Source organism: Bos indicus, chromosome 26 (genome assembly GCF_029378745.1).
Source record: "Bos indicus isolate NIAB-ARS_2022 breed Sahiwal x Tharparkar chromosome 26, NIAB-ARS_B.indTharparkar_mat_pri_1.0, whole genome shotgun sequence".
NCBI lineage: Eukaryota > Metazoa > Chordata > Mammalia > Artiodactyla > Bovidae > Bos > Bos indicus.
Genome location: NC_091785.1, coordinates 258,369 through 330,457, shown reverse-complemented (window position 1 = coordinate 330,457; position 72,089 = coordinate 258,369). Strand labels below are relative to the sequence as shown.

Here is a 72,089-nt window from a genome sequence, read left to right as displayed (position 1 = left end):
AGACTTGGTTAGAAATTAAGGAACTATTTTCTAGGACTGTCAATAGATGGCAAAAGCATCCCTTGGATGAGATTTCCTCAAATAATTTATTGAACTCATGTTTCTATGTCTATTAAATCAAATTTGAAATCATCTATTAAAGAGAATATTTAAGTGTGGCAAATTAAACAGATGATCTAACATTATGAATATTTCAAAGATCCAATTCATTGAATTTTTTCATGGATATCTTATTAGCTTGAAAATATTTAAAGCCATGACTCATATCATGGCATCATATTAATATCTTCTGCACTGAGTGTGAGAAACTCTTGAGTAATTGTATGCTTCCAAATAATTCAATGTTCCTTGTGATCTTTAATTTGAAAATATTTGCTTATTCTGACTAATGCATGATCTAGTCATTTTTAAATATTATTTAGTTGCTAAATCATGTCCAACTCTTTTTTTTTGTGTGTGTGTGTGTGTGACCCCATGGACTGTAGATTGTCAGGCTCCTCTGTCCCTGTCATTTTCCAGGCAAGAATACTAGACTGGGTTGCTATTCCCTCCTCCAGAGGATCTTCCTGACCCATAGATCAAACCAATGTCTCCTGCATTGGCAGGTGGATTCTTCACCACTCTAACACTGATCCAATCACTATTCTGCTCTCTTTTCTTTATTCCATAGTTGTATTAACATTTATTCAGTGTAGACTGAAATTGTGAATTCTGTCATTTTTACACTTTTGATAATTTTTATTACTGTAATAATGCTAAACATTTTATTTTCCTAAGGTTTCTCTGAAAATTACATTGAATATAGTTGCCAAAGAATCAGCATGGAATTATAATATAATATTTTCCTAGAAATATCTGCTTGAAGGATGGCTTCCTGTTACTAACTAAGCCAATTATAGTCCCTTCTAACTTTTAATTGATTTCAGTAATGGTCTGTGGCCTTAAATATTCTGTCACCGTCTCTTATATGAAAATGTAAAATTTAGATTCAGAGAATCAACACTACTTCATCATTTAATATAAGCTCTACCCTTTAACAAAAAGTTAATTATGTATATGTATAAAATAATAATAATAATAAAATGGACAGGATGATACTTTTGGGAATGGTGGATATGTTTACAGCATAGATTTTTGGTAACTGTATCACTAATATATACTTATCTTCAAATTCATCAAGTTTTATACATTAACCATGTACAGCTCTTTTATGTCAATCATAACTCAGTAAAGTAATTTTTAAAAGATATGTATCATAAATGTCTGACCAGTAAAAGGCCAGAGTTATTGATATCTCTTCTCCTAAAGAAGATTTTAAAAAGTTCTGCAATGAAATAAAAAATGAAGCAGTGATATAAAAACAATTGAAGAATTAAGGCAGTAATAACACTAAACAGTTTTGAGTATTTGATATTAGTCATTTCTGACTCCAAATCTTTCTTCCTCTTAATTACTTTGAGTCATACTAGAAGGCTGAGGGTCCAAGAATTGACACTTTCATACTGTGGTGCTGGAGAAGATTTGTTAGAGTCCCTTGGACAACAAGGAGATCAAACCAGTCAGTCTTAAAGGAAATCAACTCTGAATATTCATTGGAAGGCCTGATGCTGGAGCTCCAATACTTTGGACAACTGATGCAAAGAGCTGACTCATTGGTAAAAAACCTGATTCTGGGAAAGATTGAGGGAAGGAGGAGGTGGGGAGGCGACAGAGGATGAGATTGTTGGATGGCATCACTGACTCAATGGACATGAGTTTAAGCAAATTCTGGGAGATAGTGAAGGAGAGGGAAGCCTGGCATGCTGCAGTTCATGGGGTCACAAAGAGCTGGACACAACTTAGTGACTGAACAACAACAATATAATCTTATTTGTTTCCTACTTGTTCCAAGAGATATTAAAGTTTCAGTTACTTTATTTTCCCCTTACCTCTGAACCTACTATTCCAATAATGAGAAAGAAACAAAGGGCTAGAATAAAACACATAAACAAGATAAGTAAATTACCATAAGTAAATTACACAAAAATGATGCATCAAGATGACTTAGGAGAATTACTTCTTAGATGTTTTTAAGAGAATTCCTTTCTGATGGTGATATTTCAACTAAAACATAAGAATAAGAAGTAATCAAGTATTGAATAAATCATAGGAAGAATATGCCAGGATTCCAGGAATCTTTAAGAAATACATTAAGGATTATAAGAAAGAGTGTATTTCCTAAAGATGCTGTCCTGAGATAGAAAATCCTTTTTTGTGTTTGTTTGTTTGTTTCATGGGAACTTAATAGAGTCTAGTGTTTCCTTTAAGGCCAGAGTGACTGAATAATAGTATTAGTAAAATCAGATAATGTAGGTCACAATAAATATTTGGATTTTTTTCTAAGTAAGTTGTAAAACACTGAAAGGATTTACATTTATAAAAATAAGATTAATCTTGCAGTTACAAAGATAATGAATTATATGATTGGAAAGGGGTAGGAATTATATGTTGGAAGGGGGTAGAAAATATATGTGGGAAGGGAGCAAAAAATCGAAGAGGGGAGTAAAATCTTAACAATGAGCTAAACAGTGGAACAGGGTTTCTGGCAGAAGATAATAAGCCAAAGAAGAAAACTTGAAAATAGAAAGAAGAGGTAAATTTTACAATTGGAAGAAGAAAAAAGATAATACCTGCGACATAATCTGTGTTACATTAGGAACAAGAAAGGGATTTGATTTAGGTCAGACCTGAATGGTCTAGTGGTATTCCCTGCTGCTGCTGCTAAGTCGCTTCAGTCATGTCCGATTCTGTGTGACCCCACAGTCAGCAGCCCACCAGGCTCCCCCGTCCCTGGGATTCTCCAGGCAAGAACACTGGAGTGGGTTGCCATTTCCTTCTCCAATGCATGAAAGTGAAAAGTGAAAAGGAAGTTTCTCAGTCCTGTCTGACTCTTTGCGATCCCATGGACTGCAGCCTAACAGGCTGCTCCACCCATGGGATTTTCCAGGCAAGAGTACTAGAGTGGGGTGCCATTGCCTTCTCTGGTGGTATTCCCTACTTTCTTCAACTTAAGTCTGAATTTGGCAATAAGGAGTTCATGATCTGAGCCACAGTCAGCTCCCAGTCTTCTTTGTGCTGACTATATAGAGCTTCTTCATCTTTAGCTGCAAAGAATATAATTAATCTGATTTTGGTGTTGGCTATCTGGTGATGTCCATGTGTAGAGTCTTCCCTTGGGTTGTTGGAAGAGGGTGTTTGTTATGACCAGTGCATTCCCTTGGCAAAACTTTATTAGCCTTTGTCCTGCTTCATTCTGTACTCTAAGGCCACATTTGCCTATTACTCCAGGTATTTCTTGACTTCCTACCTTTGCATACCAGTCCCCTATAATGAAAAGGATATCTTTTGGGGGTGTTAGTAATAAAAGCTCTTATAGGTCTTCATAGAACACATGGACCTTGATATTGAATGGTTTGCCTTAGAAATGAACAAGATCATTCTGTCGTTTTTGAGATTGCATCCAGGTACTGCATTTCAGACTCTTTTGTTGACTATAATGGCTACTCCATTTCTTCTAAGGAATTCTTGCCCACAGTAGTAATGTAATGATGATTAATGGACCTAACATTCCAGGTTCCTATGCAATATTGCTCTTTACAGCATCAGGCTTTGCTTCCTTCACCTGTCACGTTCACAATTGGACATTGTTTTTGCTTTGGCTCTGTCTCTTCATTCTTTCTGGAGTTATTTCTCCACTGATTTCCAGTAGCATATTGGGCATCTACTGCCTTGGGGAGTTCTTCTTTCAGTGTCCTATCTTTTTGCCTTTTCATACTGTTCATGAGGTTCTCAAGGCAAGAATACTGAAACAGTCTGCCATTCCCTTCTACAGTGGACCATGTTTTGTCAAAACTCTCCACCATGACCCATCTATCTTGAGTGGCCCTACAGGGCATGGCTCATAGTTTCATTGAGTTAGGCTAGGCTGTGGTCCATGTGATTAGATTGGCTGGTTTTCTGTGATTGTGGTTTTCAGCCTGTCTGCTCTCTGTTGGAGAAGGATAAGAGGCTTATGGAAGCTTCCTAATGGGAGAGAATGACTGAGGGGGTAACTGGGTCTTGTTCTAATGGGTGGGGCCATGCTCAGTAAAACTTTAATCTAATTTTCTGTTGGTGGGTAGAACTGTGTTCGGTCCCTGCTATTTATCTGTGGCTAAACTGTGGTGCAAGTAATGAATATAATGGTGACCTCCTTCAAAAGATCCCAGGTACACACTGCTACATTCAGTGCCCCCAACCCTGCAGCTGGCCACCACCGACCCATGCCCCTGCTGGAGACTCCCGGACACTCACAGGCAAGTCTCGGTCAGTCTCTTGAGGGGGTCACTGCTCCTTTCTCCTGGGTCCTGATGGACAAGATTCTGTTTGTGCCCACCAAGAGGACTTTTCCCAGTCCTGTATGTGTTGTGGCAGCTCTCTGATAGGGTTACTGGCGACCTCCTTGAAGAGGGTTTTTGCCATTCCCAAGTCTGCTGCACCCAGAGCCCCTGTCCCTGCGGCAGCCCACTGCTGACCCATACCTACACAGGAGACGCTCAAACACAGCTCTGTCTCAGTCTCTGTGGGGTCTCTGGGTCCTGGTATTCACAAGGTTTGTTTTAGCCCTCTGAGAGTCTCTAGAGGGAATGGGGTTTGATTATAAATATGAATTCGCCCCACCTACTATCTTGCTGGAGTTTCTCTGACCTTGGATGCGGGGTATGTCCTCACGGCTGCTCCATGCCATGCAGCTGCCACTTCAGTGCTGCAGCTGAAAAGTTCAACAGTACCTGAACCCTGTTCTTCCAGATGTTCAAACTGGTTTTAGTAAAGACAGAAAACAGAGATCAAATTGCCAACATCCCCTGGATCACCAAAAAAGTAAGAGAGTTCCAGAAAAATATTAACTTCTTCTTTATTGCCTATGCCAAAGCCTTTTGCTGTGTGGATCACAACAAACTGTGGAAAATTCTTCAAGAGACTCGAATATCAGACTACCTGACATGCCTCTTGAGAAATCTGTATGCAGGTCAGAAAGAAACAGAACTGGATATGGAACAACAGACTGGTTCCAAATAGGAAATGGAATACGTCAAAGTTATGTCTTGTCACCCTGCTAATTTAACTTCTATGCAAAGTACATCATGAGAAATGCTGGGCTGGATGAAACACAAGCTGGAACCAAGATTGCCAGGAGAAATATCAATGACCACAGATATGCAGATGACAACACCCTTATGTCAGAAAATGAAGAAGCCTCTTGATAAAGTGAAAAAGGAGAGTGAAAAACCTGGGCTTAAAGCTCAACATTCAGGAAACTAAGATCATGACATCTAGTCTCATCACTTCATGGCAAATAGATGGGGAAACTGGAAACTGTGACTGACTTTATTTTTTTGAGCTCCTAAATCACTGCAGATGGTGATTGCAGCCATGAAATTAAAAGATGCTTACTCCTTGGAAGCAAAGTTATGACCAACCTAGACAGTATATCAGAGAAGGCAATGGCAACACACTCCAGTACTCTTGCCTGGAAAATCCAATGGACGGAGGGACCTGGTAGGCTGCAGTCCATGGGATTTCTAAGAGTCGGACACGACTGAGCGACTTCACTTTCACTTTTCACTTTCATGCATTGGAGGAGGAAATGGCAACCCATTCCAGTATTCTTGCCTAGAGAGCCCCAGGGACTGCGGGGCCTGGTGGGCTGCTGTCTATGGGGTCACACAGAGTCGGACACGACTGAAGCGACTTAGCAGCAGCAGCAGACAGTATATTAAAAAGCAGAGACATTACATGCCAACAAAGGTCCGTCTAGTCAAGGCTATGGTTTTTCTAGTAGTCATGTATGGATGTGAGAGTTGGACTATAAAGAAAGCTGAGTGCCAAAGAATTGATGTTTTGAACTGTGGTATTGGAGAAGACTCTTGAGAGTCCCTTGGACTGTAAGGAGATCCAGCCAGTACATCCTAAAGGAAATCAGTCCTGAATATTCATTGGAAAGACTGGTGCTGAAACTGAAACTCCAATACTTTTGCCATCAGATGGGAAGAATTGACTCATTGGAAAAAACCCTGATGCTGGGAAAGGTTGAAGGCAGGAGGAGAAGGGGGCAACAGAGGATGAGTTCATTGGATGGCATCACAGACTCAATGGATGTGAGTTTGGGTAAACTCTGGGAGTTGGTGATGGACAGGGAGGCCTGGTGTGCTGCAGTCCATGGGGTTGCAGAAAGTTGTACACGACTGAGTGACTGAACTGAACTGAACTGAAGGAACAGGAAAGACTTTTGTGATGTTTTCACAGTTAGGCCTTTGGCCATGACATTTTTCAAATATTAGAAGATATGATTAAAATAAAGTGATCAAAGTGATGTTTTGAACATATTAAGTTTTAGGTACTTATGAGACATTTATAAAAATAGTCAGGCAAGTTAATGTAAGTCTGGGACACATTTGGTGTGATTAGTCTTCCAGGTACTTAAGAAAATGCCAACCTTGATAGGTATACTATTTTTTTTATTTATTTCAAAATTATTTGTTAAAAGTTGTAAAAAAATTTCCTAATATGTTCCTCAATCAACCTGCATCTTTTACACTGTGGACAACCCTCTATTTTGAGATTCTAGCTTTTTTTTTTCCCTCAGACACTGAACTACAGAATATTGCTTCTGTGTTCCCCCTGTTCCTACCATGCCTATTTTTTTCATCTTGTCTTCTCCATGTTTACAATTTTTAATATTTTGCCTGCAATTGTCAGTCTCTGTGTTGTCTTCCTTGGCAAACATATCATTTATCAGCCCAAACAAAAACTTCCAAGCTCCTGTATTTCTGCTGAAGTCTAATGCCCCACTGGTTATATACTTTATCTTAAATTGTAAAATTACATTTCAAAAAACAACTATTTTAGATCACAAACATTCTATTTATCCTCTAATTTTCTTATTCAAGTTTCCACATTGAAGTATTTGGCAATTTTTGTAATACTGTGCCATCCTAAGCACCCCCTCTTTTTCTTTCTTAGGTCTAGACTTCCCTGGGTCATTAACACAGTCATTGACTGCTATCCTTAATGGTCACTGTGTCATGATTCTCAGATTAGCTGATAGGCAAATGGCAGTATCACAACTTTTTAACTTACTAATTCATGCAATCTAAGCTTTTCCTTTTAGAATAATTGAAGTATCTTTAGCTTCATTTTCAATGTATTCCACAATCAGGTTCATATTATTTTTCTTGTCTTATTACCTTATGCCGGGATACATTGAAAATTTGAAAATAAAATCAGTAAAATCAGATAATTTAGGTCACAATAAATATTTGAATTTTTTTTCTAGTAAATTGTAAAATTGATAGGTTTTAATGTAGGTGAATAATAAGGTCACCTTTAAATTAAAAAAATATTCTTGCTGTTATAAAGATAATGAATTATGTAATTGGAAAGGATAGATATTATATGATTGGAAGGGGGTAGAAATTGGAAGGAGTAAAATTTTAAGAATAAGTTAAGCACTGTTACAGCATTTCTGGTAGAAGATAATGCACCAAAGTAGGAAATTTGGATTTTATTAGGATCTCTGGCCTTTTGTATCCATATTCATATTGATTCTTCAAATATATAGATTGGTGAGAGGTACCTTATTATCTGAAAAAAAGATTGCTTATCATTTGCAGCAGTTGCCCCATGCTACCAGAAACTGCAAATGAATGTAACTTCAAATGAGGCTACAAAACTTGAACTTGTAGTATTGAAAAACATCATTCCTGATCATACTCTTGGCATTTTCAGTCTTCTTATGAGCACAAATGAGTAACAGGAAGGCTAAAAGAAAGAGAAATTACCTTTAAATTAGCAACAGTGCTTATGACTAAGGAGGAGTAATAATAATAATAATAATAATATATATATATATATATATATATATATAATAATTTTCTCCATGTACTTAGAAATTTATTTTATTATAAAATTATAAGGCCAGTTTTTTTAAGTAAATTTATTTCAGATATCTTATTTTGGGTTACTTGAACTAAAAGCATCCCAGTAAATGAACATTCTCTTTCTTTCTGGGTTTCATTTTCTCCTTGAGAATGTTACAGAAAGTCTTGTCTTATCAAATCAGAAATTTAGGGGTCTGCAGTTGTTAATGTCTTGATCCTGTTTATGCACTGTTTCTTCAAACTGTTGTCTTCTTCTGAAAACTTCTTGAGTAAAATGTTGTCAGATTAATTTTATTGTACATAGGTGATTTATCTAAATATATATTATTATAGTATTAGTTATATGTTTTATACACACACACACAGATAAGGCGATGGCAAGCCACTCCAGTACTCTTGCCTAGAAAATCCCATGGATGGAGGAGCCTGGTAGGCTGCAGTCCATGGAGTCGCTACAAGTCGGAAGCAACTGAGCAACTTCACTTTCACTTTTCACTTTCACACAGTGGAGATGGCAACAGCAACCCACTCCAGTGTTCTTACCTGGAGAATCCCAGGGACGGCAGAACCTGGTGGGCTGCTGTCTATGGGGTCGCACAGAGTCGGACACGACTGAAGTGACTTAGCAGCAGCAGCAGCATATATATACACATATATATTCACTTCTATTGTATTGAATATATTACCATAGTTAATGGAAATTTTCTTGAGAAAATTGGTGGTATAGCATTGTATTCTCAAAAAGAATCATCATTTTAAGTTTGGGTGACTCTATACTCAGTTTTCCTTCACTTTTTCTGTGTATGTGTGTGAAAGATGAATTTTTCATTTTAGTTAGTATTGCAGAAACAAAACTATGATATAAATAATCTCAGTGAGCAAAAATCCATTGTTTCAATAGTGGTATAAATATATAACATCTAATGATACCAGTTGTAAGTTTGAAATATAAACAGTTAGATAGTTTTTAATAACTTGTTTTCTCTAAAAATGTTACAAATCTTGGAAATAAGCTTTACTTATGTATTGTATTATTTGATCATACATAATGTCTGATACCTTCCAAAATGAAAGTGAAGTGGTGCAATTTAAAGTGTAGATTTCAATCTTTTGAAGGCCCTATGCCAAAATAAGATAAATATTTTCTACCCACCTCTAAGGCATATCTGTTTCAGCCTCTTAGTGAGAATTTCTATGTGGTTGTGTCAGTGAGAGTTGGTGGGCTCTATAAACCTTTGAGAACCTAACTAAAACACAGGTGATTCTAATATCCACAAATTGTCTTTTGCATCCTTTGGGAAGATGCCATTTGGGATTTGCTCTTTAATAAGATATCCCCTAGGAGTTCAACCAGACATCTCCTCAGTCTTCTTCTTTTTGGTGGCAATATGACCTATATTACTGAAGTGAGTTCAACTCCATGACGTCTGATTAAAGTGTATCTATCAAAGTAACTTCATTGCATTCACCGACTCATTACTGCAAAAATGCAAACCAAAGATCTAGAAACCAATAGACTAACAATGAAATAAAAACAAATTCCATCTACACATTTTGTTTTTATATGACACTATTTCTGTTTGTTTCCTACTTTTACTTCAAAGAATGCAATTTAGCACAGTCATTATTTCAAGAATGAGATAAATTGGATATTAAAGGTGAGGCTATGTCCTCAAATTTTTTTTCTATATTAAATATATTATTTCAATCAAGTCTTTATAATTGTATTTCAGGTGAAAAAATGTAGAAGATAAATTCTAGGCAAGGATCAAACATAATATTTGAAACTAAAGCCTTTATATAATGTCTATAAATTTCCTATCATACAATTTTTTAAAATACTAAATATTTTACATATATATTTTCCTGCATTTAAAGACTAAGAGAATCATGTAAAAACCAAAATGCCCTGCAGAAATGATAACCTTTGGGGCTTAAGTTCTGTTTGCAACATTTTTTTTTTTTTTTGATCATATCATTTTCCCCTTTAGAGCCTTAGATTTAAAGCTGGAAGTGGAGTAACTGGCAAAATGTGATTTACATAAAGTATAGATACAGGCACATGGAACAATCATGTATATTTTGTAAGAATACAAGAAAATAGATTCACATTAAATACATTGAGATGGTTATCTGCCAGGGTCCAGCCCCAGTGGATCCAGGGAATTTGAAGTGGGGTTGGCGCTGGCGAATTGGATACAATAGCTTTAATTAAATATTAATTAGAGACATAAAAAGTAATAGAATAAGGATAGCTCAGTGAGAAAATTCAGTGAGGCTGATTAACTTGGTTACGTGGAAAGTTAATAAAATTCCAAAATAAAGAATTTGCGTCACCTATGTAGGCCACAGGCGTCCTCCTGTTCTCCCAAAGGAGAGGCGACACTAAGGCCTCCCTGGTCAGATCTTAGAAGCCCAGGCATAATTAGTAGGCTTGAGGAGCCTCCACGCTACAGATGGGAATTCAGCCAGGAGGTGAGAGAAAGAACGACATTGGGAGACCAAGTTTTGGTGAACAAGGCCCACACTTTATTTTCCAAAGTAGTTTTTTTTTTAAATTTTATTTTATTTTTAAACTTTATGTAATTGTATTAGTTTTGCCAAACATCAAAATGAATCCTTCACAGGTATACATGTGCTCCCCCTCCTGAACCCTCCTCCCTCCTCCCTCCCCATACCATCCAAAGTAGTTTTTATACCTTAAGTTGTGCATAGAGGATAATGGGGGAAGGGGTGGAGTCAGAGGTAAGCCAGACTTTCTTCCTGCAAACTTATCATATGCAAAAGTTTAGGTGATTTACATCATCTTCTGGCCCGGAGGCCTGTCAACATTTTAAGATCCTTTTTTTCAGAAAACTTATTTTTCTCTAAAGGTGATTATTCTAAAGTCAGGCGCCACCCTCTGAAAGCATTAGATAAAGTTGCATTCCTTGTGGTGGGCTATAACAAGAAAATAATTAACTCAAGGGTCCAAGGTTACAAACATTAAAGCTACTACTTACATTCCTATACACCAATTAGATTAATCAATACACTCCCAGGGACACAGTAGGTAAGGGATACGGAAACTTAGCAGCAAACATTGGCCCAAGAAGTGAAAAACCCTTCACCAATACAATTTCTAATCAATCTTTTAACTGCTCAAAGGAATCTGTATTTAGACAGTTTAGAACATCTCATGCCTCTCACGGTTGGGAGGCTCTGAACAATCACATGTGGCCGGAAGAACCTATTCAGGCAGGCTAGAGGACTTCCAAAGGAGTTTGTAGGTTGAAACACCCTTGGCACGCCCAGGAACTTTATTAACTGGAGCTGTAAGTTAACTCTTTTTTAGAGAGAGAGATGGTGGTGGGGTACAGCCCCCCATAAAGTCAGAGGTGTAGGTGAGAGCACAAAGCAGTAAAGTAGGCAGACTCTGGTTTTGGGGGTAGATGCTGGAGAATTTCCAGGGGGACTCCTGAGGCTCAATCCCGCCTTTGTGTATGCCGAGCCTCCTTCCTCATGACCTTTGCCACGGGTGGAGTTCCTCACGCTGGCTCCCGGCAGTTATCTAGTAAGGTTTTGTTGTTGTTTAGTTACTAAGTCATGCCCAACTCTTTTGTGAGCCCATGGACTGTAACCTGACAGTGTTGGGAGGCACAGTGCAGAATAGCCTTGAAGGAGAAAGTCCTCAGGGAAATGACAAAGGGCCAGAAGTACCCAGGCATTATGTACTGATAGCTGAAAAACATTTCCTGCCTTTGGCTATGCTCGGCACCAAGATTTAACAATTAAATATTAAAGATGTTTCTTGAGAAAATGGGTCATGGGATAAACACATGGGTCTTTAAGAACACGCTGTTCCTTGAAATATCTTTTACTGATTATGTCTTAGCCTCGTACGTGTTCTGCTGGCCGTATGCTCTAAGCTCTTTGTTCCTCACTCCTATAAAAAGGCTCAACTGCAGAAATAAACTTGTCAATCCTTGCAGAGATTGTCCATGTGTTGTTCTTTCAGGTTCGCCATTTCCAAGTCCCGCAGAGATATCTCCAACAGCCAGGCTCCTCTTTCCATGGGATTTCCCAAAAAAGAATACTGGAGTGGGTTGCCATTTCCTTCTCCAGGAGATCTTTCTGACCCATGGCTCAAACTTGTGTCTCCTGTATTACAGGCGGATTCTTTACAAGTAAGCCACTGGGGAGCCCACCTCATGGGGTAAATAAATAAAGATGAAAAATGTATTCATTTGCTTGAGCAGCTGTAACAAAAATACCAAAAACAGTTTCCTTTAAATAAAAGAAATATGTGTTCTCAGTTCTCGAGTCTAAAATCCCATGATAAAGGGGCTTCCCTAGTGGTCCACTGCTTACGACTTCACACCCAGTGGGTGTCGGTTTGAAGAGTAAAGATCTCACATGCCTATGGGCCAAAAAAAGCAAAACATAAAACGGAAGCAATGTTCTAACAAATTCAATAAAGACTTTAAAAGCAGTCTGTATCCAAAAGGGCTTCTCCAATGTCTCAGCAGGCAAAGAATCTCTTGCCAGTACAGGAAGTACGAGTTCAATCTCTGGATCAGAAGATTCCTGGAGGAGGAAAACGGCAACCCACTCCAGAATTCTTGCCTAAAACATCCCACGGACAGAGAAACTTAGAGGGTTACAATCCAAAGGGTCACAAAGAGTCAGACACAACTGAGCAAATAAGCACACATATTAAAAAATCTTAAAATAAATAAATAAATAAAGTCTATGAGTAGGAGATTAGCAGGTTTATTTCTTCTGGGGCCTCTCTCCTTGGCTTGCATATAGATGGTCCCCATCATGCTGTATCTTCATGTGATTGTCACTTGGTTTGGGTACATCAAAGTGTCTGGTGTCTCTCTATGTGATTTAGCCTCTTCTTATAAGGACACTTATGATATTGGATTAGGGCTCACTTTAGTAACTTGTTTTAACTAATTACTTCTTTAAAAAGCCTTATCTCTGAATACACTTAGATTCTGAGATACTGTGAATTGAACCTTCAACATACAAATTTTGGTGGGACACAATTCTGCCCATAACAACTTGGAAGAAAAAAATAAATACGTAAGAGAAGAGGTTACACCTGGCCCAGTATTGACAAAGTGTCACAATCTGAAAAACATAATTATTCTGAGGGTCTTGCTATAGAAACCTTGCTTCTTGAAGTCTGTTCTGATGAAGTCAATTCAAGGTATTAAGTTAATATCATCATGAGGGTATTATCAGTACAGAGAAATACTGCAAACTATGTATACAGTTTGGAAGTTTATACAGTGAGTTATAGATATATATTTAATATACTTTTATATATCCTTTAAATCTTTGTCTATATGGATTATATAAACATTCTAGAAAAGTGTCTAAAAAAAGTAAAAATAGTATTGAAAAGGTCATATTGCATTTTAAAGACATTAATATGGTATATTTTAGGCACAATAGAATATAAAAAAAATGTGAAGTATGTATGTCTGACCTTGAAAAATGATGACATGCTACTACTGCTCTCAATAAGAGAGAATTTCCACTATCTTGAAATATTTCTCAATCTCTCTTTACAGTGAATCACTCCATACTCTATCACAAAGTGTATTACTTTTTATCAGCATTTTATTTTTTTATTTTAAATTATTATGCAAATAGGTAAATAATTTACCAACAACACAGTTAGAATGTGGAAGGACCGTTATGCATCTATTTTATAAACAAAAATCAATAGTGTATCATAAGTACAAAGCTATTTATTACATCACTTTTTATAGTGGCAAAGAAATAAAAATATGCAAAAACCTAGGTCCATCAGTCGAGGAGTATCCAAATAAAAAGAGATCAGTGTATACTCCACAGTTATATGCTGTGATAAAGTGTCACAACCTGACAAACATAATTATTCTGAGGGTCTTGCTATAGAAATCTTGCTTCTTGAAGTCTGTTCTGCTGAAGTCAATTCAACATATTAATTTAATATCATCATAATAGTATTGTATCATGTATCACTTTATTAATTGTCATGTATCAATGTATTAATTTTCAATAAAAAATTTTAAAAAGAAACTTTTATTAGCTAAGAAGGTTAATGTGATGCATTCTCAAATTAGGAAATTAAATTGTAGTTAATATGATGTATCATGGTTTTTTTAAGGCTTTCCTATGTGATGAAACTAAAGATGCTTTTAATACTATTTAACTTAACTTATGGATTGTGAAAAGTAAAGGAAATTATATAATTTGGGGAAAAATGTGACCAAAATTGTCTACAGTATAATATAAAGTGTTGCTCTAGAAAATAAAATTTATTCATGACAATAAATATACATACAGACAGGATCCAAAGGTACTGTAGCAAGTAAAATTGATGTTCTTGGAGAAGGCAATTTTGTGCTTTTTAATTTAACTTGCTATATTTTATTTCATTGATTTATTTTAAAAAGTCAAAATTTTCTGTCTTTATAATGTTAAAATTAATAAATAAAATTAGTATATATTTCCAGTGTGCAAATATGATATTCTGATATACATGTATAAAGGTGAAATATTATGATAATCACCTAATTAACATCCATCATCTCACGGGGATAGTTTTTTTTTTTTTTTTTTTTCTTTTGTGGTAACACTTTCTTAATAAAGTAATTTGTTGTACATTAAAGAAGGGACAAATAAAATACATGAGTCTAAGATAAAGTGACTCTGGTTCATATTTTGATTTAATTCCCCAAAATTTTCACTTTGAATGCTAGACTGGATCAAAATGACTGGGGTAGTGTTTATAACCTTTTAAAAATTTAAAAATTGTCTATTCAAACAGCTAGGGTAACACTAATGTATAAGGAATCTGTTCATTTACTGGGTGTTAGTCGTTCAGTCATGTCTGACTCTTTGCAACCCCATGAACTGTAGCCCACCAGGCTCCTCTGTCCATGGAAATCTCCAGGCAGGAATACTGGAGTGGATAGCCATTCCATTCTCCAGGGGATTTTCCCCACCAAGGGGTCAAACCCAGTTATTCTGCATTGCAGGCTAATTCTCTACCATGAGCTACCAGGGAAGCCCTGAGTAAGTACAAAAGATGAAGTATTCTGTTAGCACAGAGTTCATGCAAAATACTGGATCTGTGTATACAAGCTGATGAAGAAACCAAAATATACATGACGAAAGGTCATTTAACCTAGAGTGTATCAGTCCTCTCTAACTTAGGTTATAATTGCTATGGATTTTCAAAATATTTATGTCATTTTAGTAAATGACTGTATACACACAATCCTTCAAGCTAGGCTTCAGCAGTACTTGAATCAAGAACGTTCAGATTACAAGCTGGGTTTAGAAAAGGCAGAAAAACAAAAGATCAAACTGCCAAGGGAAATTCCAGAAAACAAACAAACAAACAAACAAAATCTATTTCTGCTTCATTGATTAAGTGAAAGCCTTTGACTGTGTGGATCACAACAAATTGTGGGAAAATTTTAAAGAGATTATAATGCAAGACCACCTGACCAATCTCCTTAGAAACCTGTATGAGAGTTAACAAGCAACAGTTAGAACCTTACATGGAACAACTGACTGGATCAACATTGAGGAAGAAGTTGCAAGGCTGCACATTGTCATCCTCTTTAACATATATGCAGAGCACATCACATGAAATGCCAAGCTGGATATTACAAGCTTGAATCAAGATTACTGGGATAAATAACAACAACCTCAGATAAGCAGATGACACCTCTCTAATGGCAGAAAGCAAAGAAAAACTAAAGAGCCTTTTGATGAGGGTGAAAAAGGAAAGTGAAAAAGCTGGTTTAAAACTTAACATTCAAAAAACAAAGGTAATGGTATCCTGTCCCATCACTTCATGGCAACTAGAAGAAAAAGTAGAAATAGTGACAGATTTTCTCTTCTTGGGCTCCAAAATCACTGCAGACAGTGACTTCAGCCATGAAATTAAAAGATTGCTCCTTGGAAGAAAAACTATGACAAATGTAGACAGTGTATTAAAAAGCAAAGACATCACTTTACTGACAAAGGTCCATCTAGTCAAAGCTTTGGTTTTTCCAGTAGTCATGTATGGATGTGAGAGTTGGACCATAAAGAAGGCTGAGAACCGAAGAATTGATTCTTTCAGACTGTGGTGCTGGAAAAGACTTCTGAGTGTCCTTTGGTCTGCAAGGAGATCAAACCAGTCAATCCTAAAGGAAATCAACCCTGAATATTCAGTGGAAGGACTGATGCCAAAGCTGAAGCTCCAATACTTTGGCCACCTGATGTGAAGAGCCGACTCAATTGAAAAGACCCTGATGCTGGGAAAGATTGAAGGCAAAAAGAGTGGAGGGTGGCAGAGGATGTGATGGTAGGATAGCATTACTGACTCAATGGACATGAACTTGGGAAAACTCCGAGAGATAGTGAGGGATAGGGTTGTACGGTGTTTTGCTGTCCATGGAGTGGCAAAGAGTCAGACACAGTTTAGTGACTGAAAAACAACAACCAGTAAATGATGAGATAAGTCATTTTTCTTGAATCTGCTGATCCTAAATAAACTTGTTTATCAGGAGGCTAGCATAAAACAAAACTAACTACAGTGTGTGACTCTGTCAAAGGAGACTCAGAGTTAGCCAGTAGTTTTCTCATGGTTCTTAATTTAAATATCTTCCCAAACCCCCACTGTATCCTTGAGATAGAAATATTAACTCAATCTGACTGAAAATTTAATTCTGAGAGACTTATTTATTTTCTATATTGCATATGTTCTTCAAATAATTTATACAGTTATAATCACAAACTTATTCACTTTCTTGCCTCTTGTCTAAATCTATACATTCAGTTCGATTCAGTCACTCAGTCATGTCCGACTGTTTGCGACCCCATGAATTGCAGCACACCAGGCCTCCCTGTCCATCACCAACTCCCGGAGTTCACTCAAACTCATGTCCATCGAGTCAGTGATTCCATCCAGCCATCTCATCCTCTGTTGTCCCCTTTTCCTCCTGCCCTCAACCCCTCCCAGCATCAGAGTCTTTTCCAATAAGTCAACCCTTCACATGAGGTGGCCAAAGTATTGGAGTTTTAGCTTTAGCATCAGTCCTTCCAAAGAACCCCCAGGACTGATCTCCTTTAGAATGGACTGGTTGGATCTCCTTGCAGTCCAAGGGACTTTCAAGAGTCTTCTCCAACACCACAGTTCAAAAGCATCAATACTTCGGCACCCAGCTTTCTTCACAGTAATATTCTTTACCTTTAGTACAATCCCTGGTTTAACATATATATCACTAATTTGTGGTCCATTGTACTCCATTTTGACAAATAAATACTTTTTTAACCTCTGCAAGTCTGAATTTGAACAAAAATTTGGTGTGATTTGCTTTATTTCTAAATAATATAGGTTCTAATATGATCATGAAAATCACTTGAGACTTAATCACCTGACTACCATGCTTATTCAGTTAAAGTGGAGAATAATACTGGGATCCTAAGATGGCGGAGGAATAGGATGGGGAGACCACTTTCTCCCCTACAAATTCATCAAAAGAATTCCACAAAACAACTTCTGAATGCCGGCAGAGGACATCAGGTGCCCAGAAAAGCAGCCCATTGTCTTCAAAAGGAGGTAGGAAAAAATATAAAAGACAAAAAACAGAGACAAAAGAGGTAGGGATGGAGCTCTGTTCCGGGAAGGGAGTCTTAAAAAGAGAGAAGTTTCCAAACACCAGGAAACACTCTCACTGCTGAGTCTGTGGTGAGCCTTGGAAGCACAGAAGGCAAGATAACAGGGAGGAAAAATAAATAAATAATTAAAACCCACAGATTACGAGCCCAACAGTAACTCCCCCAGTGGAGAAGCAGTGCAGATGCCTGCACCCACCACTAGCAAGCCAGGGCTGGGCAGGGAGGTGCAGGCTGCAGTGCTTAGAGTAAGGACCGGGCCTGAATGCCCCGAGGGCAATCTGAGGGAACTAACTTGGGCTAGCAAACCAGACTTTGGGATAGCTACCACGCACAAAGCCAGCCTTAACCTAATACATCGCCAGGCCTGCGCACAGAACAAAGGACTGAACAGAGATAGCTGGCTGCAGACCATCCCCCTCCGGTGACAGGCAGCCAGAGCCAGAAGGGGGCAATTGCAGCCCAAGAGAGACATTATCTACCAAACTGCAAGCAGGCTTCTTTGCTAACTAAGACTTCTTGGGGTTCTGGACAGTCAACATCTGCCTGAGAAGGTGTGCAGGTTGTACACCCAGAAAACCGAGTGGAAGGGACAGGGGAGGTGATAAATTGCAGCGACCACACTAGCCAAACACCTCATCACCTGAGCTGCTTAGACCTGGGAAGGGCACAAAACGCAGGCCCAACCGAGTCTGCACCTCTGAGGACTACCCGAGTGCCTGAGCCTGAGTGGCTGAGACCTGGGAGGTGCATGCAGCCTTGGAACCACCTTGGAAGTGACAGGTGCAATAGATTAAAACCCTATTGTTAGTACCGACTACATGGGAAGTGGCCTATAGATCTTGAGAAATATAAGCCAGACCAAGGAACTATCTGAAAATGAACTGACCCCACAATACCCAAAACACCAGAGACAGTCCTAGATATATTTTTACTATTTTTATGATCATTCTTTTTTTAATTTTTTAAAAAAAAATTAAGTCCTCTATTACCCCTTTAATTTTCACTTTTATAACCTACTATTACTTTGCAAAAAAAAAAAAAGACTCAATTTTTTAAAAGCAAACTTCATATATATATATATATATGTGTGTGTGTGTGTGTGTGTGTGTGTAGTAAATTTTGTGACTTTTTTTTCTTCTTTTCTTTAATATTGTATTTTTGAAATTCCAAACTCTACTCTAGATTTTTAATCTGTGCTTTTTGGTATTTGTTATGAATTTTGTACCTTTAAGAACCCAATCTTCAGTACCCATTTTTACTTGGGAGTGAGATTACTGGCTTGACTGCTCTCTTCCCCTTTGGACTCTCCTTTTCTCCACCAGGTGGCCTGTGTCTCCTCCCTAACTTCTCTCTACTCTACCCAACTCTGTGAATCTCTGTGTGTTCCAGATGGTGGAGAACACTTAGGGAACTAATTTATGGCTGGATCTGTCTCTCTCCTTTTGATTCCCCCTTTTATCCTCCTGGCTACCTCTGTCTCCTTCCTCCCTCTTCTCTTCTCTGTATAACTTCATGAACGTCTCTGAGTGGTCCAGTTGTGGAGTGCACATAAGGAAGTGATTACTGACAAGCTTGCTCTCTCCTCTATTGATTCCACCTCATTTCATTTGGGTCGCCTCTAACTCCCTCCTCCTTCTTTTCTCCATGTAACTCTGTGAACCTCTCTGGGTGTCCCTCACTGTGGAGAAACTTTTCATCTTTAACCTAGATGTTTTATCAACGGTGCTGTATAGAAGGAGAAGTCTTGAGACTACTTTAAAAATAAGACTGAAAACCAGAAGCAGGAGGCTTAAGTCCAAACCCTGAGAACACCAGAGAACTCCTGACTCCAGGGAACATTAATTGACAGAGCTCATCAAACACCTCCATACCTACACTAAAACCAAGCACCACCCAGGGGCCAACAAGTTCCAGAGCAATACATACTATGCAAATTCTCCAGCAATACAGGAACACCGCCCTGAGCTCCAATATACAGGCTGCCCAAAGTTACTCCAAAACCATTGATATCTCATAACTTATTACTGGACACTTCATTGCACTCCAGAGAGAAGATTCAGCTCCACCCACCAGAACACCAACATAACCTTCCCTAAACAAGAAACCTTGACAAGCCACCTGCACAACTCCACCCACAGTGAGGAAACTCCACAATAAAGATAACTCCACAAACTGCCAGAATACAGAAAGGCCACCCCAAACTCAGCAATATAAACAAGATGAAGAGACAGATGAATACCCAGCAGTTAAAGGAACAGGATAAATGTCCACCAAACCAAACAAAAGAGGCAGAGATAGGGAATCTACCTGATAAAGAATTCCAAATAATGATAGTGAAATTGACCCAAAATCTTGAAATCAAAATGGAATCACAGATAAATAGCCTGGAGACAAGGATTGAGAAGATGCAAGGAAGGCTGAACAAGGATCTAGAAGAAATAAAAAAGAGTCAATATATAATGAATAATGCAATAAATGAGATCAAAAATACTCTGGAGGCAATAAATAGTAGAATAACAGAGGCAGAAGATAGGATTAGTGAATTAGAAGATAGAATGGTAGAAATAAATGAATCAGAGAGGAAAAAAAGGAAAACGAATTAAAAGAAATGAGGACAATCTCAGAGACCTCCAGGACAGTGTTAAATGCCCCAACATTCGAATCATAGAAGTCCCAGAAGAAGAAGACAAAAAGAAAGACCACGAGAAAATACTTGAGGAGATAATCGTTGAAAACTTCCCTAAAATGGGGAAGGAAACAATCACCCAAGTCCAAGAAACCCAGAGAGTCCCAAACAGGATAAACCCAAGGCGAAACACCCCAAGACACATATTAATTAAATTAACAACGATCAAACACAAAGAACAAATATTAAAAGCAGCGAGGGAAAAACAACAAATAACACACAAGGGGATTCCCATAGGGATGACAGCTGATCTTTCAATAGAAACTCTTCAGGCCAGGATGGAATGGCAAGACATACTTAAAGTGATGAAAGAAAATAACATACAGCCCAGATTACTGTACCCAGCAAGGATCTCATTCAAATATGAAGGAGAAATCAAAAGCTTTACAGACAATCAAAGCACCAGCTCTCCAACAAATGCTAAAGGAGATTCTCTAGACAGGAAACACAAAAAGGGTGTATAAACACTAACCCAAAACAACATAGTAACTGGCAATTCGATTATATTTATCAATAATTACCTTAAACGTAAATGGGTTGAATGCCCCAACCAAAAGACAAAGACTGGCTGAATGGATACAAAAACAAGACCCTATATATGTTGTCTATAAAAGACCCACCTCAAAAAAGGGGAAACATACAGACTGAAAGTGAAGGGCTGGAAAAAAATATTCCATGCAAATAGAGACCAAAAGAAATCAGGAGTAAAAATACTCATATCAGGTAAAATAGACTTTAAAACAAAGGCTGTGAAAAGAGACAAAGAAGGACATTACCTAATGATCAAAGGATCAATGCAAGAAGAAGACATAACAATTATAAATATATATGCACCCAACATAGGAGCATCACAATATGTGAGACAAATGTTAACAAGTATGAAAGGGGAAATTAACAATAACACAATAATAGTGGGAGACTTTAATACCCCACTCACACCTATGGATAGATCAACTAAACAGAAAATTAACAGTGAAACACAAAATTTAAATGACACAATAGACCAGTTAGACCTAATTGATATCTATAGGACATTTCACCCCAAAACAATGAATTTCACCTTTTTCTCAAGTGCACACAGAACCTTCTCCAGGATAGATCACATCCTGGGCCATAAATCTAGCCTCGGTAAATTAAAAAAAAAAAAAAATTAAATCATTCCAAGAATCTTTTCTAACCACAATGCAGTAAGATTAGATCTCAATTACAGGAGAAAAACTATTAAAAATTCCAACAAATGGAGGCTGAACAACACGCTGCTGAATAACCAACAAATCACAGAAGAAATCAAAAAAGAAATCAAAATATGCATAGAAACGAATGAAAACGAAAACACAACAAACCAAAACCTGTGAGACACTGTAAAATCAGTCCTAAGGGGAAAGTTCATAACAATACAGGCATACCTCAAGAAACGAGAAAAAAGTCAAATAAATAAACTAAGTCTACACCTAAAGCAACTAGCAAAGGAACAAATGAAGAACCCCAGGGTTAGTAGAAGGAAAGAAATCTTAAAAATTAGGGCAGAAAGAAATGCAAAAGAAACAAAGGAGACCATAGCAAAAATCAACAAAGCCAAAAGATGGTTCTTTGAAAGGATAAATAAAATTGACCAACCATTAGCCAGACTTATCAAGAAACAAAGGGAGAAAAATCAAATCATTAAAATTAGAAATGAAAATGGAGAGATCACAACAGACAACACAGAAATACAAAGGATCATAAGAGACTACTATCAACAAGTATATGCCAATAAAATGGACAACGTGGAAGAAATGGGCAAATTCTTAGAAAAGTACAACTTTCCAAAACTGAACCAGGAAGAAATAGAAAATCTTAACAGACCCATCACAACCACATAGGAACATAGGAAATTGAAACTGTAATCAGAAATCTTCCAGCAAACAAAAGCCCAGGTCCAGATGGCTTCACAGCCGAATTCTACCAAAAATTTAGAGAAGAATTCACACCTATCCTACTCAAACTCTTCCAGAAAATTGCAGAGGAAGGTAAACTTCCAAACTCATTCTATGAGGCCACAATCACCCTAATACCAAAACCTGAAAAAGATGCCACAAAAAAGAATACTACAGGCCAATATCACTGATGAACATAGATGCAAAAATCCTTAACAAAATTCTAGCAATCAGAATCCAACAACACATTAAAAAGATCATACACCACGACCACGAGGGCTTTATCCCAGGGATGCAAGGATTCTTCAATATCCACAAATCACTTAATGTAATACACCACATTAACAAATTGAAACATAAAAGCCATATGATTATCTCAATAGATGCAGAGGAAGTCTTTGACAAAATTCAACATCCATTTATGATAAAAACTCTCCAGAAAGCAGGAATAGAAGGAATATACCTCAACATAATAAAAGCTACATATGACAACCCCACAGCAAACATTATCCTCAATGGTGAAAAATTGAAAGCATTTCCCCTAAAGTGAGGAACAAGACAAGGGTGCCCACTATCGCCACTATTATTCAACATAGTTTTGGAAGTTTTGGCCACAGCAATCAGAGCAGAAAAAGAAATAAAATGAATCCAAATTAGAAAATTAGAAGTAAAACTCTCATTGTTTGCAGATGACGTGATCCTTTACATAGAAAACCCTAAAAATTCCACCAGAAAATTACTAGAGCTAATCAATGACTATAGTAAAGTTGCAGGATATAAAATCAACATACAGAATACTAATAATGAGAATATAGAAAGAGAAATTAAGAAAATAATTCCATTCGCCATTGCAATGAAAAGAATAAAATGCTTAGGAATATATCTACCTAAAGAAACGAAAGACCTATATATAGAAAACTATAAAACACTGGTGAAAGAAATAAAACAGAACACTAATAGATGGAGAAATATACCATGTTCATGGATTGGAAGAATCAATATAGTGAAAATGAGTATACTACCCAAAGCAATATATAGATTCAATGCAACCCCTATCAAGCTACCAACGGTATTTTTCACAGAGCTAGAACAAATAATTTCACAATGTATATGGTAATACAAAAAACCTCAGTCATCATGACAGTATGGTACTGGTACAAAGACAGAAGTATAGATGAGTGGAACAAAATAGAAAGCCCAGAGATAAATCCACAGACCTATGGACACCTTATCTTTGATAAAGGAGGCAAGAATATACAATGGATTAAAGACAATCTCTTTAATAAGTGGTGCTGGGAAAACTGGTCAGCGACTTGTAAAAGAATGAAACTAGAACACTTTCTAACACCATACATAAAAATAAACTCAAAGTGGATTAAAGATTTAAACATAAGACCAGAAACTATAAAACTCCTAGAGGAGAACATAGGCAAAACACTCTCCGACATTAATCACAGCAGGATTCTCTATGACCCACCTCCCAGAATATTGGAAATAAAAGCAAAAATAAACAAATAGGACCTAATTAAACTTGAAAGCTTCTGCACAACAAAAGAAACTATAAGCAAGGTGAAAAGACAACTTTCAGAATGGGAGAAAATAATAGCAAATGAAGAAACTGACAAACAACTAATCTCAAAAATATACAAGCAGCTCAATATATCCTGCAGATCAATTCCACAAGAATATACGACCCAATCAAAAAATGGGTCAAAGAACTAGACATTTCTCCGAAGAAGACATACAGATGGCTAACAAACACATGAAAAGATGCTCAACATGACTCATTATCAGATCAGATCAGATCAGTCGCTCAGTCGTGTCCGATTCTTTGCGACCCAATGAATCGCAGCACGCCAGGCCTCCCTGTCCATCACCAACTCCCGGAGTTCACTCAGACTCAAGTCTATCAAATCAGTGATGCCATCCAGCCATCGCATCGTCTGTTGTCCCCTTATCCTCTTGCCCTCAATCCCTCCCAGCATTAGAGTCTTTTCCAATGAGTCAGCTCTTCGCATGAGGTGGCCAAAGTACTGGAGTTTCAGCTTTAGCATCATTCCTTCCAAATAAATCCCAGGGCTGATCTTCTTCAAAATGGACTGGTTGGATCTCCTTGCAGTCCAAGGGACTCTCAAGAGTCTTCTCCAATACCACAGTTCAAAAGCATCCATTCCTCGGTGCTCAGCCTTCTTCACAGTCCAACTCTCACATCCATACATGACCACAGGAAAGAAAAATAGCCTGGACTAGACGAACCTTTGTTGGCAAAGTAATGTCTCTGCTTTTGAATATGCTATCTAGTTTGGTCATATCTTTCCTTCCAAGGAGTAAGCATCTTTCAATTTCATGGCTGCAGTAACCATCTGCAGTGACTTTGGAGCCCCCCAAAATAAAGTCTGACACTGTTTCCACTGTTTCCCCATCTATTTCCCATGAAGTGATGAGACTGGATGCCATGATCTTCGTTTTCTGAATGTTGAGCTTTAAGCCAACTTTTTTACTCTCCTCTTTCACTTTCATCAAGAGGCTCTTTAGTTCTTCTTGACATTCTGCCATAAGGGTGGTGTCATCTGCATATCTGAGGTTATTGATATTTCTCCTGGCAATCTTGATTCCAGCTTGTGTTTCTTCCAGTCCAGCGCTTCTCATGATGTACTCTGCATATAAGTTAAATAAACAGGGTGACAATATACAGCCTTGACGTATTCCTTTTCCTATTTGGAACCAATCTGTTGTTCCATGTCCAGTTCCAACTGTTGCTTCCTGACCTCATACAAATTTCTCAAGAGGCAGATCAGGTGTCTGGTATTCCCATCTCCATCAGAATTTTCCACAGTTTATTGTGATCCACACAGTCAAAGGCTTTGGCATAGTCAATAAAACAGAAATAGATGTTTTCTGGAACTCTCTTACTTTTTCCATGATCCAGCAGATGTTGGCAATTTGATCTCTGGTTCCTCTGCCTTTTCTAAAACCAGCTTGAACATCTGGAAGTTCATGGTTCACATATTGCTGAAGCCTGGCTTGGACAATTTTGAGCATTACTTTACTAGTGTGTGAGATGAGTGCAATTGTGCAGTAGTTTGAACATTCTTTGGCATTGCCTTTCTTTGGGATTGGAATGAAAATTGACCTTTTCCAGTCCTGTGGCCACTGCTGAGTTTTCCAAATTTGCTGGCATATTGAGTGCAGCACTTTCACAGCATCATCTTTCAGGATTTGAAATAGATCAACTGGAATTCCATCACCTCCACTAGCTTTGTTCATAATGATACTTTCTAAGGCCCACTTGACTTCACATTCCAGGATGTCTGGCTCTAGGTCAGTGATCACACCATCGTGGTTATCTGTGTTGTGAAGATCTTTTTTGTACAATTCTTCTGTGTATTCTTGCCATCTCTTCTTAATATCTTCTGCTTCTGTTAGGTCCATACTATTTATGTCCTTTTTCAAGCCCATCTTTGCCTGAAATGTTCCTTTGGTATTTCTGATTTTCTTGAAGAAATCTCTAGTCTTTCCCATTCTGTTGTTTTCCTCTATTTCTTTGCATTGATCGCTGAAGAAGGCTTTCTTATCTCTTCTTGCTATTCTTTGGAACTCTGCATTCAGATGTTTATATCTTTCCTTTTCTCCTTTGCTTTTCGCTTCTCTACTTTTCACAGCTAATTGTAAGGCCTCCCCAAACAACCATTTTGCTTTTTTGCATTTCTTTTCCATGGGAATGGTCTTGATGCCTGTCTCCTGTACAATGTCACGAACCTCATTTCTCATTATGAGAGAAATGCAAATCAAAACCACAATGAGGTACCATTTCACGCCAGTCAGAATGGCTGCTATCCAAAAGTCTACCAGCAATAAGTGCTGGAGAGGGTGTGGAGAAAAGGGAACCCTTTTACACTGTTGGTAGGAATGCAAACTAGTATAGCCACTATGGAGAACAGTGTGGAGATTCCTTAAAAAACTGGAAATAGAACTACCTTATGACCCAGCAATCCCACTGCTTGGCATACACACGGAGGAAACCAGAATTGAAACATTGATGAACCCCAATGTTCATCACAGCACTGTTTATAATAGCCAGGACATGGAAGCAACCTAGATGTCCATCAGCAGATGAATGGATAAGAAAGCTGTGGTACATATACACAATGGAGTATTACTCAGCCATTAAAAATAATACATTTGTAGCAGTTCTAATGAGGTAGATGAAACTGGAGCCAATTATACAGAGTGAAGTAAGCCAGAAAGAAAATCACCAATACAGTATACTAGTGCATATACACGGAATTTAGAAAGATGATAATGATAACCCTGTATGCGAGACAGCAAAAGAGACACAGATATATAGAACAGTCTTTTGGACTATGTTGGAGAAGTGGGGGGGGATGATTTGGGAGAATGGCATCATCAGTTCAGTTCAGTTGCTCAGTCGTGTCCGACTCTCTGCAACCCCATGAATCACAGCACGCAATGCCTCCCTGTCCATCACCAACTCCCAGAGTTTACTCAAACTCATGTCCATAGAGTCGATGATGTCATCCAGCCATCTCATCTTCTGTTGTCCCCTTCTCCTCCTGCCCCCAACCTCTCACAGTATCAGGGTCTTTTCCAGTGAGTCAACTTTACCCATCAGGTGGCCAAAGTGTTTGAGTTTCAGCTTTAGCATCAGTCCTTCCAATGAACACCCAGGACTGATCTTCTTTAGAATGGACTGGTTGGATCTCCTTGCAATACAAAGGACTCTCAAGAGTCTACTCCAACACCACAATTCAAAAGCATCAGTTCTTCGGTGCTCAGCTTTCTTCACAATCCAACACTCACACCCATACATGACCACTGGAAAAACCATAGCCTTGACTAGACGGACCTTTGTTAGCAAAGTAATGTCTCTGCTTTTGAATATGCTATCTAGATTGGGCATAACTGTCATTCCAAGGAGTAAGTGTCTTGCTGGGAGCCGGCATATTGCATATTGAGTGCATATTGCAAATCACCTAAGCGTCCAGCCCCGGTGGATCCAGGGAATTCGAAGCGGGGACGGCGTCGGCGAGGATCAGGAAACAACTGCTTAATTAAACATTAAATAAGGATATAAAGAGTAATAGAAAAAGGATAGCTCAGTGAGGAAATTCAGTGGAGAAAAGAGGCTGAATAATTCAGCCAGAAGGTAAGAAAGAATGACATGGTGAGACCAAGTTTCGGTGAACAAGGCCCACGCTTTATTTTCCAAAGTAGTTTTTATACCTTAAGTTATGCATAGAGCATAATGGGGGAAGGGGTAGAGTCATGCAGCAAGCCAGGCTTTCTTCCTGCAAACTTATCATATGCAAAAGCTTAGGTGATTTGCATCATCTTCTGGCCCGGAGGCCTGTTAACATTTTAAGACCCTTTCTTCAGAAAACTTATTTTTCTCTAAAGGTGATTGGTCAGGAGCCACCCTCCAAAAGCATTAGATAAAGTTGCATTCCTACAGAGCAAAGGTGTGGTGGGCTATAACAAGAAAAAGAATTAACTCAAGGGTCCCAGGTTACAAACATTAAAGCTACTACTTACACCAATTATATTAATCAATACACTGCCAGGGACACAGCAGGTAAGGGATATGGAAACTTAGCAGCAAACATTGGCCCAAGAAGTGAAAATCCCTTCACCAATACAATTTCTAATCAATCTTTTAACTACTCAAAAGAATCTGTGTTTAGACAGTTTAGAACATCTCCTGCCTCTCACAGTTGGGAGGCTCTGAACAATCACATGTGGCCGAAAAACCTATTCAGGCAGGCTAGAGGATTTCCAAAGGAGTTTGTAGGTTAAACACTGTCACACCCAGGAATTATTAACTGGAGCTGTAAGCTAACTCTTTTTTCAGAGAGAGGTAGTTGGGGACAGCCCCCCATAAAGTCAGAGGTGTAGGTGAAAGCACAAAGCAGAAAGTAGGCAGACTCTGGTTTTGGGGGTAGATGGGGGACTCCTGAGGCTCGATCCCGCCTTTACGTATGCCAGGCCTCCTTCCTCAGGACCTTTGTCATGGGCGGAGTTCCTCACTGGCTCCCAGCAGTGATAGAATTCCAGTTGAGCTATTCCAGATCCTGAAAGATGATGCTGTGGAAAGTGCTGCACTCAATATGCAATATGCACTCAATATGCAATATGCCGGCTCCCGGCAGTGTCTTTTAATTTCATGGCTGCAGTCACCATCTTCAGCGATTTTGGAGCCCAGAAAAATAAAGTCTGACACTGTTTCCACTGTTTCCCCATATATTTCCCATGAAGTGATGGGACCAGATGCCATGATCTTCGTTTTCTGAATGTTGAGCTTTAAGCCAACTTTTTCACTCTCCACTTTCACTTTCATCAAGAGGCTTTTTAATTCCTCTTCACTTTCTGCCATAAGGGTGGTGTCATCTGCATATCTGAGGTTATTGATATTTCTCCCGGCAATCTTTCGTCTAGCTTGTGCTTGTTCCAGCCAGCATTTCTCATGATGTACTCTGCATATAAGTTAAATAAGCAGGGTGACAATATAGAGCCTTGACATACTCCTTTCCAATTTTGAAACCACTGTGTTGTTCCATGTCCAGTTCTAACTGTTGCTTCCTTACCTGAATATAGGTTTCTCCAGAGACAGGTCAGGTGATCTGGTATTCCCATCTCCATCAGAATTTTCCACAGTTTATTGTGATCCACACAGTCAAAGGCTTTGACATAGTCAATAAAGCAAAAATAGATGTTTGTCTGGAACCCTCTTGCTTTTTTGATGATCCAGTGGATGTTGGCAATTTGATGTCTGGTTACTCTGCCTTTTCTAAAACCAGCTTGAACATCAGGAAGTTCATGGTTCACGTATTGCTGTAGCCTGGCTTGGAGAATTTGGAGCATTACTTTACTAGCGTGTGAGATGAGTGCAATTGTGTGGTAGTTTGAGCATTCTTTGGCATTGCCTTTCTTTGGGGTTGGAATGAAAACTGACCTTTTCCAGTCCTGTGGCCACTGCTGAGTTTTCCAAATTTGCTGGCATATTGAGTGTAGCACTTCCACAGCATCATCTTTCAGGATTTGAAATAGCTCAACTGGAATTCTATCACCTCCACTAGCTTTGTTCGCAGTGATGCTTTCTAAGGCCCACTTGACTTCACATTCCAGAATGTCTGGTTCTAGGCGAGTGATCATACTATCATGATTATCTGGGTCATGGAGATCTTTTTTGTACAGTTCTTTTTTGTATTCTTGCCACTTCTTCTTAATATCTTCTGCTTCTGTTGCTGCTGCTGCTGGTATATCGCTTCAGTCGTATCCGACTCTGTGCGACCCCATAGATGGCAGCCACCAGGATCCCCTGTCCCTGGGTTTGTCCAGGCAAGAACACTGGATTGGATTGCCATTTCCTTCTCCAATGCATGAAAGTGAAAAGTGAAAGTGAAGTCGCTCAGTTTTGTCCAACTCTTCGCGACCCCATGGACTGCAGCTTACCAGGCTCCTCTGCCTATGGGATTTTCCAGGCAAGATACTGGAGTGGGGTGCCATTGCCTTCTCCATTAGTTCCATACAATTTCTGTCCTTTATTGAGCCAATCTCTGCATGAAATGTTCCCTTGGTATCTCTAATTGTCTTGAAGAGATCTCTAGTCTTTCCTATTCTATTCTTTTCCTCTATTTCTTTGCATTGATGGCTGAGGAAGGCTTTCTTATATCTCCTTGCTATTCTTTGGAACTCTGCATTCAGATGCTTATATCTTTCCTTTTCTCCTTTGCTTTTCACTTCTCTTCTTTTCACAGCTATTTGTAAGGCCTCCCCAGACAGCCATTTTTCTTTTTTGCATTTCCTTTCCATTGGGGTGGTCTTGACCCCTGTCTCCTGTACAGTGTCACAAACCTCCATCCATAGTTCATCAGGCACTCTGTCTATCAGATCTAGTCCCTTAATTCTATTTCTCACTTCCACTGTATAATCGTAAGTGATTTGATTTAGGTCACACGTGAATTGTCTAGTGGTTTTCCCTACTTTCTTCAATTGAAGTCTGAATTTGGCAATAAAGAGTTCATGATCTGAGCCACAGTCAGGTCCTGGTCTTGTTTTTGCTGCCTGTATAGAGCTTCTTGATCTTTGGCTGCAAAGAATATAATCAATCTGATTTTGGTGTTGACCATCTGGTGATGTCGATGTGTAGAGTCTTCTCTTGTGTTGTTGGAAGAGGGTATTTGCTTAATTAACTCTACTAATTTTTGCCCTGCTTCATTCTGTACTCCAATGCCAAATTTGCCTGTTACTCCATGTGTCTCTTGACTTCCTACTTTTGCATTCCATTCCCCTATAATGTAAAGGACATCTTTTGGGGGTGTTAGTTGTAAAAGGTCTTGTAGGTCTTCATAGAATTGTTCAACTTCAGCTTCTTCAGCGTTACTGGTTGGGGCATAGACTTGGATTACCGTGATATTGAATGGCTTGCCTTGGAAATGAACAGACATCATTCTGTCGTTTTTGAGATTGCATCCTAGTGCTGCCTTTTGGACTCTTTTGTTGACCATGATGACTACTCCCTTTCTTCTAAAGGATTCCTGCCCACAGTAGAAGATATAATGGTCATCTGAGTTAAGTTCACCCATTCCAGTCCATTTCAGCTCGATGATTCCTAGAATGACGACGTTCACTCTTGTCATCTCCTGTTTGACCACTTCCAATTTGCCTGGATTCATGGACCTAACATTCCAGGTTTATATGCAATATTGCTCTTTACAGCATTGGACATTGCTTCTAGCACCAGTCACATCCACAACTGGGTATTGTTTTTGCTTTGGTTCCATCCCTTCATTCTTTCTGGGGTTATTTCCCCACTTATTTCCAGTAGCATATTTGGCACCTACCTACCTGGGGACTTCCTCTTTCAGTATCCAACATTTTGCCTTTTCATACTGTTCATGGAGTTCTCCAGGCAAGAATACTGAAGTGGTTTGCCATTCCTTTCTCAAGTGGACCACATTCTGTCAGACCTCTCCACCATGAACGTCAGTCTTGGGTGGCCCCACATGGCATGGCTTAGTTTCATTGAGTTATACAAGGTTGTGGTCCGTGTGATCAGATTGGCTAGTTTCCTGTGATTATGGTTTCAGTGTGTCTCCCCTCTGATGCCCTCTCGCAACACCTACCACCTTGCTTGGGTTTCTCTTACCTTGGACGTGGGGTATCTCTTCATGGTTGCTCCAGCAAAGCACAGCTGCCACTCCTTACCTTGGACGAGGGGTATCTTCTCACGGCTGCCCTTCCTGACCTTGAACGTGGAGTAGTTCCTCTCTAGATATATATTTATTCTTGGTTAACCTTCCTTTTGTAGCACACAAGACTCTTGATTAAACCTTGCATCTATAGGGCATGTACAACCAAGAGTCAGTATTCCCACAAGTTCTCAAATGTGTGACTGTGGGGAAATTTTCAACTTTGTTCTATTACAGTATTTACTATATTTAGGAAATTAAAATAATACGTTATGCTGATATGAGGTGTTGCTTCCTTGATTTGTTGCCCACGTGACTGTTTTTACTTATGTCTCAGAGATAGAATTTAGTTACTTACTGTTACTTCTTATTTCATCATGAATTTCTATCACATGGATGTTTACAAATTCTGCTTTTCTTTTTTATTATTCTTTACTGCATAGTCTATCATTTTAGTTTTTCCAGTCTGTGTTATCCCATTCCAATAGCACCTGTTTCATCACATGCTCCCTGTGTATGCCTTTTACAACCACATCTCTTTCCTCCTCTGCCACCATTCCCAACCCTCGGTATCACTAATCTTTTTGATCTCTACACTCTGTCATATAGAGAAAAGGGATTGGAATTTTCTCTCAAGATAAATATCTTGAGAATCTTTGGTACTTTTCTGTGTACAGATAATATCTTCCCTATGTTACTGAATAATATTCTTGATATTGATGATAATTTGTTTAAATATTCACTTATTGAGAGACTTGTGAGTTCTTTCAGTTTTCTATTATGATAATTAGAGCTACCATGAATTTTCACTTAGAAGTGATTATATTTTTGGTGATGAAAATTTTCCTTACTCCTCTAGGTTCTTATGACAGCAAATGGATGGACATTTCTGGTGATTCTGGGCTTTGGCCACCACAAAAGATAAATAAATAAATAGCTCAGTTCAGTTCAGTCATGCAGTCATGTCTGATACTTTGTGACCCCATGGACCACAGCACTCCAGGCCTCCCTCTCCATCACCAATTCGCGGAGTTTACTCAAACTCATGTCCACTGAGTCAGTGACGCTATCCAACCATCTCATCCTTTGTCATCCCCTTCTCTTCCCATCTTCAATCTTTCCTAGCATCAGGGTCTTTTCAAACGAGTCAGTTCTTCGCATCAGGTGGCCAAAGTATTGGAGTTTCAGCTTCAACATCAGTCCTTCCAATGAACATTCAGGACTGATTTCCCTTAGCATGGACTGGTTGATCTCCTTGCAGTCCAAAGGACTCTCAAGAGTCTTCTCCAACACCACAGTTCAAAGGCATTAATTCTTCAGTGCTCAGATTTATTTATAGTCCAACTCTCACATCCATACATGACTACTGGAAAAACCATAACTTTGACTAGACAGACTTCTGTAGGAAAAGTAATGTCTCTGCTTTTTAATCAGTGAAAGTGGAGAGTGAAAAAGTTGGCTTAAAGCTCAACATTCAGAAAATGAAGATCATGGCATCCAGTCCCATCACTTCATGGGAAATAGATGGGGAAACAATGGAAACAGTGTCAGACTTTATTTTTTGGAGGTCCAAAATCAGTACAGATGGTGATTGCAGCCATGAAATTAAAAGACACTTACTCCTTGGAAGGAAAGTTAAGACCAACCTGGATAGCATATGCAAAAGCAGAGACATTACTTTGCCAACAAAGGTCCGTCTAGTCAAGGCTATGGTTTTTCCTGTGGTCACGTATGGATGTGAGAGTTGGACTGTGAAGAAGGCTGAGCGCCGAAGAATTGATGTTTTTGAACTGTGGTGTTGGAGAAGACTCTTGAGAGTCCCTTGGACTGCAAGGAGATCCAACCAGTCCATTCTGAAGGAGATCAGCCCTGGGATTTCTTTGGAGGGAATGATGCTAAAGCTGAAACTCCCGTACTTTGGCCACCTCATGCGAAGAGCTGACTCATTGGAAAAGACTCTAATTCTGGGAGGGATTGGGGGCAAGAAGAGAAGGGGATGACAGAGGATGAGATGCCTGGATGGCATCACTGACTTGATGGACGTGAGTCTGAGTGAACTCTGGGAGTTTGTGATGGACAGGGAGGCCTGATGTGCTGCGATTCATGGGGTCGCAAAGAGTCGGACACAACTGAGCAACTGAACTGAACTGAACTGATGTTGGTCATCACTTTTCTTCCAAGGAGTAAGCGTCTTTTACTTTCATGGCTGTAGTCACCATCTGCAGTGATTTTGGAGCCTCCCAAAAATAAAGTCTGACACTGTTTCCCCATGTATTTCCCATGAAGTGATGAGACTGGATGCCATGATCTTCATTTTCTGAATGTTGAGCTTTAAGCCAACTTTTCACTCTTCTCTTTAACTTTCATCAAGAGGATTTTTAGTTCCTCTTCACTTTCTGCCATAAGGGTGGTGTCATCTGCATACCTGAGGTTATTGATATTTCTCCCAGCAATCTTAAGTCCAGCTTGTGTTCTTCCAGCCTAGAGTTTCTCATGATGTACTCTGCATGTAAGTTAAATAAGCAGGGTGACAATATACAGCCTTAAGATACTCCTTTCCTGTTTTGGAACCAGTCCGTTGTTCCATGTCCAGTTCTGCTGCTCCTGACCTGTATACAGATTTCCCAAGAGGCAAGTCAATGGGTCTGGTATCCCCATCTCTTTCAGAATTTTCCACAGTTTGTTTTGATTCACATAGTCAAATGCTTTGGCATAGTCAATAAAGCAGAAATAGATGATTTTTCTGGAACTCTATTGCTTTTCTGATAGTCAAATGGATGTTGGCAATTTGATCTCAGGTTTCTCTGGCTTTCTAAAACCATCTTGAACATCTGTAAGTTTGTGGTTCATATGCTGTTGAAGTATGGCTTGGAGAACTTTGACCATTACTTTGCTATCATGTGAGGTTAGTGCAATTGTGCAGTTCTTTGAGCATTCTTTGGTATTGCCTTTCTTTGGGGTTGGAATGAAAACTGACCTTTTCCAGTCCTGTGGCCACTGCTCTGTTTTCCAAATTTGCTGGCATTTTGAGTGTAGCACTTTCACAGCATCATCTTTTAGTATTTGAAATAGCTCAACTGGAATTCTATCACCTCCACTAGTTTGTTCATAGTGATGTTTCCTAAGGCCCACTTGAGTTTGCATTCCAGGATATCTAGTTCTAGATGAGTGATCACATCATCGTGGTTATCTGGGTCATGAAGATCTTTTTTGTATAGTTCTTCTGTGTATTCTTGCCACCTCTTCTTAATATCTTCTGCTTCTCTTAGGTCCATACCATTCTTGTCCTTTATTGAGCCTATCTTTGCATGAAATATTCCCTAGGTATCTCTAATTTTCTTGAAGAGATCTCTAGTTTTTCACAATCTATTTTTTTCATCTATTTCTTTGCATTGATCCCTGAGGAAGGCTTTATTATCTCTCCTTGCTATTCTTTGGAACCCTACCTTCAAATGGGTATATCTCTCCTTTTCTCCTTTTCTCCTTTGCTTTTCACTTTTTATCTTTTCACAGCTATTTGTAAGACCTCCTCAGACAGCCATTTTGCTTTTTTGCGTTTCTTTTCCTTGGGGAAGTTCTTGCTTCCTGTGTTTTGTACAATGTCAGGAACTTCCATCCATAGTTCTTCAGGCATGCTGCCCATCAAATCTAATTACTTGAACTATTTCCCACTTCCACTTTATAATGTAAGAGAGTTCATTTATGTCGTGCCTGAATGGTCTAGTGATTTCCCCTACTTTCTTCAATTTAAGTCTGATTTTGGGAATAAGGAATTCATGATCTGAGCCACAGTCAGTTCCTGGTCTTGTTTTTGCTGACCGTTTAGAGCTTCTTCATTTTGGGGCTGCAAAGAATATAATCAATCTGATTTCAGTGTTGACCATCTGGTGATGTCCATGTTTATGGTCTTCTCTTGTTTGTTAGAAGAGGGTGTTTGCTATGACCAGTGTGTTCTCTTGGCAAAACTCTTATTAGCCTTTGCCGGCTTCATTCTGTACTCCAAGGCCAAATTTGCCTGTTACTCCAGGTGTTTCTTGACTTCCTACTTTTGCATTCCAGTCCCCTATAATGAAAAGTACCTCTTTATTGAGTGTTAGTTCTATAAAGTTTTGTATATCTTCAAGAATTATTCAACTTCAGCTTCTTCAGCATAACTGGTCAAGGGGTTATTACTGGTCAAATAGCTCAAGGAAAAGAAAGATGTCTTCTTTACACACTTAGTAGCTCTTACCTGGCTTAATTATTAGATTGACATAAGGTTAACTGGACCAAACCATATTTATTTTATTTAGTAAATTGTATGTGTAGATGGGAGATATCATCAGACTAATTAAGATTCAAGAAATGGGTAGGCTTAATTGCTTTTATGGGCTTCTTAGGTGATGTAGTGATAAAAAATCTGCCTGCCAATGCATAAGACAGAAGATAATTGGGTTTGATTCCTGGGTCAGAAAGATTCCATGGAGTAGAAAATGGCAACTCGCTGCAGTATCCTTTCCTGGAAAGTTCCTTGAACAGAGAATCCTGTTGGGCTAGTCCATGGGTTCGCAAAGAGTCAGACACAACTGAGCACACAGTTGTTTATATACTAGGCTGAACCAAAAGCAACATTTGTAGGCAAGTCACTAAAATATATGGGAAGACTAAAGAGAAATAAATTTAAATCTGAATATTCATTGAAAGGATTACTGTTGAAGTTGAAGCTCCAATACTCTGGCCACCTGATGCAAAGAACCAATTCATTGGAAAAGATCTTAATGCTGGGAAAGATTAAGGTCAGGAGGAGAAGGGGGTTACAGAGGATGATATGGTTGGATGGCATCACTGACTCAATGGACACGAGTTTGAACAAACTCTAGGTGATAGTAAAGGGCAGGAAAGCTAGACATGCTGCTGTTCATGGGGTCACAAGAGTCAGACATGACTTAGTGAGTGAAGAACAACATTTAAAATGCATAAAATATATTAGAAAACTTGGTATATCTCTACATATTTTGTTCTCTTTCTGGTTTATCTTTTGGGGGACTATAGAATACACAGTAGGATTTATTTTAGAAATGGGATATTGGGATATGTATAGTCACAGTTAATTTTTTTCAAATCCAGATATTAGATTCTTTTACTTTTTTCTGTTAAAAAAATCACACTTATTCACTGAAGATAATTTAGAAAAATACATATCCAAAAATATTAATTTAAACATTTTCATGTTCTCAAAAGCTATCAATAAGTAATCATCATTTTACTGTATGTTTGTCCAACATATATTTTCCAAAAACCAAAATTTTCATGTATTTATATTTGAAATGTTTATATTCAGTACATATTTTTCTTAGTAATTTAAAAAACACCTATATAAACTATATATATATATATATATATATATATTTCCTCACTTGAAAGAGTACTTATAATTACTTTTTATTCTAATGAATTATTTTAATTACTTTAAATAAATTATTTTAATTCAAATTTGATTGACAACATGAAGAATTTAATCCATGACAGTGGAAAAAAATGTTTACTCTATGATGTAAATAAAGTTTCATGAGTGTTAAAATGCTAAATATAACCAAAGAGGGTGGAAATTTAGAAGGGTTAGGAGAATTCACAAGACTTAATATTTATATAAATTCGTACATATCTTACTACACTTTCACTAGAAACAAACTATAGAACCACAGAATTACCTTCTTTTGCTTCTTATAAGAATGATTATCAAATTCAACATAATAAAATATATTATAAACTCTTATGAACCAATATTGAGGAAAGTCACCCCATGAAAGAGACCACAAGCCTAATTCAACATAGAATAGACCTCTTATGTAAAGATGCACAAATATTAAACAAGAAATATTCTTGCTCTTCACAGAGGTAAGGAAATGTAACAACCTCATGAAACAAAGGTCCACATAGTCAAAGCTTTAGATTTTCCAGTAGTCATGTACAGATGCGAGAGTTCTACCATAAAGAAGGCTGAGCACTGAAGAATTGATGCTTTCATATTGCAGTGCTGGAGAAGACTCTTGAGTCTCTTGGACTGCAAGGAGATCAAATCAGTCAATCCTAAAGGAAATAAACCCTGAATATTCATTGGAAGGACTGATGCTGAAGCTGAAGCTCCATTACATTGGCCCCCTAATGGGAAGAGCCATCTTATTGGAAAAGACCCTGATGCTGGGAAAGATTGAGGGCAAGAGGAAAAGGGGGTGGCAGAGAATGAGATGGTTAGTTAACATCACTGATTCAATGGACATAAGTCTGATCAAGCTTAGGGAGATGGCAAAGGACAGGGAAGCCTGGCATGCTGCAGTCCATAGGGATGCAAATAGCCAGAACTGACTTACTGACTGAACAACAACATTAAACAAACAGAAGTGGTTGGTAATCAAAATCTGCAAAAATTATAAATACAAGATTGAAAGTGTCCATGGGAGACCTCAAGAGATTTATTTATTTTTTTTGCATCACTGAGATATTATTGGCTTACAGCATTCTGTAAGTTTGTGGTGTACAATGTGTTATTTGATACACTTACACACTGCAGCAAGATTACAAGTTAGCATGAGGTAATACCACCTTCAGTAGAAGGAGAAGGGATGGCAGAGGATACGATGATTAGATAGCATCACCGACTCAATTGACATGAATTTGAGCAAACTCTGGGCTTCCCTGGTGCCTCAGTGTAAAGAATCTGCCTGCTAATGCAGGAGATGTAAGTTTGATCCCTGGGTCAGCAATATCCCCTGGAAAAGGAAGTGGAAACCCACTCCAGTATTCTTGCCTGGGGAATCCATGGACAGTGGAGCCTGGCTGACTACAGTCCATGGGGTCGCAAATAGTCAGACATGACTTAGCAACTAAACAGTAAAGATGGGATATGGTGGAGGACAGAGAATCCTAGAGTGCTGTGATTTATGGCGTTGCAAAGACTTGAACTTGACTTAGTGATTGAACACCACCACCACCACCACCAATACCTCCATCATATTACCTTTTCTTTTGTGTTGAAAACATTTAAATGCTGCTATCTTAACTTTCAGGTATACACAGTACAGATTGCTAACTATAATCAAAGAAATTGATCTTAATTGGAATGTCCACTGGTACAGAGAATGAACTGATTCAAATAAAATATCAGGCTGATTTTGTAGGTTACTGAATTGCAAAGTGTGTTGAGTTATTAAGATTTCTAGAGCTCATGTATGAAAGCAACTTCACTGATGAGAACAGATCAAGACTCTAACCTCCTCCATGCAGTATGGAAACATTTGGGAAAGTTCAGATAATTGCTGAGGTCAAATCATTATGCTACACTGAGCAGCCTTGAAACCACAATAAATTGAATTTTTTTGTTGTGTGCTCAGTCATGTCCAATTCTTTGTGACCCCATGGAGTGTGGCCCATTAGGCTCTTCTGTTTGTGGAATTTTCCAGCAAGAATACTGGAGTGAGTTGCCATGTACTTTTCCAGGGAAGTTTAATTTTGCATATGCCTTAGAAGCATATGGAGAATCAAACAGATAGATATTCTTACACAAAAAAACATATGCACATACTCAAACATACACATAGTCATGGGGAGGTTTATTCTGGTAGTTGATAAAAGCAATAGTCATTTAAACTCACCTTTTATATCTACTATTCTTCCTTTCTCACACACAGCATACTCAATGTCCTTATCTACTTGAATACTCTGTAGGGTCCTAATCAATTCTCCTGTATAATAACATTTACTTAATTATATTTATGATTAATCTCTCTTACACAAAGAAGGCAGATGTTTTTCTTGCTTTGTGTGCTAGTGTAATTACAGCACATTAAAGTGTTACTGGTGCATAAAAGGCCATCTCTAAAAGTACATTGAACTTATTTGTGCTTGTTATTCCATTTAAAGACACATAGAAAAATGTTTGAAGCACAGAATTTAAGTGATAGGAATCATATTGTATATAGGCTTTAAGAGGAAATGTTACAAAGCTTATTCCACACCTTTTGTAGTGCATATTTCACATCTTTGTTCCTCAAACTGTAGGTCAAGGGATTTAACATGGAGATAACAAGGGTGTAAAATATAGATGCCATTTTATCAGTGTCAAAGGAGTGTTTGCATATACATAAATATCAAAGTCCAAAAGACCACTGTGACCACTGTCAAGTGGGATCCACGGGTAGATAAAGCCTTGTGCTTAGCTTATGCAGTTCATCCTGAGAATGGCTACAAGGATGAGCAGATAAGACATAAGAATTACTGGAAGGAAGACATACAGATGGCTAACAAACACATGAAAAGATGCTCAACATCACTCATTATCAGAGAAATGCAAATCAAAACCACTTTGAGGTACCATTTCACACCAGTCAGAATGGCTGCGATCCAAAAGTCTACAAATAATAAGTGCTGGAGAGGGTGTGGAGAAAAGGGAACCCTCTTACACTGTTGGTGGGAATGCAAACTAGTACAGCCGCTATGGAGAACAGTGTGGAGATTCCTTAAAAAACTGGAAATAGAACTGCCTTATGATCCAGCAATCCCACTGCTGGGCATACACACTGAGGAAACCAGAAGGGAAAGAGACACGTGTACCCCAGTGTTCATCGCAGCACTGTTTATAATAGCCAGGACATGGAAGCAACCTAGATGTCCATCAGCAGATGAATGGATAAGAAAGCTGTGGTACATATACACAATGGAGTATTACTCAGCCATTAAAAAGAATACATTTGAATCAGTTCTAATGAGGTGGATGAAACTGGAGCCTATTATACAGAGTAAAGTAAGCCAGAAGGAAAAACATAAATACAGTATACTAACGCATATATATGGAATTTAGAAAGATGGTAACAATAACCTGGTGTACGAGACAGCAAAAGAGACACTGATGTATAGAACAGTCTTATGGACTCTGTGGGAGAGGGAGAGGGTGGGAAGATTTGGGAGAGTGACATTGAAACATGTAGAATATCATGTAAGAAACGAGTTGCCAGTCCAGGTTCTATGCGCGATACTGGATGCTTGGGGCTGGTGCACTGGGACGACCCAGAGGGATGGTATGGGGAGGGAGGAGGGAGGAGGGTTCAGGATGGGGAACACATGTATGCCTGTGGCGGATTCATTTTGATATTTGGCAAAACTAATACAATTATGTAAAGTTAAAAAAAAAAAAAAAGAATTACTGGAAGGGAGAGAATCGTATTAGCACCTGAGAAGATCAGAATGATCAGTTCAATTTTTTGTGTGTTTGAACAGAGCAAAGATATCAAGTGGAGACAGTCACAGTAGAAATGTTTGATGATATTGTAGCCACAGAAGGATAAATTAAAAATATTTACTTTGATAGTAAGAGACACAGATGCACTGTAGAGGTAGGGGATTGCCATCAGTATCCAACACACCCTTTGTGACATGATGACTGTATAAAGCAGGGGTTTACAGATGGCCACAAAGTGGTCATAGGACATTGCTGCCAGAATAAAAAGTTCACTTATAATGAACATGATGAAGAAAGCCAGCTGTGTGGTGCACAAATAAAAGGAGGTTGAATTTTGACCCATAATAAAATTTGCCAACATTTTGGTTCCTACAGCTGTTGCATAGCCAAGATCAGTAAGAGCCAGGTGTCTGAGAAAGAAGTACATGGGTGTCTGTAGCCTGGAGTCCACCTTAGTGAAGATGACCATGCCCAAATTGTCCACCGCTGAGGTCACGTAGATGATGAGGAAGAGCCCAAACAATGGAGCCTGCGGCTCAGGGAGGTCTGTGATTCCCATGAAGATGAATTCATTTGGCACAGTTAGATTTTGTGTTTTCATGCAGGTTTATCAGGATATGTATTCTGGGTTGAGACATCAAGCATAGCAAGCAGATTTCATGTAGGTTTTTCATATGTGAAGCTTGTCAAAGTCAAATACATCCTAACTTTCCAAAATAGGATGTTTTTTAAACATCCCATATTCTATGTATAATAATGTGCATAAATAAAGATAGAGACAGAGTCTGAAATATTCACTAGTTCTCAAATAGGGGCTTTTTTACTAAGCAAATAACAATTGTCAACATCTGAAAGACAACTGGAAGCTTATTGCAACTGAAAGGTGAGTGGTACTTGCATATAATGGTCAATGGTCAGTTATGTTTATAAGCATCTCATAATACCCCTTATCAGTCCAAAATCTCAGTAGTGCTAAAGCTGAAAAACCAGAATGTTATAGATGGTATACCTAGAGATAAATACAGAGATAGATACATATCCTCTGTCCATGGGATTCTCCAGACAAGAATATGGGAGTGGATTGCCATGCTTTCTCCAGATAATCTTCCTGACCCAGGCATTGAACCTGTGTCCCTTATGTATCCTGCATTTGCAGGCAGATTCTTTAACACTAGAGCCACCTGGGAAGCCCCATATAAATATATAGATACACATATAGGTGTGGATACCTATGGATACATAGATAAAGACACAGAAATGTATGCATAGAAGTACATTAGAAATGAAAAAAATTAAAAGTGTGATACATATATAAATTTATACAAATACAAACATATGATACATATTTAAAGTTTTCTATTAGTCATTTATGGATAATTGCAATCACATTGTAATATTTATGTTATACTTGATAATATCACTTAATCATATTGCTGAATACATATAAAAACTGTATTATTCAATTATATAAGAATTATGATAAAAATGTAAAGCCATACATTCCAAAAATGTACAGAACACACTGGGCTTCCCTGGTGGGCTCAGATGGTAAACATTCTGCCTGCAATGAAGGAAATCCGGGATTGATCCCTGGGGTGGGAGAATCCCATGGAGAAGGGAATAGCTACCCACTCCAGTATTCTTGTCTGGAGATTTCCATGGACAGAGGAGCCTGGTTACAGCCCATGGGGTCACAAAGAGTTAGACATTTTCACTTCTCTTTTATGCTGCTGCTGCTAAGTCACTTCAGTCGTGTCCAATTCTGTGCGACCCCATAGACGGCAGCCCACCAGGCTTCCCCGTCCCTGGGATTCTCCAGGCAAGAACACTGGAGTGGGTTGCCATTTCTTTCTCCAATGCATGCAAGTGAAAAGTGAAAGTGAAGTCGTTCAGTCATGTCTGACTCTTATCGACCCCATGGACTGCAGCCTACCAGGCTCCTCCATCCATGGGATTTTCCAGGCAAGAGTACTGGAGTGGGGTGCCATGGCCTTCTCCAACCTACTATTTCAACACATAGTCCTAAAAATCCTTTATTTAGGTGATACAGACTGAAACAGTTAACAGACAACAAAATTTAGACATTTGTATAAATAAGAAAAATATAATAGATTGCAGTGAGAATTATCCCTTTATAGAAATATGTGAGACATATATGTATAGAGATAAAATCTCTGCTATACTTTCTTTTATGTTATATACAAATGATTCCTTTGGACAAATAATTTAATTTATTTGAAAATCTTCATTTTCTTATGCAAAACTGATATTTCTTTACAGGGTAGTTGGGAGAAAAAAATGAAGAGTAAAGGATTCAATATGTTTAGGCTACCTGGAAATCAGGTTAAATATATATATATATATATTTATTTATTTATATAAAAAAATATATATATTTTACATGGTGACAATAATTTAGCTCAAAGAGAGTTTCTTTATATATTTGTGTGTCAGTTCTTCTGCACTGTGACATTATCTTATTTGTCAAGGTTATGATATAATGATCAATAGGTGAGGTCTAGGTCAAGTAGAATGGAGCACATTTAACTTACTCCAAGCCCTTCACTATTCCCCTTTGCAGGCCTAAAATTGGACCTCTGAAGTCCATAAAGTGGATTCTTTATGTTCTAGTTTTATTTACTATGTTAGCAAAAATGAAAGCTCATTATGATGCAAATTTTCCTAAAACATAATCTTTCCCTAGGAGCATTTTCACTACAATTGACATATGCTAATTTGTATGTAACAATTCAAATATATGTAGTCGTGCATGAACCCAGGAGAATACGAGGAGATCTAAGCAAACTGAAGGAAAGAGTAGTCAGTGGCATTTTTTCTGCATAATGAAAATTCATTAAAAACTCCTTTTGGGAAAGAAGATGCTATGCTTTAAAAAACAAACAAACAAACAAAAAAAACAAAAAAAAAGTGTAAGGTTACTATGTCACACAAGGCTATGCTGTTGTTTAGCCACTAATTCCTTTTTGACTCTTTGTGACCCCGTGGACTGTATTCTTCCAGCATCCTCTGTCCATGAGATTTCCCAGGCAAGATTAGTGGAGTGGGTTGCCATTTCCTGACCCAGGGATAGATACTGCATTGACAGGTGGATACTTTACCACTGAGTCACAAGGGAAGTATTGTCTACACAATACTATAGACATGAATAAAATACATTAAATAGATATACATGGATTAGGGGTGTTTCTTAACTTTTTTTTTTTTTTTTTTTGCATTTTAAGGCCACAAAACTTCACAAATTATAATGTAATACAAAACACAAATCAACATTTTATAAAAACAAATTAAAGTGTATCTAAATATAATAATAATAAACATAGTACAAATATACCAGAATAAGAGGTGGATTTCCCTGGTGGCACAGACACTAAAGGATCTGTCTGCAAGGCAGGAGTCCTGAATTCTATCCCTGGACTGGGAAGATCCCTTGGAGAATGGAATGGCTACCCACTCCAGTCTTCTTTTCTGGAGGATTTCATGGACAGAAGAGCCAGTGGGCTACATTCCATGGGGTCTCAAAGAGTCAGATACATCTAAGCAACCAACTTGCTAGAGTAAGAGGTAGATGGCAGATCAAGGTAAGAGGATTATTAGGTGCAAAATATTGTCAGCATAAATGCTTCCTTTAAAAAATATAAATAACATTGGTTACAATAAATTTTCAGTACTGCAGTCTCTGAGTACTCTGTAAGAAAATTAATTTAAACAATTTATAACATTAAATATAAAAGTGTTTATATTTAATTAGCATTTTGCTCACTTAAAATATTGTTTGCAATTTTAAGATCTCCTGATAGTCTTCCTGGACTTGATGCAGACAATTTTCTAATATCAGAAACATGAAATGTGTATCAGTCAACAGTTATTGTAGAGAAATATCTTCAGTAAATGTAATAAGTAGTATAAATCTTGTTTTCTTGTCTTTATTTTGTTTTACAATTATGAAAAGCTAAAAAAAAATCAGACTTTGTAAATTCTGATTTTCCTGTAAAGGTAAGAAAAAATAGAAGTGTTTTTGGTTCTTTTCTCACAAGCTTTACCATTCTATGAAAAGACCCAAATAGCTATCTCATAGTTTAACATTTTCATTAAATCCCAATTGTCAAATTTTTAAAGCTGTGCCCTGTGAGATAATTTTATCTAATTTGCTGTCAAGATTCCACTTGAAATTGAAGGACACCCTGAAAATTGCACCATTGCCGTAAAACTAGGTACTTAAAAGCCTACTAATAACCAAATAACCATTTCCACATCTCATTGTGAGGTGGAAATGCTCTTTGTCCCATCAAGGGATCCAGAAATAATCATATTTATATACTGATGTACATAATCATTAAATATTAAATTATATTGAAACCGTCACAAAAAAACACCCAGAGCACTAAATGACTAAGAATTTAGAAGACCATCACAATAAGAGATTGAATACATGAGGCTTTTTAATTTTACCAGTTTCTAAATATTCATGTATTTTTGGCAGTGGTGTTGTTTCAGTCTCTAAAGCATGTGTGACTCTTGTAACCCCATGAACTGTAGCCTGCCAGGCCTATCTGTCCAGGGGATTTCTCTGGCAAAAATGCTTATGTGGGTTGCCATTTCTTTCTCCATGGTATCTCCCTGACCCAGGGAATGAACCAGGGTTGTTGCAGGCAGATTCTTTACCAGCTGGGCCACCACGGAAGCCCTCATGCATCGTTAGTTTTGCTTTACTGCCTCTTAGTTTTGCCTTCCACTAGAGATATCATTATTTATATAAATGTGTATTATGATGATGTTTCAGAAATGCTTTTTAGCATTTAGTCTGTAAATCCATATGAATATTTAAAAAAAATAATATGAAAAGAGAAGAAGAGGATTTCTATTCCTGCTCAGGAATTACAGAGAGGTAGAAAGCTGAGAGAACTGAACCAGAAATGGTCTCATTTTGCTTAGACTTTGCCAGTGAATTAATGTGATATTTTGAATTTGTCACTGAAATGCTGTCAGCATATTGGAAACAAGGCATCACATGAAACACTCTATCATTTTACCTGTAATGAAGTCTCTGTCATGACTCCCTCATGTGGCTCTCACATGGCTAAGTGGAACAGTTTATGGATTTCTTTCACCTTTTGATACTCCCCCTGAGGAGATGTCAAAGAATGTGCTGATCATCCCTAAAGACCTGAGACCACAACAAAATATCTTGAGATTGTTTTGTTTTGTTTTGTTTTTTTTTTCAATTTTCTAGGACAGTTATTTCTTTCCTCCCTATTGTTTCCTACTTTTTTTTTTTTAACTCTGGAATGATGCTAAAGCTGAAACTCCAGTACTTTGGCCACCTCAAAGAGTTGACTCATTGGAAAAGACTGATGCTGGGAGGGATTGGGGGCAGGAGAAGAAGGGGACGACAGAAGATGAGATGGCTAGATGGCATCACTGACTCGATGGACGTGAGTTTGAGTGAGCTCCAGGAGTTGGTGATGGACAGGGAGGACTGGCATGCTGCATTTCATGGGGTTGCAAAGAGTCAGACACAACTGAGCCTGAACTGAACTGAAATGAACTTTCTTTTTGTAGTATGTAAGTCTCTTAATTAAACCTATCTCTAGCAAATGTCCATTAAGTCTGCAAGTCCACAGTGGTCTTCTCAGATGAATGATGGTATAGAAATGTTTAAACATTGTCCTATTTCATTATTGAAAAATAGGAAATTAAAGATGGGCTTCTCAGGTGACTCCATGGTAAAGAATCCGCTTACCTAGAAGGAGACACAGGTTCTATTCCTGGGTCAGAAAGATCCCCCAGAGAAGGAAATGATAACCCACCCCAGAATTCTTACCTGGAAAATCTTATGGACACAGAAACCTGGTGGGCTACAATCCATGGAGTCTCAAAAAGTTGGACACAATTGAGGGTCTGAGCACATATGCATGATATCAAGTCTTCATCAGACCTAGATCCTAGATATGGATTTTACCCTATTGTTTTATCTAAATATTTTATTTGTGGCTGTTATTTAATTGCTAAGTCATGTCTGATTCTATTGTGAACCCAAGGACTGTAGCCTGCTAGTCTCCTCTGTACATGGAATTCTCTGGGCAAGAATACTGAGTGGACTGCCATTTCCTTCTCCAGGGAATCTTCCTAACCTGGTGTTTCCTGCACTACAGGCAGTTTCTTTACCACTGAGCCACCAGGGAAGCCCTAAATGTTTCATATTAGGTCAACATTATTTATTTGCTTGCTCATTTTTTCCTCTATATCCCTAATTACCTCAGCACAATGATTTAAAAGGCTATACCCCTTCTTTTGAATTACCTTTGCAACTTTATAAGAAACTAGTTGAACTATTTGTAAAAATCTGTTTCTGTCGTCTATTCTGTTCCATTAATTTATGTTTGTGTTTCTACCAATATCAAAATCTTGATTATTTGGTTATATAATTAATCCTAATATGAAGGAGTGTTATTTCCTAGTTATACTAAATTTTAAAATGTATTTTCATCTATCTTTTGCCCTTAACTTTTCAATAAAATTCAGTATAAAATCACCTCTGCACTAAATCTTGCTGAGGTATTATTTAGGTTTGCATTAAATCTATGGATCAATTTGGGAAGAATTTTATCTTTAGTATACTGATCTAAGCTAAATATATCTATTAAATTATTCAAATCTCTTTTAATTTTTAAAATTGGGATTTGTACTTTTCAGCATATAGATCCTGTGCAGGCTTTGTTAGTTTTTATGTACATTTTCATTAGATATGAAGTGACTGTAAATGGTCTTGTTTTATATATATATATATATATATATATATATATATTTCTATACCTTTTGTTAATCACATATCTGGTCTCCTTTGTGAACTCATGTTTTCCAGATTGTTTTATTTTCCTCAGTTTTGTGGAAATTTTCTATTAGAAAGCATATCTTTTGAAAATAGGGATGTTTTTGTTTCTTTCTTTGAAATTTCTATGAATTTTTATTAGTGTTTTTTTTGTTGTTGTTGTTTGTTTCTTTTTTTCCTTACACTTGGACACTACTGAAGCAGTTAACAGTTTCACTTTCACTTTTCTGGGAATATAAAAGCAATAATTTCAATGAGTCCAGACTCTTGCATATTTCCATTCATAGAAAGATGCTAATTCATTAATTTGAGATGTCTGCTTTTTCTTCAACAATAATCTGGTAATCTGATAATGTTCCAACTACCCATGTTTTGGTTTAAGTGTCTAGGATAAGATTTTTAGAACATTAACTCTAAATTTGAATGTCATCCAATGAGGTATGTGATTTGTTTGAACCTTCACTGCTTTATCTCAGCAATCAATTTTGTACTGAAAGCTCATTGCAGGTCAAATGTAATATGAAAGTAACACCTAAAGACAAAGTTGAAGTATTCAACCTAATGTTTTAGAATATATATATATATATATATATATATATATATATATATATATATAAAATTTAGCATAAAAGTGATTATACTCATTGAGTACTTAAGAATCATACTTTGTTTATTCATCCATTCATTTGTTCAGTCACTAAATGGCTTCCCACTCTTTTCCATCTCATGGACTGTAGTCTGTCAGGCTCCTCTGTCCGTGAGATTTTCCAGGCAAGAATACTGGAGTGGGTTACCATTTTCTTCTCCTGGGGATCTTCTGGACCCAGAAATTAAACTCAGGTCTCCTGCATTGGCAGGAAGATTCTTTACCACTGAGGCATCTGGGAAGGCACAAGCCTTATTATTAACTCATAAGTATTAATAATAGGCCTTAGTATGGCATTATCTATGGATTTCCCTGGTGACTCAATGGTAAAGAACCCACCTGGTAATGCCAAAGACTTAGGTTCAATCCCTGGGTCAGGAAGATCCAGGAGTGGAGAAAGAAATGGCAATCCATTCCAGTATTCTTGCCTGGGAAATCCCATTAACAAAAGGAGCTCGATGGGCTTTAGTCCATGGGGTCATAAAAGAGGAGACACACTTAGTGACTAAACAATGGTGACATGGCTTATCTATGGAAGCAAGAGACATTCTAAAAGAAGGACAAAATATGCAGCTTCCTCCCCCAAGGTCCAGAGTTCCTTCCAAAGATAGCCTAAGAAATCAAAGTCCTTTGTGTGCCTCCAGCCTCAGAATTACAAAGCTGTGACAACAGGTATACAATACCAGGATTAGATTTTTCCAGAAGTGGATATTTTCCAGCAATGAGGATCAAAGTGACAAAGTTCTTCTCTTATGGATTGGAACTTGTTCTTAAGACTAACTCCCCTGAGAACTGGTATGGTTGGACAAAGGAATGCTACCTGTCACATCATGACTCTGGCCCCAGCCAGCTGGCTTGCCTTGATGCAAGCCTGACAACCAGCATCTTCAGCCAGCAGAAACTGGAGGGAACGTCCCCACTGGTTACAAGGTCTCAGGACAGAAACAAGATGAAAGGAGAACTTGAAAGTCTATGCTTTCTCCACAAAATGGCTTTTTTCTGTTTTTCTCTTTTGCTTGTGGAGCATTTATTGTTCATATACAAATGAGTCTATTTCTGATCTATCAATATATTTTCATTGATATATACTGCCAATTTTTATATCAGGAGCAGACTTAAAAAATAATTGTAGCTTTGGAATAAGACTGGATATCATTACTGCTTGTCTTAATGTTCATATTACAAGTTTATTCCTTTTTTAAAAGTTAGTTCAGCTATTCTAGATCTCTTTTTCTATATGATTTGATTTTAGCTCCTTTATGTATTTTGGTTTTAGCTTCTCAATTCTTATCAAAATAGAATTTCTGCTTAAATTTTAATTGTGTTTGATTTGAGAAATTGTCATATTTACTTAATATTGAATAAATCAGTAAATAAATATGGTACAATCTCATTTGTGTGTGCCTCCATTAATATCTTTCAGGAATATTTTTTAATTTTTACCATAAAGGTTTGCATATTTTGTATATATCTTTAAGCATTTCATAATTATGATGAATTTATAACAGGTATTTAACATTTTAACAAGGCTATGATTTTTCCAGTAGTCATGTATGGATGTGAGAGTTGGACCATAAAGAAGGTAGAGAGCATAAGAATTGATGTTTTTGCACTGTGGTGCTGGAGAGTCCCTTGGACTGCAAGGAGATCAAATCAGTCAATCCTAAAGGAAATCAACCCTGAATATTCATTGGAAGGACTGATGCTGAAGATGAAGCTCCAAAACTCTGGCCAGCTGATGTGAAGAGCTGACTCATTGGAAAATACCCTGATACTGGGAAAAAATGAAGGCAAAAGGAGAAGAGGCTGACAGGATAAGACGGTTGGATGGCATCAGCAGTTCAATGGACATGAGCTTGGCAAACTCCAGGAGATGATGAGGAAGAGAATGGCCTGGTGTCCTGCAGTCCATAGGGTTGCAAAGAGTCAGACAAGACTTGTCAACTGAACGATAACAACAACATTTAACAATTCCATTTCTAATTTTTCATTTGTAGTATATAGAAATAAAAAAAATTATTGTGTGTACTGATCTCTCCTTGAAGCCATACTAAATTCACCTTTTAATTCAATGCTTTTTTCTATAGTTTATACTTCCACCTGCACAACCTCATCATGTAGTAATAAAAGCAGCTTAAATTTCTTCTTTCCAATCTGAATTTTTTTTCTTTGCCATATTGAATACCACCTCCATTAAAATGTCAATATCATGGGAAAGAAGAGTCATACTTGCCTTTTTCTTGATTTAGTGAAAATGTTTTTGAGTTTTTAAGGACACTGAACAAAGAACAGTGCAGTCTCTCTATGATGTAAATGAAATTTCATAAATGTTAAAAATACAAAATTAAACAAAAAAGTGACAATTAAGAAGAGGACATTTGTATGCATATTATATATATAACAAATTGTTGCATATCTTATTACATTTTTCCTAGAAATATTGACAAAATCTTGGAATTTTGTCTTTTGTTTGCTACAAAGAGATGATCAAATTATGGCAATCAAGCAAAAGAATAAAAGTTATAGAATATAATTAAATATATTACAATACAATATACAATACAGTACACATATATGCATGCATATATAGTAAAATATTTTTTACACACTCCTATGAACCAATACTTTTTTTTTCTTTCTCTTAGGATTAAAAACAAAATGCTTAAGGTCAAAGAGGCCCTGTTTCATATGTCTAATATGGCCTGGACTACTGCACTAACTACATAATACCCCTCTTTCCCCTTGCTTTCTACATTCTAGCTACACTGGCCTTTCAATTTCTTCAATGTTCTGTGCCCCCTCTCACCTCAGGCCCTTTGCACAGTCTGCTCTCTAGGTGAAATGATTGTTTTGTGAATGTATTGTTTCCTCAGAGAGCTCCTGTCTAGATCAGTTTTATTTGCTGGATATTCTCACTGATCTCTCTTTCTTTCCTTCATAGCTACTTGTGAGGACCAGTATAGCATAATGGTTAAAAGCAGGGGCCAGTTTATCGAGGTTTGAATTCCAGCTCTATCATTTATTGACTGTGCAACATTGGACAAGTTACTTAACCTCTCTCTGACTCAGTTTCATTGTCTGAAAATATGTATAATAGTGGTGGGTATAGCAGAAAGTGAAGAAGAACTAAAGAGCCTCTTGATGAAAGTGAAAGAGGAGAGTGAAAAAGTTGGCTTAAAGCTTAACATTCAGAAAACGAAGATCATGGTATTTGGTCCCATCTCTTCATGGGAAATAGATGGGGAAACAGTGGAAACAATGTCAGACTTTATTTTTTGTGGCTCCAAAATCACTGCAGATGGTAACTGTAGCCATGAAATTACAAGATGCTTACTCCTTGGAAGGAAAGTTATGACCAACCTAGATAGCATATTGAAAAGCAGAGACATTCGTTTGCCAACAAAGGCCCGTCTAGTCAAGGCAATGGTTTTACCAGTGGTCATGTATGGATGTGAGAGTTGGACTGTGAAGAAAGCTGAGCACTGAAGAATTGATGCTTTTGAAGTTCAAAAGTTTTATCCCTTTTAGAAACACACAGAGAGCAGTTTGAAGCCCATCACCTAAATTATAGGATTCATATTGTACAGAGCCTTAAGAGAAAAAAATTGCATAGCCTTTTCCACGTCCTTTGTAGGGCATGTTTTACATCTTTGTTCCTCAAAGTGTAGATCAAGGGATTTAGCATAGGGATAATGAGAGTGTAAAATACAGATGCCATTTTATCTGTCAAATGAATAGTTAGACTTTGGCTGCACGTACATAAATATTAAAGCCCCATAGAATACTGTGACCACTGTCAGATAAGACCCACAGGTAGAAAAACCCTTGTGCCTGCCTCCAGCAGAGCTCATCCTGAGAATGGATGCAAGGATAAGAAGGTAAGACACAAGAATTATCAGAAGAGAGAAAACCAAATTAAAACCTGCTTAGATAAGAATAATCAGTCCAATTTCATTTGCATTTGAGCAGAGCAAAGATAACAAGGGGAGACTGTCACAGTAGAAATGTCTGATGACATTATAGCCACAGAATGATCAGTCAAATATCTTTACAGCGATCAAAAGAGACTCAAATATTTTATAGAGATATGGCATTGCCACCAGCACCTGACATACCCTTTGCAACATGACCACTGGGTAAAGCAGAGGGTTACGGATGGCCACAGTGGTCATAAGACATTGCTGCCAGAATAAAAAGCTCACTAATAATAAACACAAGAAAGAAAGTGAGCTGTGTAGTGCAAAAAAATAGATTTTATTTTGATCTGCCACAAAATTTACTAACATTTTGGGGCCCACAGCTGTTGAATAACCAAGATCAGTGAAAGCCAGGTACCGGGTGTCTGCAACCTGGAGTCCACCTTAGTGAGGATGACCATGCCCAAATTGCCCACCACAGACATCAAGTAGATGATGAGGAAGAGCCCAAACAATGGAGCCTGCAACTCAGGACGGTCTGTGATTCCCATGAGGATGAATTCACTCAGCACTGTTCCATTCTGTGTTTCCATCCAGGTTTATGGGGAAACCTATTCTGGGTAGACAGAGCAACAGAGTCAATAGATTTTGTGTAAAATATCCTCTAAGATGCGTTAGCATGCATAACTGGTAAGTAAGATAAATTTAAATTTCCAATTTAGAACATTTAAAATTAAATCCATCTGACACATATTAAAATATACATAAATAGAGACAGTAGGAGATATGGAGATAGATCAGCTCTTCTCAATTAGAGTGATTTTACTCCCCCAAGAATATTTTTCCACTGTCTGAAGACATTTTGGCTGTCATAATTGAGAGTTGAAATGCTATTGGCTGCTAATGTTTATAGGTTAGTTAAAGTGCTCAATATCTTAACATATCAAATATGCAACATGTAACAATATTGAGCCAGTAGTCACAATAGTATCGGGTTGACAAGCAATATTGTATAGGTATAGAAACATAGACAATTAGACAGACATATGTAAATATAGATAATAAAGCAAAACTGAGAAGTTAAACAATCATAAAACTTTAGGTATTTCATATATATATATACATATATATGTATATAGTACTCTTCCTTAAAGTTTTATTTTTATTCTTTATAAGGCATAATCACATAATGGCATTTTAAAAATACATCAATACTAGGATATAGTTCAGTTCAGTTCAGTTGCTCAGTCTTGTCCGACTTTTTGCGACCCCATGGACTGCAGCACACCAGGCCTCCTTGTCCATCACCAACTCCCGGAGTTTACTCAAACTCATGCCCATTGAGTCAGTGATGCCATCCAACCATCTCATCCTCTGTTGTCCCCTTCTACTCCTGCCTTCAATATTTCCCAGCATCAGGGTCTTTTCATATGAGTCAGTTCTTTGCACCAGGTGATCAAAGTATTAGCATTTCAGCTTCAACATCAGTCCTTCCAATGAACATTCAGGACTGATTTCCTTTAGGATGGACTGGTTGATCTCCTTGCAGTCCAAGAGATTCTCTCAAGAGTCTTCTCCAACACCACAGTTCAAAAGCATCAATTCTTCAGTGCTCAGCTTTCTTTATAGTCCAACTCTCACATCCATACATGACTACTGAAAAAACCGTAAATTTTACTAGATAGACCTTTGTTGGCAAAGCAATTTCTCTGCTTTTTAATATGTCATCTAGGATATAATGCATATGCTAATGATACAATAAATTTTTAAACCACAATTCCCAAAATTCATATAACCCACTACTCAAAACATAGTCTATGAAAGATATTTTTTTCCTTCAGATGGTACTGATTAAAACTTAGCAGACCACTTGGCAGGTATGAATAAGAAATGCATAATGGACCACAGTGGGAATTAAATTTGTTTACATGGTGAATCATACCAGGACATGCATGACTATGTATCAAACATGTATGTCCATGTATAGGACATATATGTCTATAAATACAGTTTATGCAGTGCTTTCATTTATGGTGAGAAGAGGGCAGCAGAGGATGAGATGGCTAAAGAGCATCACCAACTCAATGAACATGAATTTGAGCAAACTCCAAGAGATAGTTAAGGATAAGGAAGCATGCTACCGGGGTCCAGCCCCGCCTGGATCCAGGGATTGCCTCCGGAGGACAGCACTGAGAAAGAGATAAGGAAAGAATTTTGCAGTTGAGAAAATAGAGGAGAGAAAAGAGGCTGATATTCTTTGGTTTATGCAGAAAGCCAATAAAGCCCCAGCAAGGGACTTGCTCTGTTCACATAGGCTGCAGGTGCCCTCTTGAATCGCGGAAGGTGCCCCACCTTAGGCACCTTCTCGAGTGGGTCTTAGAAGCCCAGGCAGGAAAGTGAATGCAGAGAGCCCCTGCACTCAAGGGGATCAGCCTGAAAAGGAAAAGGAAAGAGAAAGAATGACATGGGGAGACCAAGCTTCAGTGAGCAAGGCCCGCACTTTATTTTCCAAAGCAGTTTTTATACCTTAAGTTGTGCATAGAGGATAATTGGGGAAGGGGTAGAGTCATGCAAGGTTAGCAGTCTTTGATCCTTATTGAAGCCAGGCTTTCTTTCTGCAAACTTATCATATGCAAAAGTTTTAGGTGATTTACATCAACTTCTGGCCAGGAGGCCTGTTAACATTTTATGACCCTTTCTTCAGAAAACTTATTTTTCTCTAAAGGTGATTATTCTAAAGTCAGTCGCCATCCTCCGAAAGCATTAGATGAAGTTGCATTCCTATAGGGCAAAAGTGTGGTGGGCTATAACAAGAAAATAATTAACTCAAGGGTCCAAGGTTACAAACATTAAAGTTACTACTTACATTTCTATACACCAACTATATTAATTAATACACTCCCAGGGACACAGTAGGTAAGGGATATGGAAACTTGGCAGCAAGCATTAGCTCAACAAAGAAATCCTCTACTAGTTCTATTCTAACAATTTTAACTCTCTGAGAAGCTCTGCATTGTTAGAATATCTTAAGCTTTCTGTGTCTCTCGTAGTTGGAAGGCTGTAAACAATCACATGTGTAGCTGCAGGAGTCCAAACAAACCTATCAGGCAAGCTAGAAAATCATTAGAGGGGTTTGAATTGAAACACTCCTGTTATGCCCAGGAGACTTATTAACTAGAGATTTTTTTAAAAATTTATTATTATTTTAAAATTTTATTTATTTTTTAAATTTTATTTTGTTTTTAAACTTTACAATATTGTATTGGTTTGGCCAAATATCGAAATGAATCCACCACGGGTATACATGTGTTCCCCATCCTGAACCCTCCTCCCTTCTTCCTCCCCATACCATCCCTCTGGGTCATCCTAGTGCACCAGCCCTGAGCATCCAGTATCGTGCGTTGAACCTGGACTGGTGACTCGTTTCATACATGATAGTATACATGTTTGAATGCCATTCTCCCAAAAATTCCCACCCTCTCCCTCTCCCACAGAGTCCATAAGACTGTTCTATACATCAGTGTCTGTTTTGCTGTCTCGTATACAGGGTTATTGTTACCATCTTTCTAAATTCCATATGTATGCGTTAGTATACTGTATTGGTGTTTTTCTTTCTGGCTTACTTCACTCTGTATAATAGGCTCCAGTTTCATCCACCTCATTAGAACTGATTCAAATGTATTCTTTTTAATGGCTGAGTAATACTCCATTGTGCATATGTACCACAGCTTTCTTATCCATTCATCTGCTGATGGACATCTAAGTTGCTTCCGTGTCCTGGCTATTATAAACAGTGCTGCGATGAACATTGGGGTACACGTGTCTCTTTCCCTTCTGGTTTCCTCAGTGTGTATGCCCAGCAGTGGGATTGCTGGATCATAAGGCAGTTCTATTTCCAGTTTTTTAAGGAATCTCTACACTGTTCTCCATAGCGGCTGTACTAGTTTGCATTCCCACCAACAGTGTAAGAGGGTTCCCTTTTCTCCACACCCTCTCCAGCATTTATTGCTTGTAGACTTTTGGATTGTAGCCATTCTGATTGGCGTGAAATAGTACCTCATAGTGGTTTTGATTTGCATTTCTCTGATAATGAGTGATGTTGAGCATCTTTTAATGTGTTTGTTAGCTATCTGTATGTCTTCTTTGGAGAAATGTCTATTTAGTTCTTTGGCCCATTTTTTGATTGGGTCATTTAATTTTCTGGAATTGAGCTGTAGGAGTTGCTTGTATATTTTTGAGATTAGTTGTTTGTCAGTTGCTTCATTTGCTATTATTTTCTCACATTCTGAAGGCTGTCTTTTCACCTTCCTAATAGTTTCCTTTGTTGTGCAGAAGCTTTTAAGTTTAACTAGGTCCCATTTGTTTATTTTTGCTTTTATTTCCAATATTCTGGGAGGTGAGTCATAGAGGATCCTGCTGTGATTTGTGTCGGAGAGTGTTTTGCCTATGTTCTCCTCTAGGAGTTTTATAGTTTCTGGTCTTACGTTTAGATCTTTAATCCATTTTGAGTTTATTTTTGTGTATGGTGTTAGAAAGTGTTCTAGTTTCATTCTTTTACAAGTGGTTGACCAGTTTTCCCAGAAGCACTTGTTAAAGAGATTGTCTTTAATCCATTGTATATTCTTACCTCCTTTGTCAAAGATAAGGTGTGCATAGGTGCGTGGATTTATCTCTGGGCTTTCTATTTTGTTCCATTGATCTATATTTCTGTCTTTGTGAGAGTACCATACTGTCTTGATGACTGTGGCTTTGTAGTAGAGCCTGAAGTCAGGTAGGTTGATTCCTCCAGTTCCATTCTTCTTTCCCAAGATAGCTTTGGCTATTTGAGTTTTTTTTGTATTTCCGTACAAATTGTGAAATTATTTGTTCTAGCTCTGTGAAGAATACCGTTGGTAGCTTGATAGGGATTGCATTGAATCTATAAATTGCTTTGGGTAGTATACTCATTTTCACTATATTGATTCTTCCAGTCCATGAACATGGTATATTTCTCCATCTATTAGTGTCCTCTTTGATTTCTTTCACCAGTGTTTTATAGTTTTCTATATATAGGTCTTTAGTTTCTTTAGGTAGATATATTCCTAAGTATTTTATTCTTTCCATTGCAATGGTGAATGGAATTGTTTCCTTAATTTCGCTTTCTGTTTTCTCATTATTAGTGTATAGGAATGCAAGGGATTTCTGTGTGTTGATTTTATATCCTGCAACTTTACTATAATCATTGATTAGTTCTAGTAATTTTCTAGTGGAGTCTTTAGGGTTTTATATGTAGGGTCATGTCATCTGCAAATAGTGAGAGTTTTACTTCTTCTTTTCCAATTTGGATTCCTTTTATTTCTTTTTCTGCTCTGATTGCTGTGGCCAAAACTTCCAAATCTATGTTGAATAGTAATGGTGAAAGTGGGCACCATTGTCTTGTTCCTGATTTTAGAGGAAATGCTTTCAATTTTTCACCATTGAGGATAATGTTTGCTGTGGGTTTGTCATATATAACTTTTATTATGTTGAGGTATATTCCTTCTATTCCTGCTTTCTGGAGAGTTTTTATCATAAATGGATGTTGAATTTTGTCAAAGGCTTTCTCTGCATCTATTGAGATAATCATATGGTTTTTATTTTTCAATTTGTTAATGTGGTGTATTACATTGATTGACTTGCGGATATTGAAGAATCCTTGCATCCCTGGTATAAAGCCCACTTGCTCATGGTGTACGATCTTTTTAATGTGTTGTTGGATTCTGATTGCTAGAATTTTGTTAAGGATTTTTGCATCTATGTTCATCAGTGATATTGGCCTGTAGTTTTCTTTTTTTGTGGGATCTTTGTCAGGTTTTGGTATTAGGGTGATGGTGGCCTCATAGAATGAGTGTGGAAGTTTACCTTCCTCTGCAATTTTCTGGAAGAGTTTGAGCAGGATAGGTGTTAGCTCTTCTCTAAATTTTTGATAGAATTCAGCTGTGAAGCCGTCTGGACCTGGGCTTTTGTTTGCTAAAAGATTTTTGATTACAGTTTCAATTTCCGTGCTTGTGATGGGTCTGTTAAGATTTTCTATTTCTTCCCGGTTCAGTTTTGGAAAGTTGTACTTTTCTAAGAATTTGCCCATTTCTTCCACGTTGTCCATTTTATTGGCATATAATTGTTGATAGTAGTCTCTTATGATCCTTTGTATTTCTGTGTTGTCTGTTGTGATCTCTCCATTTTCATTTCTAATTTTATTGATTTGATTTTTCTCCCTTTGTTTCTTGATGAGTCTGGCTAATGGTTTGTCAATTTTATTTATCCTTTCAAAGAACCATCTTTTGGTTTTGTTGATTTTTGCTATGGTCTCCTTTGTTTCTTTTGCATTTCTTTCTGCCCTAATTTTTAAGATTTCTTTCCTTCTACTAACCCTGGGGTTCTTCATTTCTTCCTTTGCTAGTTGCTTCAGGTGTAGGGTTAGGTTATTTATTTGACTTTTTTCTTGTTTCTTGAGGTATGCCTGTATTGCTATGAACTTTCCCCTTAGGACTGCTTTTACAGTGTCCCACAGGTTTTGGGTTGTTGTGTTTTCATTTTCATTCGTTTCTATGCATATTTTGATTTCTTTTTTGATTTCTTCTGTGATTTGTTGGTTATTCAGCAGCGTGTTGTTCAGCCTCCATATGTTGGAATTTTTAAATAGTTTTTCTCCTGTAATCTTACTGCATTGTGGTCAGAAAAGATGCTTGGAATGATTTCAATTTTCTTGAATTTACCAAGGCTAGATTTATGGCCCAGGATGTGATCTATCCTGGAGAAGGTTCCTTGTGCGCTTGAGAAAAAGGTGAAATTCATTGTTTTGGGATGAAATGTCCTATAGATATCAATTAGGTCTAACTGGTCTATTGTATGGTTTAAAGTTTGTGTTTCCTTGTTACTTTTCTGTTTAGTTGATCTATCCATAGGTGTGAGTGGGGTATTAAAGTCTCCCACTATTATTGTGTTATTGTTAATTTCTCCTTTCATACTTGTTAGCATTTGTCTTACATATTGCAGTGCTCCCGTGTTGGGTGCATATATATTTATAATTGTTATATCTTCTTCTTGGATTGATCCTTTGATCATTATGTAGTGACCGTCTTTGTCTCTTTTCACAGCCTTTGTTTTGAAGTCTATTTTATCTGATATGAGTATTGCTACTCCTGCTTTCTTTTGGTCCCTATTTGCATGGGAAAACTTTTTCCAGCCCTTCACTTTCAGTCTGTATGTGTCCCCTGTTTTGAGGTGGGTCTCTTGTAGACAACATATGTAGGGGTCTTGTTTTTGTATCCATTCAGCCAGTCTTTGTCTTTTGGTTGGGGCATTCAACCCATTTACGTTTAAGGTAATTACTGATAAGTATGATCCCGTTGCCATTTACTTTATTGTTTTGGGTTCAAATTTATACACCATTTTTGTGTTTCCTGTCTAGAGAATATCCTTTAGTATTTGTTGGAGAGCTGGTTTGGTGGTGCTGAATTCTCTCAGCTTTTCTTGTCTGAAAAGCTTTTGATTTCTCCTTCATATTTGAAGGAGATCCTTGCTGGGTACAATAATCTGGGCTGTAGGATATTTTTCATCACTTTAATTATGTCTTGCCATTCCCTCCTGGCTTGAAGAGTTTCTATTGAAAGATCAGCTGTTATCCTTATGGGAATTTCCCTGTGTGTTATTTGTTGTTTTGCTCTTGCTGCTTTTAATATTTGTTCTTTGTTTTTGATCTTTGTTAATTTGATTAATATATGTCTTGGGGTGTTTCACTTTGGGTTTATCCTGTTTGGGACTCTCTGGGTTTCTTGGACTTGAGTGATTATTACCTTCCCCATTTTAGGGAAGTTTTCAACTGTTATCTCCTAAAGTATTTTCTCATGGTCTTTCTTTTTGTCTTCTTCTTCTGGGACCCCTGTGATTCGAATGTTGTAGCGTTTAGTATTGTCCTGGAGGTCTCTGAGATTGTCCTCATTTCTTTTAATTCATTTTTCTTTTTTCCTCTCTGATTCATTTATTTCTACCATTCTATCTTCTAATTCACTAATCCTATCTTCTTCCTCTGTTATTCGACTATTTGTTGCCTCCAGAGTGTTTTTAATTTCATTTATTGCATTATTCATTATATATTGACTCTTTTTTATTTATTCTAAGTCCTTGTTAAACCTTTCTTGCATCTTCTCAATCCTTGTCTCCAGGCTATTTATCTGTGATTCCATTTTAATTTCAAGATTTTGGATCAATTTCACTATTATTATTTGGAATTCTTTATCAGGTAGATTCCCTATCTCTTCCTCTTTTGTTTGGTTTGGTGGGTATTTATCCTGTTCCTTTATCTGCTGGGTATTCCTCTGTCTCTTCATCTTGTTTAAATTGCTGAGTTTGGGGTGTCCTTTCTGTATTCTGGCAGTTTGTGGAGTTCTCTTTATTGTGGTGTTTCCTTACTGTGTGTGGGTTTGTACAGGTGGCTTGTCAAGGTTTCTTGGTTAGGGAAGCTTGTGTCGGTGTTCTCGTGGGTGGAGCTGTATTTCTTCTCTGTGGAGTGCAAATAAGTGTCCAGTAATGAGTTATGAGATGTCTGTGGTTTTGGGGTGACTTTGGGCAGCCTGTATCTTGGAGCTCAAGGCTGTGTTCCTTTTTTTACTGGATAATTTGTTTGATATGTCTTGCCCTGGAACTTGTTGGCCCTTGTGTGGTGCTTGGTTTCAGTGTAGGTATGGAGGTGTTTGATGAGCTCCTGTCAGTTAATGTTCCCTGGAGTCAGGAGTTCCCTGGAGTCAGGGTTTGGACTTAAGCCTCCTGCTTCCAGTTATCAGTCTTATTTTTACAGTAGTTTCAAAACTTCTCCTATACAGCACCATTGATAAAACATCTACGTTAAAGATGAAAAGTTTCTCCACCATGAGGGTTACCCAGAGAGGTTCACAGCATTACATGGAGAAGAGAAGAGGAAGGAGGGAGTTAGAGGTGACCCAGATGAGATGAGGTGGAATCAATAGAGGAGATAGTGGGCTAGCCAGTAATCACTTCCTTATGTGCACTCCACAACTGGACCGCTCAGAGATGTTCATGGGGTTATACAGAGAAGAGAAGAAGGAGGAAGGAGACAGAGGTGGCCAGGAGGATAAAAGGGGGGAATGAAAAGGAGGGAGACAGATCCAGCCAGTAATCAGTTCCCTAAGTGTTCTCCACCGTCTGGAACACACAGAAATTCACAGAGTTGGGTAGAGTAGAGAGGGGTTAGGGAGGAGACACAGGTGACCTGGTGGAGAAAATGGAGAGTCCAAAGGGAAAGAGAGCAGTCAAGCCAGTAATCTCGCTCCCTAGTGAAAAATGGGTCCTGAAGATTGGGTTCTTAAAGGTATGAAATTGGTAACAAATATATAAAAGCAAAAATTAAAATCTAGAGTAGAGTTTGGAATTTCAAAAATACAATGTTAAAGAAAAGAAGACGGAAAAGAAAGAGAGAAAAACAAACAAACAAAAACAAAGTTGCAAAAATTATAAAGAAAATATAGGTATAAAATTGATAACAAGTGCCAAAAAGCAAAAGTTAAAAATCTAGAGTAGAGTTTGGAATTTCAAAAATACAATGTTAAAGAAAATAAGAAGGAAAAGAAAGAGAGAAAAACAAACAAACAAAAACAAAGTCACAAAAATTATAAAGAAAATATAGGTATAAAATTGATAACAAATACCAAAAAGCATAAATTAAAAATCTAGAGTTTAGTTTGGAATTTCAGGTATACAATGTTATATAAAAGAAGAAGAGAAAGAAAGAGAGAAAAAAAAGTCACAAAAATTATGTATAGATAATATATATATATAGGTACAAAATTGATAACCAATACCAAAAAGCTAAAATTAAAAATCTAGAGTTTGGAGTTTCAAAAATACGATGTTAAAGAAAAGAAGAAGAAGAAAAAAAAAAAAGGTCAAAAATTATAAAAATATATATATATGAAATTTCCTTTAAAAAATAGTTTTGTTTTGTTTTTTTGCAAAGTAATAGTAGGTTATAAAAGTGAAAATTAAAGGAATAATAGAGGACTTAAAATTTTTTTTTTAATTAAAAAAAGAAAGAATGATCGTAAAAATAGTAAAAATATATCTAGGACTTTCTCTGGTTTTGTTGTAGGTATTGTGGGTTCAGTTCATTTTCGGCTAGTTCCTTTGTCCGACTTATATTCTCAAGATCTATAGGCCCCTTCCTATGTAGATGGTACTAACCACAGGGTTTTAATCTATTGCCTGTAGCTTCCAAGGCGGTTCCCTCTGTTATAGCTTCTTCTGTTTTCTGGTCTCCTCAGTGTCTGGTTTCCGCCCTGACACAAAGGGGACGGTGGAGGACACTTTTTTTTTTTTTTTTTTTTAGGCTCACTTGTTTAGTCACGTTGTGGGGAGGGAGGGACGCTGCAAACAAATAACACTGGTGTGTGCTCGCAGTGACTCAGCCACACTGGGTCTGCCCCTGCTCACCCCGCATGTAGCCTCCCTGCCCACACTGCTCAGGCTCTAGGTTGCTCCACCGGGAACCCTTGGTGGCCGGCCCTGGGCTGCTTGCACCTCTCAGGTCCAAGCCGCTCAGGTTCAGGCACTTGGGTAGTCCTCAGAGGCGCAGACTCGGTTGGCCTGTGTTTTGTGCCCTTCCCAGGTCTGAGCAGCTCAGGTGATGAGGTGTTTGGTGAGTGCGATTGCTGTGACTTATCGCCTCCTCGCCGCTCAGTTATCTAGGTGTACAACCGGCACACCTTCTCAGGTGGATGTTGACCGTCCAGACCCCCAAGAAGTCTTTGTTAGCAAAGAAGCCTGCTTACAGTTTTATGGATAACGTCTCTCTGGGGCTGCAATTGCCCCCTTCCAGCTCTGGCTGCCTGTCACCGGAGGGGGATGGTCTGCAGCCGGCTATCTCTGTTCAGTCCTTTGTTCTGTGCGCGGGCCTGGTGGTGTCTTAGGTTAGGGCTGGCTTTTCACGTGGTAGATATACCACAGTCTGGTTTGCTAGCCCAAATTATTTCGCTCAGATAGTGCTCGGGGTATTCAGGCTAGATCCTTACTCTAAGTGATGCAGCCCATGCCACGCCTGCCTGCCCAGCCCCCGCTTGCTAATGGCAGATGCAGGCGTCTGCACTGCTTCTCCGCTGGGGGAGTTACCGTAGGGCTTGTAATCTGTGGGTTTTAATTGTTTATTTATTTTTCCTCCCTGTTATGTTGCCCTCTGTGCTTCCAAGGCTCCGCACAGATTTGGCAGTGAGAAGGTTTCCTGGTGTTTGGAAACTTCTCTCTTTTTGAGACTCCCTTCTCGGGAAGGAACTCTGTCCCTCCCTCTTTTGTCTCTTTTTTTGTCTTTTATATTTTTTCCTACCTCCTTTTGAAGACTTGGGTTGCTTTTGTGGGTGCCTGATGTCCTCTGCCAGCATTCAGAAGTTGTTTTGTGGAATTTACTCGGCGTTTAAATGTTCATTTGATGAATTTGTGGGGGAGAAAGTGCTCTCCCCGTCCTACTCCTCCACCATCTTAGCTCCTCCTCCTTTAACTAGAGTTTTAAGTTGATTTTCTTACAGAGAAAGGTTGTCAGGGATAGCCCCCCCCACTCCCCCCATTAATGTTAGAAGAGTTGGTGAAAGTCGTGAAATAGTAAAACAGACAGATTTTGGTTTTGGTGTAGATGCTCTGGCAGGTCCAGGGGGGTCCCTTGAGCCCTGACTCGCCTTTGCATATCAGGTCTCTCCGCATGACCTTTGTCATGGGTGGGAACTCCCGTGCTGGCTCCCGACAGGCAGGCAGATTCTTTACCACTCTGCCACCTGAAAAGGCTTCAAAGATGCTAATGGTATTTAATTAGTATGATTTGATATCTGTTTATAGTGTAAGGCAGTAGAAAGAGGAATATAAGCTATAGAGGAAACATTTAAGTTGGAATTCGTTCTGAAAATACTTGAAAAAAAAAAAAAAAGATCAGGGATGGATAGAACACAATTGTGCCCAGACTGACAGCTTTGGGAGGAGTGGGATATTCCAGTCTGGAGTACTCTGGAATATTCTCCATACGCCCCAGTTCTGAGCACCAAGCCTGGCTCAAAGCTGACAGCCAGCCAGTGTGTGTTCATCCAGACTGAAGCACGTGCATGTTTGCATGTGAACTGCTCTCTTAGCTCATCAAACGGAGTATCTTAGAGTTTTTTATTTCTGATTCCTCCAGGGGTTCCTATCATGCTCCCCTGGATTATTGGGAGAAAACTGGATCCTGAAATTAGCCCAAGGGAGTGAGAACTCAGAAGGCCTTGCCTTGAAGTTCAGAACCTTGAAGCAGCCATGCAAGATGTGGCCAGGACGAGCTGCCAGTGCTGCTGGGCTGGTGTGTAGAAGAGGCCCCCTGGCCAGCTCATCAATCCCTCTTCCCAGGAGCCTTAGCATCCAGAGCAAGGTGCTGGCTCTGAGGTGCTCCGAGCTGCAGGTGCTTCATCCATATTATTGTTTCTAACCTGCTGATGTAGGCAGCGTGTAAGTACAAGGAAAGGAGCAACTTGGGTTCACATGAAATCCACCTGAGCTGCCTGCAAATCCAGCAAGCTGCTGCTTGCTGCCTGCCTTCCAAGAAGAGATGTGGCAGCTCTGCTACTGAATCTCGGCAAGTCCTCTACATGTGTTTGTGATAGAAGCTTCCTCTTCCAGAACACAGATAGTGTTGGCTGTTTGTTTTCCTGAGACAATCAACTTGTGTTCTTTCCCAGCAGAGTGCCTACACAGCCTTAGGCTTCTATTTCTCTGGATTGTGGAAACATGACTCTCCTTTTCAGCTCTCCTTGGAAAACTGTTAGGGACCTCCTAGAGAGGAAAGCTATTGCTTGGGGTTCTAAGTGGATTCAGGGGATGAGTAGGGTGGTGTGGGCACAGATGATACACATACCCGTTTCATTAAGTGAGACAATGCAGATTGTCCACAATATCAAACGATACACCTCTGGAAATCCTAGCTGGCCAGGAGGTGGTTCACAGCTTAAGAAATGGCTTCATAACTTATTCAGAGTGTGGCAAGTCCTTCAGGATTCTGAGCCTAGTTTTTCAAGCTACTCAATGACATGGGAAAGGAACAGGAATGTTCTAATGTGAAAAAAATGTAAAAGAGACCTAAGTCACATAATAATAACCTTACATAGTGTCTCAAAGAAGCCTACAGTAAGAAAGAGTTTTAGGTATTTGAGGAGCTTTTGGATATATGAGAACACAGAGGAATTTGTCTGTATCTGCTAGGTTATCCGATTTTTTTTGGTATATAATTGTTCATCGAAGTCTCTAACAATCCTTTGTTCTTGTATCCTATCATTTGTAATGTCTTCTCCTTCATTTAGAATTTTATTTCAGTCTTTTCTTTATCTTGATGAGTCTAGCTAAAGATTTGTTCATATTTTTAAAAAACAGAGCCTATTAGTTTCGTTGATCTTATGTTAATTTTTTTAGTTTCTATTTCATTTATTTCCATTCTGTTCTTTTCCTTATATTAATTTTGGGCTTGGTATGTTCTTCTTTTTCTGGTTCCTTATTAGGTTGCTTATCTGAGAGCATTCTTTTTTCTTAATGTACACATTTATTGTTATAAACTTTCCTCTGAGAACTTCTTTTGCTCCATCTGTTAAGCTTTGGTGATATTCATTTTCTTTCAGAGAAGGCAATGGCACCCCACTCCAGTACTCTTGCTTGGAAAATCCCATGGACGGAAGGCTGCAATCCATGGGGTCGCTAAGAGTCAGACACGACTGAGCGACTTCACTTTCACTTTTCACTTTCATGCATTGGAGAAGGAAATGGCAACCCACTCCAGTGTTCTTGCCTGGAGAATCCCAGGGACGGGGGAGCCTGGTGGGCTGCCGTCTCTGGGGTCGCACAGAGTCGGACACGACTGAAGCGACTTAGCATTTAGCATTTTCTCTCTCTCTCTCTCTCTCTCTGTTTATTGGGGGGGGGGGTGACTAATATCTATTGTTTAGCTGCTGTGCTATAAAACCCATCATAGTGTCATGCCAAAGGTGCAAGTTTCTTTATCTGACTTTCAGGAATCTAGTAGAAAATTAATGTAAGACATGCTGGAGCAAAACAGAGCAAAAAGCACTGAAGCTTGCAGAGGCCACTTCCACCTAGTAAAGTCCCCACATGTAAGATTGCCACCCCAGAAATAGAGAGAGCCATGGTGTGCTCTACTTGGGCATCCTGAAATAATCCCAGAACTGCATGTTACAGAGATTTCCTTCAGTTTCTTGTTTGTAACTCAAATGTACAGAATGAAACTAGTTCCTCAGGCAGTATCAAAGCAGCTTTCCTCATGTCACAAAAATTTCCATAAGTTTGAGACTTAAAAGTGCATCCCCAGTGGGGGCTGTGGTGTCAGAGCCCACAGCAGGAGCCCAGGGGAGAGGCTTACAAGCCTCCACTCTCATCCTGGCTCACACACCACACACCTTATTTAGAACAGGTTACTCTAAATCAGCAGGAAATTCCATGCATGATTAGATCGCACAATGACCCATTCACTGGGTTGAGTGCTCACAGTGTGGCCACGACTTTTCAGTGTGCAGCGATGTAGCAGGGACTGAGACACCATACTTCCTGTCATTGTGGCATTTATAGTCAAGCAACGTCTGAAGTAACCTCATTAATAAAGAGGCAGAAACCTGGTTTTGGTAGATTTGATTGTCAGAAAAAGAGACAGTAACCTTTACACTTTACTGTTCTTGTATTTGCTGTGTTTGTGTTTTTGCATCAATTTTTCCTCCTAGGACTCCATCTCAGACCAGTTATGTAGTAGTCTAAGAAACTAGCAGAAGTCCACAAGTTGGCTCCAATACCTTTTTTTTTTTTTTTTTGGTGGGTGAAGTAGCATAATCCACTAAATCTCTTAAGTTTTGGTACTGCTCTGTCATCTGGGAGTACTCTAGGAACTCTGAATTAGAGAAAAGTTGACAAATAAATTAGAAATCCCAGTGAGGTTGTTTGGATGTCTGGGTCACATGTGTTCCCAATTCTGTTCTGAGATATTCCATTGACTATCAATGCTGAGACGCCATGTCTTATGTTGACCTGGCCTTTGTAAAGCAGGGGAAAGTGAAAGGGAAGTCACTCAGTCATGTCCGACTCTTTGGGAGCCCACGGACTGTAGCCTACCAGGCTCCTCTGTCCATGTGATTTTCCAGGCAATAGTACTGGAGTGGATTGCCATTTCCTTCTCCAGTGGATCTTCCCAACCCAGGGATTGAACCTGTGTCTTTCACATTGTAGACAGATGCTTTACCGTCTGAGCCACCAGGGAAGTCCTCTTGTAAAGCAGAGGGGTCCTGGTCAAAAATGTGGTCAGCATTCCACTGCAGAATCATGGTATCTCCCTAAGAGGAATATTAACCTTGGTTTCCATCACTCATTGAGAAGATAGAATAGAAAGTTTAAATGCTGGCTCCAGCATTTACTAGCAGTACGACCCTGAGAACTTAAGCAAGTTAATATAACCTCTCTAAACTATTGCTTTAGTTCATCATCAATAAATGAGGCTAATAATATTTACCTTGTAGTGCTGCAATGGTTAAATAATAAAGTCCGTGGCAGAGGGTTCATATACACTGTGGGCTTCCCTTGTGGCCTGCAATAAATAAATAAATAATCGGCCTGCAATGCGGGAGACCTGGGTTCAATCCCTGGGTTGGGAAGATCCCCTGGAGAAGGGAAAGGCTACCCACTTCAGTATTCTGGTTTGCTTTACACTTGTACCCCCAGGCATCCCCTCACATGCTGATTGTAAAGCAGAGGGGTCCTGGTCAAAAATGTGGCCATGTCCAGATGAGCATTGACCAGTGGAGCGTTAGCAAGAGTGATGCAACTGAAAGCCTGGTAAGTCCTTGTACATTGGGCTCTATTTTCTTGGAATCCATCTGCCATGCTGTGAAGAAGCATAAGCAGCCATGTGGAGAAGCCCACTTGGAGGAGAATGGAGGCCTTAAGCCAACTCCCAGCTGGGCTCCCAGCCTGCAGCCAGTACTGATTTCCATCCATCTGTATGAGTCCATTTTAGATCTTCTAGATATCCAACTCAAAGCCAGCAACATTCTTGAAGCCTAGTAACCCTGAAGCCTAGTAACATTTTGGTCAACCCCCAGAGCTGTAAGAAGGAATAAGAAATTGTGGGAAGCCATTAGATTTGAAGTGATGTGTTCTGCAGCAGTTGATAGCTAAAACAGAACCATGTGGAGTCCTGCCACCACAGGTGGCATTGATTTTGTGTCTGGTGGAAGAGTGGACAAGTTTGGAGGAATGACAAAGAGTCTGTTTGGTGCAGGCTGAAACACAGTGGAGGCTATCTTACTGGAAGCTGCAGGAAAGATAACTTGAGTTCTATAGCCACAGAACAGTTACCAGAACTATGCTGGTGGAAATATGGGAACTAGAAGAGGCACCTCATGAACTTGCGGTCTGGCTAAGGATTTTCCTGGACAGGATGTTGAAAGTGTCATCTGCCTCCTTTTAGACACCTGTGGTAAAGTCCAGGAGGAGCTACTTGAGCTAAAGAAGGAAATGTTTAGATTTTGAGCAAATTTAGAAGAACTGAAAAGGCACTAGACCTTGTGGGTTTGATAATAAAATTGCTTTCATCTCTCCAAGGAAAAATTTCTCAAAGTGAAAAATGGCCTTGGTTTGAAGATGAAATCCACAGTTCTGTTAGTAAAACATGACCTCAGGGTCAACGTCTCTGTGAAAACATGAGCAAGATTTAAAGAGTATCTCAGTGATCCTCTCAGCTAAACAAGAAAACTTCTAAGAATCTTAAAGGTACCATGTAAAGAAGAACTACCAATCATCCAGAGGAATGGGGAGAAATGTTACATTGTTATTAAGTCTTTAAATATATGGGTGGTTTCTTATGCAGCAATAGATCAGCCAAACAGGTCACTAATGGTTTTTAGATGCACTTGTATAATGGTAGAATAAAATATTTTTGACTTCACGTTTGACTTTTGCCATATAGTCAGAAAAGGGCTACTTTTGCAAAAATATTCAAAATGTTCATTTTTACCCACATGACTTTGTATTTTTGTCAACATCTTTATTTTCTCTTCTTAAATTGTTAACTGGTCAGGTTGTATATAAGGGCTTCCCTTGTATGCTCAGTTGGTAAAGGATCTGCCTACAATGCAGGAGATCCAGGTCTGATCCCTGGGTCAGGAAGATATCCTGGAGAAGGAAATGGTGACCCACTCCAGTATTATTGCTTGGAGAATCTCATGGACAGAGGAGCCTGGCAGACTACAGTCCATGGGGTTGCAAGAGTCAGACATGACTTAGTGATTAAACCACCACCTTCACAAGCTGTGTATATTCTCATTTATTATTGGCTTGACATATTTCAAGCAGTTCTATGATATTTCTTTCATCAACTACATGAAATCCTGCACCTTTTGCAATATTTACAATTTCTTTTCACTTTTACTGTCCTTGAATTTATTATCTGCTATAATGTTGGTAGGATGGATACTAATGTCTTGAAGAATGGGTCTTCAGTTAGACGTTAATTTTATAAGTAGTCAGTTTATTAATGAATAATTTTTCTTTAAGAAGTTGTGCTTCTTTTACACAACCCAGACATTGGATTCTCATATAATGAGAGGCACTCTGGTACCACTCAATTTATAACTGAACAGGCCCTAGGACCATACAGGGCTTAACGTTCCGGTAGAAGCTGAGTCGAAGTATGTGATTCAGGCTCACTGTCTAAGAGGAGCTTATGTTTTGCACCCTGAATCTAAATATTGGTGCAACCCACTCAGATGTAACTTTGGGGTGCGAGAGAACTAGAGAGAAGTCTGGCCCACTGAGCATGCCAGTGTAAAGTGTGGAAGAGTTGGAGAAAAGAAATGAATGCTCTGTGAAGAGACTTTCTGCACAGTGTACAAAAGGACACTGGCATGAAAGCTCTCCCCATCCATGGAATCCTCCAAGGCACTATGAGCCTGCTCCTGGCAAGTGTGACCTGAGACATGTCCTGGGTGCTGGGCAATACAACCAGTACATCTTCATCTCTTGTGGGAAGATAGAGGAAGGAGTGGGTAAAGAAGTAGTAAAGCAGGAAAAAAGGAGTAAAGAATCTCCTGTCTCTAGAGTGTCCGTCATACTGGAGAGAATCCATCCATTAGGTGATGGGAGGCTGGTTGGTCAGAAAATAGTGAAAGGAGGTAGGTATTGTACTCAGAGGGCTGCTACTGCTACTGCTAAGTCACTTCAGTCGTGTCCGACTCTGAGCGACCCATGGACTGCAGCCTATCAGGCTCTTCCGTCCATGGGATTTTTCAGGCAAGAGTACTGGAGTGGAATGCCATTGCCTTCTCTGACTCAAAGGGCAGATCCCTCTATATTTCCCTCTCACGTTTCCCCTTTGGAGAGGATATAAGAGAACTGAGCAAAGGAAGCCACACTTCTGGGCAGCATTGCTTTAGCAACTGTGATAGAAGCTGGTTACAGGAATGAACTCTCCTCCAAGTGGAAGTTCAGAAGTTATTGCTAAAAGAAATCTGTAAGAGTTTTTAAAAGCCCATTTCCCCCAAAGTCTGTTATTAAAAATAGGAGGGAATTGACTCCAGGAAAGGACTGAAGTGGAACGAGAAGCTCTGGAGTGAAGATCTAGAGATTTGTGTCAGATTAAGCTGAGATTGGGAAGAGGAGAGAGATCCAAAGGAACGTATTGTACGTCAAGTGGATTTCTTTAAAAGAGTTATTCCAGAAGAGATACCTGCTTCTCTTGCTGAGTGTTAAGCTTAGGTATTTCCACAAAGCACTCCTGTTTGTAAATAAAGAGTAGAACATGTATAGCTATATTATACTATAGTTATAATTTACTCCCAAAGCCCATATTTTTTTTAATTTGAACACACAAATTTAATACATGAAAAGATGACATTTAAACTGAATAAATTGTTTCAGTGTTGGATAAACTTTCAGCTGAGGTTGTACATTTATAGATACAGAACATATATATTAATCCATTCATTTAACAATTATTAAGTGCCTGCTCACTGCTTGTCATTACATGTAATGTTCATATTATTAATGCAAATTTAGAAAGCTTATTTTTAAGAGTCACTGGCAGTAAGTCATAGAATTTTTAAATGGAAAAAAGTCAGTAATGGAAAATTTGGGGAAAAACAGATATTCTTCTGCAATGTACTTTATCTTAGAGGTAGAAGTTGCTGAAATACTGACCACATTATGCCTTTGCAATGAGAGCACAGATAGAAAGGTTAATAGGTGCCGAAGGCAACTGAAAAAAAAAAATCAGGGGAAAAAACACTCTAACTGTGATGCCTTTGGGGTTTTGCTATAAATGAACCTGTTGGACTTTTTCCTGATTCCAGAAAAGAGGCCGCAATCTAGTGTTATTTATGTTTCATTTATATTTATTAACCCTGTTATTCCAATGCTTTCATAGTACACATAAGAATTCCTGAACTGCTTCCAACTTTTCTATTCATTTCTCAACAGTCATCACAGTGTCCCATCAAGCCAAAAATCCTGTGAGATCCTTCCTCCAGAATAAGAGCCTGTTTCTCAGAAAGCTTTCCAACAGGATTGTAGCTCTTTTATGCAGCTACCAAAACATCAAACCAGCAAATTGAAAACACACAGTGGTGTGTATGCTTGGGTCTTAATGAAATTTCCCATGTCTGCTATTCAGTCAGCTTCATACATTCTCAGGACAGGTACTGAAGAGCTGAGGACTCAGGCAAGTGCTCGGAGGTGAGAATTGGTCCAGGATACACAGTGTGTGAATTCACAGTCTAGAGAGTGGACCCAGCTGTGGGTCTTCTCCTTAGAAGGAGGGCTCTTCCCTCTTAAGAACTGTGTCCCATTCAGCCTGCCATGGAGACTACCTCCCTTGGAGACTTCATATCCTGTGGGAAAGAACAACTTATTGATAATATCTCAGGGTGAGTCAGAACAGCATTAGAATAATCACACAGATGCCCTCTCTCTACTTCTCAACTGTGGCTTATTTCCATTTGCTTCCAAGGACACTG

The 72,089-nt window shown here is 38.5% G+C and overlaps 2 pseudogenes; both read right to left on the bottom strand.

Annotated features, from left to right (window-relative positions):
* Positions 1 to 39,387: 39,387 nt before the first annotated feature.
* On the bottom strand, positions 39,388 to 41,241 carry LOC109569119 (olfactory receptor 8K3-like; annotated as a pseudogene).
* A 10,469-nt stretch (positions 41,242 to 51,710) lies between these two features.
* Positions 51,711 to 52,646, bottom strand: LOC139179898 (olfactory receptor 8K3-like; annotated as a pseudogene).
* Positions 52,647 to 72,089: the final 19,443 nt, after the last annotated feature.